General features: G+C 48.8%; 1 long non-coding RNA gene and 1 pseudogene across 1 annotated transcript; one reads left to right on the top strand and one right to left on the bottom strand.

The window, feature by feature from the left end:
• Window positions 1-8,583: 8,583 nt before the first annotated feature.
• Window positions 8,584-12,763, top strand: LOC144246990 (uncharacterized). The gene is made up of 3 exons (XR_013340707.1): window positions 8,584-8,696; window positions 9,877-10,014; window positions 12,689-12,763. It is a non-coding gene; the product is annotated as an uncharacterized LOC144246990 (long non-coding RNA).
• A 29,130-nt stretch (window positions 12,764-41,893) lies between these two features.
• On the bottom strand, window positions 41,894-55,069 carry LOC144247007 (uncharacterized; annotated as a pseudogene).
• Window positions 55,070-71,349: the final 16,280 nt, after the last annotated feature.

The raw sequence follows: 71,349 nt of genomic DNA, 5'->3' as shown, positions 1-71,349 counted from the left end.
AAAATCACAGGCATTACTAAAACTTATTAAAACTTAGTAAAAAAGTCTGTAACATAATTAAAAATATACAATCTTTTGTGGGTGAAACACAAATCTTTGCACAATCCACTTTTGCTGTGCATCCTCTGATTTACTTGTGGAGAGATTAGTGTTTTCTTGAAATTGATAAGTTTAACATTCTTCACTGAAATTTATCCAGATTCTGTACCTGCTAAAACACAAACAAACTCAACACTCCCCACAGGGACTGGAGGGTCCTCTCTCAATTCTGTTTCTTAAAATTTGCATGAAGAAATGGAAATATCAACATCTTTATAATAAACATGAAAAAACATCAAGAATAAAACAATGCATATAGTAAAGAAACTAATAACAAATAAAAATCAATCAGATAATACACAATTAATATTACATATAAAATCACAGTTACCAAGTGCTACACTATCAAATTGTCATCCCAGAGTCTGCAGCAGCTGATAAACCTTAAAACATCAGAGATTTGGATAAAACATGTCCGGATCATGTCTCTCCAAAACTCCCTTTGAGGCTCAGCTGCCCTACATGGTCAAATTGTCAAGCCAAAAGGACTTGAATACTTTTTGATGCAGAAAACACCTGGGTCAATCACACCATCCATGTAGAGCCAGAGCTTGGCCAGAGCTCAAACTCTAATTGGAGGATATGTTTGAACACATTATAAAACAAAAGTCTTAGAAATAACAGTTATAAGTAAAAAACCTTATTATTAAAAATTTATCAAACTATTAAATAATTGAACCTGTTTAAAATCTCTTTCAAGACAAAAATTCTCTAAATATAACAAACTCTTTCTTCAGAAATCTGAAAATTTGAAGTCTGAAATCTTGAACTAAAATTTGGATAATGAATTTTTAAAGGAAGATGAATTGCAGCTGCATAAAAGATTGGATAAAGAAAACACATGAGTAGTTAAAAAATCAAAAACACAGGATCCTGAAAAAACATTTTGTAATCAATCACCTAAAGAGACAATAAAACATATGAAAACTGACTGTAAATACTATAACAACACCTTAATACCTTAATACCTTAATAATAATTCTTATCACAAAAATCAGACAACTCACATTTTATGATTAACTTATTAATAAGAAATGTTTAAAATAGTTTAAGCAAATCCTTTTAAAGCACTCATATAACATTAGTAACAATCACTACTTATCATTACTTACAAAAACTTAACAATCACTATTTATCGTATTATCTATAAAACTTAAAAATCACTATTACTTATATTATTATCTATAAAAACCCAAAGACAGAGATTACAAACTCAATACTAAAATTCCATCAGGTGACATTTTCTCAACTCTTTGTTTGCAGAGACATTTTTGGTAATTAAATCATTACTAACATTTCTATCTTTATACAGTGATTTTTATCTATATCATATTTGAAATAATATTGATTCACATAATGTTCATCCTTCTTGTTATCTTGGAAAACACTCGGTACTGCTGTACTTTTTCATTACGTCTTCTGACTCTTGTAAGAAATTGGGAAGATGCTGTTGAAATTTTTGCTGTAGTGTTGCGATCCCGCCATCGGTGGCGCTGCTGCTCTCGGCGTTGTCGCTGCCATGGCAACCAGGACTGTGCCGCCATCTCCGCCGCCATTGCTGGGCGCTGCGGGGAGATGAGGGGCGGCGCCGCCTCGCTCCCGTCCTTGTTGTGTCACCTTGTGGATGGGAGAAGAGACACCCCCGCCACGGCCGTGCCCCGCCTGCTCCGGCTCCAGCGCGGCTGAGCCCCAGGAACGCCCCTCTCCCCCCTTGCGCTGCTGCTCGGCAATAAGGAGCCTTCCGTCTCTCGGCTGATGTCCGCTCCACCCCGGGCTCGCCTCCGGCTCGGTGCTGGCCGGCCCCGCTCTGTCTGGCCCCGCGCCCGCTCCGTTCTACCTGATTCCCGTTCACAAAAAGTGAATTTGGGATCCCAGTCCCGTTGCCATAAAGCAATTTGGATCTCAATTTCCAGCACCTCAATGCTACTAGTGTCTATGGGAGGTACAGGCATTTCAGAAGCAGAGATGGGAATGGGAAAATTTGTGAGAACCGGAGGGTTTGGCTCACTGGAGAGAAGCGAGGGTTTACATTCCTTATTTTTCTCCAGAGCTGTCCGTATCACTTCCACCGCCCTCTTTTCTGCCTGACACATTAACAATTCGTTATCAACCACTCTCCAAAGTTTACTCATTTTCTTGCCCGGTTTATCCTCATCTAACACTAATTCCCACAACTTATCCCTATATCTTCTCCATTCTGAAAGTTCATGAACACTATGGGGGTTAACGAAAAAGCCGTAAGACTCAGCATGATGCAATAGCGAAGGGAGATCCTTATCTAAGTCAATCCCCCTAATCTGCCTTTTTCTAAGAGAAGCACTAAATAAATCATATGCTGCTTGCCTTTCCATGATTACGTCGGTACCGTTGCTGGCTCCTTCAGGCTTCGGCAGCACGTATCGGCTGAGCCCGCTTCTACGGTCACTCAGGGCGCGGAGCAGAGCGTTTCGCCTCTTCTCTTTATTTTCGCCGTCCTTCCAGCCGCAGGACCCGCACTCCAACACAGCACCCCTCTCGCCTTAGGCTCGGATCAGGTCCCTGCTTTCGGGCGCCAGTTGTTAGAGGAAAATGCCGCGGGAGACAAGACTCATGATATCATGATCATCAAGTCTCAGTTTATTGTAACAGATTACATAGTTTATATATGTTCGTTAATTAGCTCATACATATTGCAAAAGCCAAGCTCATGATTGGTTGCTATGTGACTTGTACTATTATCTTAAAAGTATCGTTATGATCGATACATGCCTGTCCGGCTGGCCTTGCAGTTAGAACAGCTTAGTACCCCCTTTGTTCTTCTCTATCTACTTCTACATACTAAGCAATTTCAATATCCTGCTTTCTGCACATCATCTATTCTTCAGGGCCATGCGAACTTTGCAGCAGTCACGTAGCCCTCCCTATTTGGATTAATTTTACAGTATCATGTCCCTTGTCGTTCAACCATTCCTCTGTCAGGCTCTCTTCATGTTTCCTTTTTGCTGATTGGTGGGGACATAGCTGTGATCTTGTTGATGACCTCAGTGGGAATCTGGCGCCGTCCGTCTTGCCATTTCACTCCCAGGAACTGGATTTCTCGGGCAGGTCCCTTGACTTTGCTCTTCTTGATGGCAAAGCCAGCTTCTAGTAGTATCTGGATGATCCTCTCACCTTTCTCAAACACTTCTGCCGCTGTGCTCCCCCCCACAATGATGTCATCAATGTATTGCAGGTGTTCTGGAGCCTCACCCTTTTCTAGTGCAGCCTGGATCAGTCCATGGCAGATGGTGGGGCTGTGTTTCCACCCCTGGGGCAGTCGGTTCCAGGTGTACTGCACGCCCCTCCAGGTGAAAGCGAACTGAGGCCTGCATTCTGCTGCCAGAGGAATGGAGAAAAACGCATTAGCAATGTCAATGGTGGCATACCACTTTGCTGCCTTGGACTCCAGCTCGTACTGGAGTTCCAGCATATCTGGTACAGCAGCGCTCAGCGGTGGAGTCACTTCATTTAAGCCACGATAGTCCACAGTCAATCTCCATTCTTTGTCAGATTTGTGCACAGGCCAGATGGGGCTGTTGAAGGGTGAGTGGGTTTTGCTGACCACCCCTTGGCTCTCCAGCTCCCAAATCATTTTGTGGATGGGGATCACGGCATCTTGATCCGTCCAATACTGCCGGCGGTGCACTGTTGAAGTCGCAATTGGCACGCGTTGTTCTTCCACCCTTAGGAGTCCTACTGCAGAGGGGTTTTCTGACAGTCCAGGCAAGGTGTTCAATTGCTTAATGTCTTCTGCCTCTACAGCGGCTATTCCAAAAGCCCACCTGAGTCCCTTTGGGTCTTTGTAACAGCCGTTGCAGAGGAAGTCTATGCCTAGGATACACGGAGCATCTGGGCCAGTCACTATAGGATGTTTCTTCCACTCCTTCCCAGTCAGGCTCACCTCGGCTTCCACCAGAGTCAATTGTTGTGATCCCCCTGTCACACCAGCAATAGAGACAGGCTCTGCCCCCACATGTCCCAATGGTATCAGAGTACACTGTGCACCAGTATCAACTAAAGCATCATATTTTTGTGGCTCTGATGTGCCAGGCCATTGGATCCACACTGTCCAGAAGATCCGGTTTTCCCGTGTCTCTCCCTGGCTAGAGACAGGGCCCCTCTAACACTGGTTATCATTCCTTTCCTGGGCATACATACTAGAGGTCCCTTCAAGGGGGTCTGACAGATCGTACCCACAAGCTTGGTCACGGGAGGTTGAGGCTACCTTCACTTTGGTGGAACTCCCCCGGTTAGAGTTTCCCTCCTTAAGTTGACGGACCCGTGCTGCCAGGACAGAAGTGGGTTTCCCATCCCACCTCCCCATGTCTTCCCCATGGTCACGCAGGAAGAACCACAGATTAGCCCTTGGGGTGTACCCTCTCTCTCTAGCTGGGGATTGTTGGGCACTGATTCTGGGGCCTGTGACTCTCACGGGTGCTGTATTAACCTTCCTTATCTCCTCCCTCATCTCCTCTTTAAACTTCTTAATCACAGCTGAGACATGAGCCTGCATTGGGCCATTAATCATACTCTCATAATTCCTAAGTTTGTTGGCAACAGAACCCACTGTCTCCCGGTGGGCGTCAGCATTGATTGTTGCAATGAAGGTGGTGTATTGAGATGGCCCAAGATTTGCCAGACTCCACAGCATTTGTCCCGTACACCTGACCTTGTCTGGGTCATTATTGTGTCGTCCATCCCTCCCAAAGAGTACCTCCAATACTGCCACTTCCCTCAGCTGTTGGATCCCTTCCTCGAGGGTCTTCCAGCGCATTCTATGATGGTGCTCTTGCATTCTCTCTCTGTGGACAAACCTCTCCCTGACACTCATTAAGAGCTGCTCCCAGAGAGAAAGGGACCCCGGTTCCCTTACAAAAACCTGATTTATACCCGAGTCCTGGGTCAAGGGTCCCAAGTTCCTTGCCTCACCACCGTCCAGCTGCACGCCTGTACCCATAAGATCCCAAACCCGGAGTAGCCAGATAGCATAAGCCTCACGCCCTTGTCGCACAATGTCTTTATGTAGATTACGGAGACTTTCGTATGTCAGGGACTCGGTGATGATAGCAATCTCTGGCTCCCCTGTGGTTTGTGAGGTTCCTCCATTCCTGTCCCTATCTGCAGGGTGCTCTGCTTTCACCTTAGACTTCCTTGTTTCTACCGGGGCAACTGCTGCTGACCGTGACTGCCTTTGTGGTTCAGCTGGAACCTGGACAGTTGTAACATTAGTGGGTTCCACAGCTGTAGTATTAGACTGTCCCTCCTCAAGGCAAAGGGCCGGTTTCTCACCAGCTGGGGAAATGCACTCCTTCAGCATCTCTCGTATCTCCTTAACCAGAACCCTCACCCAATCTGGGCGGTTCATTTCTGAGGTGGGCTGTGGGGCAGGGTCAGGCTCTGGAGTAGCAGCATCTCGAGTCTCTGGCGTAGGTGTGAGGGTAGTTATCCAGGTTAATCTTCCCTTATCTCTGAGTGCTAAATATAACAGGACTATCAGCAACACCACCCATTGTATGGTATCATTAGTACTTAGAAAGGATCTTAACCCTTTGAGAACTGGTGGAGCAGACCCAAAAAGATGGTTAAAAGGTTGGGAGAAAGTTTCCCCAGGTGCTATTTCCTCGCAGTATGTACCGTTATTAAAGTAACCCCAAAAACATACAGTTAGTGTGTGATAGCTATGAATCCATGTACCTGCCTTCCAGAGGAAATTAAAGATCCATGAATTCCTCACCCAATTAACCCAGAAGCCAAACTTGACAACAGACACCGTAGCCTTAGTTATAGGACCCATTTTTAGATAAGGGTCTGCAAATGGGAAAAGTATAGCTACGATCACATGCCACCCAAACCAAGGTAAACTAGACCACATGGTGATGCTTAAGATGTTTCTACACACAACAACAACAAAAAAAACAAACCAAATTACTTAAGAACTGTTAATCCTTTTTCCCTCTCAATGCCCTCGGGCCTCACGTTGATGCGCCAAAATCTGTCTTGGTTCGACAAGACAGGAGTCTGTGAAAGAGGGCAAAGCCTCCTGTGCAATGAAGAAGGCAAACCCCCCCCCCCCCCCCTCTGAATTACCAGGATCTTTAAATTAAAAGGCTCTCAGGCAAAGATATGGGAATGGGAGTAACAATTCTTTACTAGGAGAAAACTAGATAGCAATTTAAAAAGGCAAATGCAATTGGTACAAACAAAAACTAGTGATAATGTCCACAACCTGAGGAGTCGGGGTGCTGGTAGTAGTCCGGTGGCAATGATAGCTGCTCCTCTTGCAGTGGCGGATGTATTGCAGCTGCAGTGGTGATCTTTTGAAGGGTATAGTTTTCCTCTGAAGATCTGGTGGCAGTGGGGCCGGTCTTCCTCTGCGCCGGGGTTGCCTCCGAGCTCCGCCGCCGCCGCCTCCCTGTGCTCCGGCGGCTCCGCTGCGAGATCCCGCGAAGAGAGAGAGCTGCTTCTCTCCCCAAAAAGCTACTCCTTTAAACAATAATAGAGTGCTTGGCTTCCCCCTCTGGGTGGGACCCCTCACAATGGGATGGTGTTACATTTACCAGCCCAGCAGTGAGTCAGTCAATAGTGTATAAACAAACCATTGCCTCTATGGGGCAAACCATTGTCTTTGGGAGAGATAACAAAACCTGCCCAACCTTTCGACAGATGGCAAATAGAATACAAGCTTATCTTAAAACCCAGGAGAGTTGGCAAAAGATCACTTAAATCACGTCTGTTCCCCTCAGTCACTGTAGAAATGTATGGGGCTTTATTTAATGTTTACATTGCAGTCATTATATTCTCTAGTGAGATCTCTCCAAAGTGCTCGATGTCCTGCAGTGAAGTGGGGAGAACGTTTATTTGCAGTGCACACTTAGCTTTAGAATAGCCAAAGAGGCTTGAGGAGTCCCAGGAGAATGCTGATCTTGGCTCGTGCTGAGCCATGTGTTCCTTGACTGAGCCGCAGGTATCCGCATGCAGGGGGTGTCCCGGCTGCCCAGCAGCACTGTCTGTGTGGTAGCTCCTGCATATTTGGGTTGGTAGTGCTGCAGTCTTCTGGCTGAATCATGCAAGTTCTGGCCTTGTCTCTGTGATTTTCATGCTGTACCTCCACGCTTCCGTTCAGCGTTAGCTTTCACAGAAAAGGAATTTTATTCATAAAAGTAGCTCAATGTGAAATAGGTTTTACATACTTTCTTTTATCTCTGTAGTCAGCAGTTTAAAATAATGAGTGTTCATCTGCAGAGTGTGGACACCAGAAGCAAAATGCTTTTCTCCATTGGATTAAGAGGCTGCTGGTTTGTGCTGTTCAATATTTCCTGTTTTGCAGGATTTACAGTTCATCCAGGTGACAGATGGGTCCTGGAAACAGGCAGACTTTATGAAATTACAGTTGACGTGTATGATAAATCAAGCAATAAGGTGTATTTATCTGATGTAAGTTGAAATGTTTAGATACTTTTTTTCTGTGACTGTCTCCTAAATCCTGACTTGCTTTGGAATTATTTGAGTGATTTCTTATTTACATTGAGACAGGACAGTGCAAAGCTTGTTGTTTCTTGCCTCTTCATTTTTTCCTTTGTTTTGTTGTTGTTACTTTATAAAAATAAAGCACTCTAGGTGATTCATGTGAAGTTATTGGAGTCTGAAGTGCTGTAGAAAAAAAATGGAAGTTGGGCAATGTCTTTTAGGTTGGATGGGGCTTGGAGCAACCTTAAATCACCCAGTGCCACCCCTGCCATGGGCAGGGACACCTTCCACTGTCCCAGGCTGCTCCCAGCCCCAGTGTCCAGCCTGGCCGTGGGCACTGCCAGGGATCCAGGGGCAGCCACAGCTGCCCTGGGCACCTGTGCCAGGGCCTGCCCACCCTCACAGGGAAGAGCTTCTTCCTTAATTCTATATACCAGGTACCAAATACACATAGTTCTTAAACTGCAGAGGAAACGAAATTAAAATAATTCAGTTGCAACAAGAATAAATTTATTGAATTACTGCTTTTGAGAGTATTTGATCTAGGGGAATATAATTTTATTTCCTCATAATTGCTTTTTGGGATACAGATCTGAGTTTGAGCTAGAGCTTAGTAGTGTGCCTTTGGGACAGTATATTCATGTGTTCTTTTATGTTGAAGAAGGAAAAAATTAGAAAAATACTGTAAAATATGAATTACTTAGTGGTATAAATATAGGTACTTTCATGTTAAATTACATTTAGCATGAAATTTAAAAAGTAACTTTCTGCGGAGTTAATGTCTCTAAAGGTAAAATCTTACTGAAAGACTGAAACTTCCACAGGGAGAGTTCTAATCAGTTTCAGCAGCGGGTCTTTGAACTGTGTGATTAAACATTTGCTTACTGACTTCTTGTTGTATGTTTAGGGCTTTCTGTCCCCCACTGATGTCAGTCACCTGTGGCAATTTCTATTTCATGTTCTGGTTTTAGAAGATCCAAATTACTACAGAGCTGTCTGGAGAACACTTTGAGGTGCTGCAGTCCTCTCTGAATGGGTCCTGTCATTGTGTGAGGGCTGTAAAGGCAGGTCAGACCACGATTGATGCTGCACTGACATCAGTTGTTGACCGGGTGTGTCTGTGTGAAAACTCCTCTGCTTCACTGGTAGGCCTAAAAATAATTGAGCTGTGCAGTAGTGACTTCCTGGCAAAAGGAAACCTAAGAATGGCATGGGTCTGAGCTGTCTTTGAACAGATTAAGAACCAAATTCTAAAATCCTTTCTTCATGAAAACTGCCAATTGAGTCAAAAGAGGATTTGCTTACATTAAAGACTGTGGGATTTTGCTCCCGAGCCTGTGGCAAACTCCTGTTAGGGCAGTGGTGCACAGCACTGATTTCTTTTCTTGTGGCAGATCCTTGTGCTGGGCAAGGGGCCTCTCACAGGCTGAGGGAATTTTACACTTTATTGTGGTAGGATCATCACTCATACCCTGACCTTGTTCTGCAGTCAGTTACATTGGGGAAGTTTGCTGTCAGTTGGGAAGTGCCCTTAAACTCTGGAATGACAATTTGCCAAATGTATCAGCCTGCACATTTCTCCAAATTACTATTCATTTACTTTCTGCTGGTTGGGCAGGCTGCTGAATGTATGGCTAACTAGGGCACGTGGTGTGGAAGTGAATTGCTTTTGCTTGAAAATTCAACACTTCAACCCATTTGCTGTAAAATCAATTTAGTGATTCCTTGGGCAGGATTTAGCAGCTCCTTCAATGTGATACACCTCAGTCATTTTGTGTGTCAGAGATGTTCTCTTCAGTGGAAGAGCATCCCTTGAGAGTTGTTTTTCCCTCAGAAATGCAGTAACAGTGTGTTGTGCCAGAGGGTTGTAGCACTGCAATGACAGCAGAGCTCTGAAGGCCAATGTTTGGGAGGGAGGGCTGAGCAAGGGCTCTTTCAGGCTGAATTTTGTACACAGTGGATGAGCAAAGAGTAAATATAGGTGTTGAGCCTCCAGATTGGTTCTCCAAGTGAGGTCTCAAAATAGGAGCAATGAAAGAGTATCTTTTTTTTTTGCCTTTTACATTAATGTGGGCACCTGGATCTTCATAACAATAGCACTCCTTTAGTACAGTGGCACACCTTGCTGCCAGGAGCTATTTGCTCACTGGGAGCTCTGCTCATAAGTGGTCCTAAATAGTTTTCCTTCCTCTCTGAGGTGTTTTCAAGAACATGTCTGTACCTAAGGACTAAACATTAACTCTGGGAAGCTCTGTGATGCCATTTATAACACCGTGGTTTTGCACTTTGCAGGATGGAGGTGTTCACACCTTACCAGTTCCAGTGAGAAACCAGCAGGATGTGGAGATCCATGTTCCAATATTGCTTGTACCCAGCATTCTGATGTTTCCTTGGCAGGCAAAAGCAGGAGTCTACCAGTACACCATCCAGGTATGCCAAAGAAGTACCCAGCTGCAGGGTGTGTAACTCAGGCAGGCACACTGAGGGCTGACACCACTGATCTAGGGCTGACTGTGGATACTTCAGGCACAGTGGCATCCAAAATGTAACTTGCAGGAACTTCATGGGACGTTAGTTACAGGAGTTGATATGCAGTTTTAAAAAAGCACCAAGAAACCAACAAACATAAAAACCCCACTGACTTGTACCTCTTGTCTTCCCTTCCTCTCTCCCTCATGCATGCACCACGCACCTGTGCCTGGAATGGTTTGGAATTCCAGGAGCATCCTACATGCAAAGATCCACAGCAATCATTAGAGGCTGCCCTTTGCTGGCAAGGATGGGAAATATGAATGGGAGTGTGAAGTGACTACAAAGAAGGGCATGACAAGATTAATTAGCAGCACTCTGCCAGCCTTGGACATCAGTATTCCTCAGTGGCCACACACCTTGTGCTCCTAATACAAAGTTCCAGGGAGGCAAAGGCCACAGCTTATTTACAGAAGGGATGATTTCCATGTTTACTAGGTGTGTCTTTGCTCCCAAGCTGTCAGTTATTCCTTTTGCTTCATGAAGCAAATGGTTTGTATGCCAGTATCCAGTATCTCCAGTCTAAGTAGGGAAAAGAAAGTTGTGCTTTCTCAGCCCAGACTCTTATCCCAGGCCAGTGATACCCAGACCCTGCACTCAGGTGTTGGATGCACAACTCCTACCTGTCCCTTTTAGCATAAAGTGGTGCTCAGTGTTGGATCTGTATTAAGTAAACTATAAGCAAATAGGCAGCAGGACATTTGGTGCCAGGCTCTCCTCCCAGGTAACAAGGGATAGGATGAGAGGAAACATCCTCATGTTTAGCTTGGATATTAGACAAATTTTTTTCACAGGAAGAGTTGTCAAGCCATGGCACAGGCTGCCCAGGGCAGTGGTGCAGTCACCATCCCTGGAAGGGCTCAAAAATTATGGGGTGTGGGACCTGAAGACATGGTTCAGTGGTGGACTTGATAATCTCAGAGGTCTTTTAGAGCCTTACTGATTCAGTGACTCCATGGAGAGAATCAATCTCACAGGATTAAATTGCATTCTCCAGTGTGAGTTTAAGGGCAGCTACACTGAGTTAAGCCCTGCATAACTCGACTTGTCTGTTCTGTGGGATTGGTTTGGTTTACTTCATGCTATTCCTGACCACACCAGCAGAGTGTGGCAAAAATTCTTAGTACTAAGTCTGCATTTGCAGTACTTCATAATTCTGCTGGAATTTTCCCAGTAAAGGAAAGGAAATGTGGTTTTGTTTCCTACCTCTTTCACAGTTCTATTCTCACCTTATCTTGCAAATATAATGAAGTATTTCACTAGAGAACATTCCTTCATGGTACTGCAATAATTGTCTTACTTTACTCTGATGTTCTTCTATAAAAACATAGAAACTTTTTTCTCCCAAGATTTAAATTTTGCTGAAACTGAGACCTTTCTTCTGGTCTATAGATTCCACAAGACACGTGGTCGACAGCATACACACAGCTCAACTGTTCCTGCCTCTCCATCAGAGTTTGCCTCCCACTGCATAGCTTCAGCCAGGCTATTTCAAATGGGTGAATAAAGTTTTTCTGAAAATAAATTGAAAGGGATTTTTGGATCTAGCCAAATTCTGTTGATAGCTGAAGTAACTCCCTCCAGATGGTACCAGAATGCCTGGCAGGTTTTCCTTTGGCAGCTGTCTGGTTTGTTGGGGGTTGCTTTGTTCATCTTTGTGCCAATGAGATGGTTTCTGTTGCCTTCCTTTGGCACAGGCATGAGAGGTGCAGAGCAGCTGTGCGAGGTGGGCACGTGAAGGTTCCTGGGGAGGGCACTGCTCCCAGGTAGCAGTGTGGAGCTCCTGCCAGGCTCTGGCTAATGGTGAAGCTGCATGGGAAGCTGCTTTACCCTTCCTCTCTCTCCTCAGTGCATACTGACTGTCAGAGACAGAAAGCATAGTGACGTGTCTGGGGTTTATGGCAGGGACCTGAGACTTCATAGTCATTAAGACTATGCTTATCCCCCTGTTTCAACTGAAACACCTTTACAAATATGCTGAGCCCTTGGATTCTTTCAGCCTTTCTCACCACATCCCATGCATCTCCTGTAACACACCTCTGCCTGTTTATTTGTCTGTGTCCTTCTGTAATCAGATTGTGCATGTGCTCTGAGAAAGGAAGATGGGAAGATGGGAAATGACCCTCCTCTTAATTTTCTTTTTTTTTTCTCTTTCCCTGGTAAAAATTACTAGCTAATCTCCTGTATAATTTAGACTTGTTTGTTTTCCACACTGTCCCTCTAGAGAAGATTTATCACCTTGTTCATTTTTAATTATGAAATTGGTTAAAGGAAATGCTGAGGAAGTAAAAGAAATTAAAACAATATACATTTTAAAATAGCTCCAGTGTTCACCCGTGTTTTACTCCGATGGAACTATTGACATTTGTTTTGGTGTGTGAAAGAAGCCAAAATTAAAATGAAAGGTAGAAATCTTCTCATCTCTCTATTGCTTTTTAAGTTCTGAGGTGTTATTTTATTTGTATGTCCTATTCTCAGTGCACTCCTGGTTTTCACGCAAGGTATCCAAAGCTGTGGAATGTGAAAACCATGTACTTGATTAAATGTTTGCAAGATTTTTCCCTCTGTATTTCAGGCTCAGGGTGGAAGTGGCAACTTCAGCTGGTCCTCTTCTAACCAGGCAGTAGCCACAGTGACAGTCACAGGAGTGATGAACACGGGGAGTGATGCTGGGGTCAGCATTATTCGGGCGTTCGACGTGCGGAATCCGCTGCTTTGTGGCAAAACGAAGGCAAGAGATTCATTGTTCAGTGCTTGTTCTTGAATGTGGCTTTTGGAAACAGCAAAGGCACTGAGAATGCCATAGGCAATCCCCTTCCACTTCCTGCCCTGTGGCAGGTTAAGTGATTCCTTTCAGTTTGTGCTTTAGGGAATCCAGCACTGTCCAGTGCATTAACCTGACTCCCATTTTTGCCCCTTCCTGATTTCCTTGGAAAGCCTTTTTCCCTGTTGGAAGTTTTAAGTGCAAGAATGAAATGGTAATTAACTCCTGGCCTGGCCATCCAGGCAGACAAGCCAAACTAGAAATTCATTCTGTAGGGCGATAGGTGGGTGCTCTCCCTTGATACAAAAGGGTGACAGTTGTTACCAGGATGTACAAGGAAATTTCTGTCTGGAGAAGAACCTGAGCTGAGCACTGTGCTGCAGACGGGCTGCAAATACCTGAGCTGGCCAAGAAAAAACAGTACTTTAGGAAAATTAGGAGAAAATGGCAATAAAAAACATAGCTCCCAAGAGGGATTTTGTGGTGTCTCTTCAGACCATCCCCTGTTCTTAGGTCATGGTGGTCAGTGTGTGTGGCTTGGAGCGAGGAGAATGCAGGAACAGTACATATGGTGGCCCAAAGGGAGGGGTGTGACATGAATTAAAATCTGTTCAGAATTTAGCTTACACACTCACTCTGAAATAATTCTCTGAACAGCCTTAGATGCTGCTTTTTAGCAGTGCAACAGTTACCAGCTGGAGACACAGGGAGGAAGATTTTTTCAGCTCAAACTTCTTATCCTCAAACATGAGTCAAAGTCTGAAGACAGAAAGAAACCTTCAGACCATGTGAGCTTTCAGAGCAGTGTATTGCACAATCTGAATAGGTTATTTTTGAATGCTTTTTTTTCCTGTGTTAGGAGCTGCCTTCTGTGTGAACAGCTCTTCAGAGTTCTGTTTACTGACCTCAGTGAGTCAGTTTTTAGTAGTAGTAGTTTTAGGAGTAGTTAATCCACACAGATTACATCTTTAATTCTGTCCCATATAGTTTGGTATCCTGAAGCCAGTTGCAGAAGATTAAGTAGTTAAGATCCTGCAAATAAAAGCTGTGATTGCTGTGAAATCTCTGGTCTGAGGTAGGTTCTTTAATGGATGCTAAACCTCTCCCAGCTGGTGATGATAGCCCCTGGAGATAGCACACAGCAGTCCACACTTCAAAGTCTGCAAAGCAGAGGAGAGAATGACAGGAGCAGCAGTAAAAGGGAAGCTCACCAAGCTGCTGTGGGCTTGGGCTGGCGTGGAGCAGAGCAGTGACCCAGCCTGTCCCTGTTCTGTCCCTGGCAGGTGTCCGTGAGTGAGCCCAGCGCCATGGAGTTCACTTCCTGCAGGTGGAGGCACACGTGGGGCAGGTGCTGGAGCTGCCCCTGAGGATCAGTGGCCGGACCAGCGTGGACAAGGGCGAGCTGGTCCCCCTGAGCGACTGCTCACAGCTGGAGCTGGGGGTGGAGCTGGAGAGCCCTGGCGTGTTCAGCCCACTTGAAGGTGCTTTAACTCCCTCCCTGGTTTGGAAGTTAAATTGGTGACAGGTCACACCTCTTCCAAGTCACACTTCTCCCTTAAATCACTGATTCATAGTTCTGTACAGTATTCCCACAGAACTGCCAACCTCAGAGGGGAGGGGGTCCGAATAGTTTTATTTTGAGGATATATTTGCTTTCTTATGCAGAATGGTTTGAGTTGGAGAGACTTAAAAGTTCTTCCAGTCCCACCCTCTGCAATGGGCAAGGACACATTTCACCTGTCCCAGGCTGCTCCAAGCCTTATCCAGCCTGGCCTTGGGCACTTTCAGGGATCCAGGGGTAGCCACAGCTTCTCTGGGCACCCTGTGCCAGAGCCCTACCACTCTCTCAGCCAAGAATTCTTTCCCAGTATCCTGTCTAAACCTTTTCTCTTTCAGTTTGAGGCCATTCTCCCTTGTCCTGTCCCTACATGTCCTTGTAAAAAGTTCTCTCCATCTTTCTGGTAGGCTGCCTTCAAACAGCTGTGTGGAATTTGATGACCATGCCTGGGCATTTCTTTCCAAATAAGCTCTTGTATATTTTTAATTTATCTGACAGGAAGACTTAAGCCAGCTGCTGATTTTTGCAGTGGAGTGAGACTGAAGGCTGAATTTCAGGGTACACCAGGCTGGTGGTTGTGTACACCCACGGGCACGTGCGCCTCAGTGCCAGCATCGCCATCGCCGCTTATCTCCCGCTGAGAGTGAGTCTGCTTCCTCTGCTCCTGGAGAGATCCAGGATCCAGCACTGAAGCACCTTTACATGACAGGGAGCAGGTTATGCAAGGAATAGGTTTGAAAAACTGAGGTGGGTGGGTTTACATTCCACCACTGGCCGGTTCAGTGAAGAAAATAAGAAAGAAGCTGAGTGCAGGGTCAATAGATGGAAATACAGAAGAGGCTGCTTTGTTGCCTCTTCTGCAGAAGCCTAGCACTGACTGCAGGCTGAAGTCTGAGTATTTCACCATAGCTTTCCCTCAATATGGAAAAAATGTTAGTGCAAATACTACGGATTTGTGTTTATAATTATCCTGGGTTGTAAGATAAGCTTGTATTCCATTTGCCATCTGTTGAAGAAAAAACCGGTTGGACAGGTTTTTGTTATCTCTCTCAGAGACAATGGTTTTGCCCTGTAGAGGCAATGGTTTGTTTATACACCATTGACTGATTCAATGAAGGGCTGGTAAATGTAACACCGTGAGAGGTCCCACCCAGAGGGGGGAAGCCAGGCACTCTATTGTTGTTTAAAGGGGTAGCTTTTTGGGGAGAGGAGGCAGCTCTCTGGGCGGGACTCCGAGAGAAGCAGCTCTCTCTCTCTTCGCGGGATTTCTGGGGGAAGCAGCTCTCGCTCGCTCTCTCTTCGGCGGCACTCACAGCGAAGCAGCCGGCGCGCGCTGAGCCGACGGCGGCGGAGCTCAGAGGCAACCCCGGCACAGAAGAAAACCGGCCCCACTGCCACCAAATCTTCAGAGGAAAACTATACCCTTCTAAAGATCACCTCTGCAGCTGCAACTCATCAACTATTGCAAGGGAAGCAATTGTCCCAGCAGAACTGATACTGGCATTCCCCAGGTTCTGGACTTTTTCTTTCACTGGTTTTGTTTGTACCGATTGCATTTGCCTTTTTTTTTTAAATTGTTGTCTAGTTTTCTCCTAGTAAAGAATTGTTACTCCCACTCCCATATCTTTGCCTGAGAGCCTTTTAATTTAAAGATCCTGGTAATTCAGAGGGAGGGGGGTTTGCCGTTCTCCATTGCACAGGAGGCTTTGCCCTCTTTTACAGACTCCTGTCTTGTCGAACCAAGACAATAATGAATGTAATGTGATGTTGTGAAACACAAACTGGAAAGGTTTTTGTGCACTAAATGTCAGGTTAACTGCTGTGGTGGTGAACAGCACAGGCTGAACCAAGGATGCACATCAGTGCAGAATTTGTTAGACAGATGTGAAGTAAAACTTGTGTAGGAGAATAACTACATACACTGAATTGTTCTGGAGAGAGCACTGGCAAGTGAAAGTACAATTTGACGTAATTTCATCCATTTTAAATAGTTCTTTGAAAGTATAGCAGAATACTATCTCTCTGTGCTCAGAAGAATATATTAAGGGTCTCCCTTTTGCTGTAATTCTTCATGAGAGAGATGTGATTAAAAGGCAGCTAAAACTTGTCTTTGGATCTGTTGCTTCCTTTGAATCTAATCCAGCTGGACAGAATCCTTGTGGATTTTAGTGCATCTCTGTTTTTCGCTAAGTGTGCTGAAAAACCACTGCATGGGAGAAATCACAGCCTTATCCAAGTATAGCTGTTCCATTCAGAAGGAGGTTTATTTTGCAGAGCACAACCAAACAGTGTAAATAGATGATTAATTTGCAATTAATTAATTGCTTACAGGCTATCGATCTACCATCAGTTGCTTTAGTGACTTTGGGTTCCTCCAAGGATGTGTTGTTTGAAGGAGGACTGAGGCCATGGGTCCAAGAACCTTCCAAGTTCTTCAGGAAGGTTGCTGCTGAGGATGCAGAAAGCATTGCCTCCTCTTTACTTGAACGTGCCACACCTCGAAACAGCAACCAGCACTGGGTTAGGGTGCTGTGCAGGAGCCTGGGAGAGCAGGTGAGTGCCAGAAGGGCTTGCTGTTGCCCTCCATCAGGTGCTGAGAACTGGCTCCAGACACATTTATAGTGCCATATGCCTGTTATGTAGCTAGATGCTTTTATAATGAGCCAGTAAAGAACTTGGGTAAGTACATTGTTTATGCATTTTGATGCAGATTTTAGAGTGAGCATTTCACAGCATTACATTAAAAAGTGGTTTATGATGGGTTTATTGCAGTATAAACCCAAGTTGTGGAAGCCTTGTGTTGTGGGATGCATTGAACATCCTAATGAGTGCAGGTTCAGTTTGCATGAACAGGATCAGAGCAGGAGGTTACTGAGCAGGCTGACTCCTCTGTCTGACCTGCTTCTCTTAACTGTGTTACCTTCCAGTGTAATTCTGTTTATTCTAACAAATGGCAGCCCCAGGAATTGACTGCTCTACTCTCTGTGCAGCCTTGGTGAGCGTGGCTGTGCTCATTTTCCACTTGGTTTTGTTCTCTCCAACATACAGAAGTGATTTCTCCTGCTTTACTCACCCCCCTCAGCCCATGAAGCTTTTAGCTTCAATATAGTGTTCTTCTGCAATTCTGCAAGGCTTAAGCATTTTGGTGGGGCTGCCAAGTTCCACTGATTTCCTCACTTTGCAAAGTGGAGCTGTTTCTGTCAGTGCAGATTCCAAAGGAACAGGCCTTGCTGTTGGTGTGCAGGTCTGTGCAAGGCTGGCTGTCCCCAGCACATCACCCCTGCATGGCTCTGCCCAGCACCAGTGCGTGGGGGCATGGGGCAGGTGACCAGAGCTGCTTCAGCCTTCTCTGCTTTTAGATCCACTTCACTTTGCTGAAGGCTAGAAAAGGAGTGTAAAATAAAAGATAAGATGTTTTTAAACACACTGAAGTGGCTATAAATGTTGCCTTTGAGCTGTTCTGTTCTCACTCTGCAAGAACACCTGCTGTTTCCTTTCTCAGTTACATGAGATTTGTTGTTTGAATCAAATTTGATAGTAATGAACATGAACACCGAGGAAAGAGTTCCCAGGAACAGTACTTTCATAGTGATAAAGAATTGTTCTTGAGATGTGCTCCCTCTTTTACATCTTCCTGTGTCTTAATAGTGCTGTAAATCCCCAAGCACTGTATTTTTGCTTTTCATTCTGATATCACAGTGTAACTGAGACCTGTGAAAATACAGTGTGCCTGAACTAAACTCTTTCCTCATTTGCTGTTTTCAGGTTATTGCCTTAACAGTTGGGAACAGCCCCACAGTCACCAACCCTTTCCCAGTGGTTGAGCCTGCTGTGGTGAAGCTCATCTGTGCTCTCCCTTCCCGGCTGGCTTTGATTCCTGTTTATGGCAGCCCTCAGCTTGCTCTCTCCTGCCCTTTGCTCCAGCAGAGCAAGCAACTGGTAAGCCTGGGAAGTGTCAGGAGAAGAAGGTGTTCTTAGAGCAGAAAACTCAGTGTTTGGAGGTCCATGTGTGAAACATCGCAGCTGCTGCAAGAGGAGCAGTAACTGGTGCTGTGGCCACACTGTGCCCTTGGGGGCCCTCACAGAGCAGGCTGGGGGAGTCCTGCAGTAAATGGACAAGAGAAACGTGTCGATTATCAGGCATAAGGAACTTTGCTATTCTGTTTTTCTTGCTAAAAGGTGTTGTCACATGTTGGCTGCTGAGTAAGCCACATTTGGTTGTGTTAATATTCCCTAGCAAATGTAAAAGTCATCCTCCTTCCCTAAAATGAATCATTTTAAAGAGCTTCTATGTAATAACAAGAGGAGATGGAGACTTTTGTGTATTGTTAGCCACCTCAGAGCTCACCTGCTTTTCTGGCTCCCTTATGTGTCAGCTTACCTTGGTGCACTGCTGTTGCTAATGCATTTCACCAGAGCAACACCAGAATTTTGAGCTTTAACAAACAGCGGTGTTTGTAATAATTTATTTGAATTTTAAAAACAATTTCATTGAGCTGTGGTTCAATTTCGTTGTTGTTGGTTTGGGGATTTTTTTTTTTTTCTTATGGTAATTCAATGGCTAAAAAACCCCAAAGCTATGCTCCAGTAAAACCCCCTTAGAGTTCAGAGATTCACAGAATGCTCTGAGTTGGAAGGGACCAAAAAGGATCATGGAGTCCAACTCTAAATGGCCCATACAGGACTTGAACCTACCTGGTGTAAGCAGCACTATGCTCTGACCAGCTGAGATAATCTCAGGGCTGTTGGAGCACAGCTGAATGCCTTGCACTGATGGCTCCTTTTAATGAACATTCCTTATGCGTTGATGTTGTAACAAACCTCATGGAACTCAGCACATGTTTTTTTTAATGATTAAAAAATCCTATTGTATTGGTTCAGTTCAAAATATTCCTTCTGTTTCAGGTTCCTGTTTCCAATTACCACAATCCAGTGCTGGAGTTGGCTGCCTATGACCAGCAAGGCAGGAAATTTGATAGCTTCAGCTCCCTTAGTATTGTGTGGGAATCCACAAATAAGGCCATTGCTCGTATTGAGGCAGAGCTGCCAATGGAGCTGACTCTGAAGGAGGAGGGCAATGGTCAGAAGAAAATGCAGGGTATGAGTGAGCTGAAATGAGCATTTCTTTGTTTGAAGGTCCGGATTAAATCTGTTTGGCAGTGTCTGATCTTGATTAAAGAAATTACTGTAATCTGCAGTCATACTTCAGTTTAACATCAGTGTGCATGTTTTAGTGTGTGCTATTAAAGAGAGGAGAGAAAAGGAACCAAGTCCAATGTCTAGAACCTGTCTTGAGAGAGAAAGTTCTTGTCTGATGAGAATGAGCCTAGAGGAGCTGGATGTATTTCTCATCTTTGTTGCATTCTAGGCTTACAAACTGTGGTAGCTGACCGTGAGTTTGGAACTGCTGCCATCTCTGCCACTGCCACTGGATTCCAGCAGCCCCACCTGAAGGCAGCCAGAGCCCAAACACCCGTAACAGTACCTGGGGGGATTTGCCATTTCCCTGTGGTCAATGCCCAGTGTTCTGGTGGCTTTATTTCCCCCACACACAGTACTGTACAAATCAGGCAGCTCCCTGGTGCAGTCTGGTTCATTCTGCAGAGGTTTGATACTGGTTCATGGTTTTCCTGCTTTCCTCTGCGCTAGGTGCTGCTATCCAAATCAAATTTGTCCAAATTCTTGGAAGTTTTTTAACCATCTGAGCAAGGGCATTACAGAGAAGTGTTTCAGTTGGTTTTGTTTCAGTTTAGGGTTTGTTAATGAATCTCTGCTGCTTGTCCTTCACTAAAGCAGCCATGTGCTTCATGCAGCTGTCACTGGGGAAAGCAAATGGATTATTGCCCCTGCAGAGCTGGGTGGGAAAGTTCTGCATGAGCAAAGCAAAAGCTGACTGATTCCTCATATGGACCATGTGTTATTCTGGGCTCTGACTGATGCTCTGTTTTTTTTTTCTTTCTGATGCCAGCCATAAGCCCAGGCTCTCATTTTACAAGTCATTAGCCATTCCCTGAAATACTTAGTGTGTTGATACTCAAGCTAGGGAAGAAAGACAGTAAAAGGTAATGATGATGAGCAAAGAGGGCAGGTGTAAATAGCTGGCAGTTTTCTGTTTATGTCACTTTTGTAAGCTGAATATAAGGGCAGGTTTCAGCCTGTGGAATAACCTGACATGTGCAATAACTGACTCTTAAAATATTCTGCTTCCTAACTGGAATTTCTGTTTAATCTTGTTAGCAAGATTTAAGTGGATTTGAACTATATGCAGTACCTTGAAAACATACTTGAGGCAAAAAGTTAAATATGCACTGAGAGGTTACAGGGTTTAACTCAAAGCAGGTAGCAGATGGGCACCAGTAATGTGAAATATTCTGTGGGCTAGGTTCCTCTCAGCTTGGCCCAGGTGTGGCATCTGCTTAGTAAATTCTTTGAGAGGTGATCTTTTTTGCCACTTGGTTCTTGACTTTTCTTTGAGGTTTCCACTCTTCTCATGTTGGGAAAGCATGGTGCAGATGTATTTCCCCTGAAGAATATGACTATGGCTTAATGAGAATTACTGCAGAGACACAGTTACTTTGCTGCTGAAGTTATTTGAGATATTTGGTTGTGTGTTTTTTTTTTTTCTCTCTCTTAGAAATCGAGCTGTAATATGGATACTTGATGTTCTACAATCATTTTGTAGTTCACTGTGCTCTGCTTTGTTAAGCCAGTATTATATATTCTTTCTTACTTTTCAAAATAATTAGTAAAGAGACTGCAGTAAACTTTGCCTTGAGTTCAGAGAACACTGGCATATTCTTAAGTTTTATTCTCTGTGTTTAAATTTAGGAGGGCTCTGTAGATGCCAGTCCTGCTGCACTTTGTGGGCTCATGAATGAGTTGTTTTTTTTAAATGAGGTGACGTGGGTGCATTTTTCAAGTACATCAGCAATGGGCTGCTCTGCTCTGCTTTCAAACCTGCCCATTCTCCTTTCTTGCAGCCAAAAACACAAACAGAAATCTAGTAGATGGGATATTAAGATGCCTTGACTGTTGTTCCATGTTTAAGTGGAACACCCTATTATGCCGTTAGGGAAAGATCACATCCTTTCTACATCAAGGAGATAATTCTACTAATGAGGTGAAATGGGTACAGAGTACTGACTTCCTCTAGAAATCTTTTCCTTTTCTGAGCTAATGTTGTTATGAGTGAGTGATTAAAGCTGCATTTGGTCCAGTATTCATGTACTTACATTTAAGGAAGAATTTCTTTTGGTGGCCTGCTAAGAAGCATGAAAAGATGAGTTAGAGCTGGAACACCTTGTGCATGTTCCTTATCATTCTGTATGAACTTGGGCCGTGGCTCAGAGTTAATACCCTGTCTGTGCTTGTCAGACATCATTCACTGATGCTGCAGGGCTGGGCCCTGGTCCTCTGCCTGTGCCAGCGGTGCAGAACAGAGCAGCCCTGAGGATGCCCTTCCCTGTGCTGACTGACTGAGCCCTCTGGATCTTGTGGGCATCTCATCCCTCAGCCTGTGCTCTGAGCTTTGGTTGCCTGCCTTAAACATCCTCCCTGCACACACAGGACTCTGCAGTGTTGTGCCTCTTTCTGTAACTGCTACCATTGTTCTTGCAGCACGAGGCTGTGCTCCCAGGGCCTGCCACCATTGAACTGGTGCTTGTGGAAGATGTGAAAGTGAGCCCCACTGGGCTCTCCATCTACAACCACCCTGACAGCCAGGTGAGGAGTTACTCTGCTGCTTTCCAGCTGCAGGGAGGAAAACATCACACATTACTGATGCTTGAGATGCTGCTCAGCAACCAGGATGGCAGCTCCGTGCTGAGAATCTTTGGTGCCAGGGAAATCCTGGATAGCCTGGAGGTAAGGGCATTCCCAGGGAGTGTCTCAGCACAGCTGAGAGCATTCTGAGCTGTCACATGCAGCTTTCTAATGCGAGGCACTCCCTGCCATCTTCACCGTGTCAAGGTTTATTCCTGAGATGATTTGGAAATGCTCATCTTGGAATGCTGATTATTCCTCAGTTTTCACTTTTCACAGGATCCCAGAATGCTTTGGGTTGGCAGGACCCTGAAGCTCATCTTGTTCCAATGCATTGCCATGGGATGCCACTCACTCACTGGGTTGCTCAGGAGCCCACCCAGCCTGGCCTCGGGTTTTGGGCTCGTGCAGGTGTGGCAGGCTCACCTGGGCATACAGCCTGGCATGTGTGAGCCAGCTCATGGGTCAGGAAGCAAAAACCTGCTTTACCCCTGTGGGGAAGTCTTGCCCAAGTAAGTGTGTGACTGACTGCCCATAGCTCACACAGCCCATTGAGGCTCTGTGGGTTTTGGCTGTGTGGGGTTAGCCCAGACCTGTGGACGGGGCAGGTGAGAGGCAATAGGCAGGGGGAAATGCTGCAGGTGTCACTGTACGGGTGCACCTGACTCCTCTGGAGGGGTGAATTGCTCAGTGATTCTGAGGAATCACCCATTGCTGGCAGCTGGCCTGGAAGAGGGAGCTGTGCTGTGCTGTGCCAGCAGTCTGTTCCAGGTTGGATGTTCCCTGTGCATGTGAAATGCGAGTCCCCAGCCGTGAAGGTGCTGGAGAAGGAGAAGTCCTATGGGCTGCCCAGTGATGTGGTGTACACTGTGAGCCTGGCTGATCCCAGAGTTCCCAGCCAGGGCTCCCTGTCCACCAGTGTGACTGTCTCCAGTCCCATGACAGACCAGTGCATCACCATCCTAGTGACAGTGATCTACCTGACTGACAGAACCACTGCACCCGTGAGTTGTAAGTTTAGATCTGCACTCCATATGCCAGCAGGAACCTTTAACTTCTCTGATGTTTATGAGGTTAACTCTTAAAGCAGGTTGGAGAAGATGCTCCTTTTAACTCAATATTGCCTCCTCTTAATCAATTCTGCAGATGAAGCCAATCTCTTCCAGCGGTTTGGTGAGTCTTACCAGGTGATGATCTTCACGCTTTTTGCACTCTTAGCAGGGACAGCTGTAATGATCATAGGTAAGAGAAGGAAAGATTGCACAAGAATTTTTCTCCATAGCTTCTTACAGTGCGTTAGCTGTAAGATAAAAAGGAATGACTGCCATGCAAAATTATTTAGGTTTGTTTTTCAATTCTCTTGCAGCCTACCATTTCTCACCGAATGAACAGCACAGTCAGCCAGTATTCCACCCAAGGACAAGTCTTCAGCACACACCTAACAGTAAGCAGCTGTCACCCAGTTAGAAGGGAATTAATTGATTAGTCTGGCCATTGCTCTGGAATTGAATGTAGGAAGGTCTGTAATCAAGAGCGGCAATGAAAAATAATTCACATTCCTACAGATGTGTTGGAGTTACAGTGAGCTGCAGGCATGGTTGTACACACAGGTGATGCTTCAGGTAAAATAAGGCAAATTCAAGTGAATGTCACTTGCTGAGGGGAAATGTACTGTGCTCCCCTCAGACTTAAGTCCTGAACGGGAAGACCCACAAATTCTGATACTTGCAGGGTACCTTTCCAAGAGGCACTGAGCTAAAGGGATGATTTCACTTGGAATGGATCATCAGGTTCATTGCCAGTGTCCAGCAGATGCTCAAGAGCAGTTGTTTGCTCCTTCTCCCACCATTCATTCCCAAGCCTGAGTGTTGTCTTCTCCTTCCCCTGTTTCAGGTTCCATCGGGTCACCTGCACATTCCTTCAGCTCCCAGGCCTCCAGCAGGCAGAGCAGCCCCTCGGCCAGGCTCTGGAGCACGGGTTACGCCTCTCAGTAGGGGCAGCACGGCTTCTCCTTGTGGCAAATCAAAACAAATGTACAGCTCAGTGCCTTAGCAAGCTCAGCAACTTCAGCAGTTGGGATGTAATTCAGGTTTGCTCTGGAATATTACTAGGACTTTAATTTATTTACTTTTTTTACTATTTAGGGCTCTGAGTTTATTTTTGTTTTTTATGTCAGTGCTTCAATTCTCAAAAGCTTGTTCTATCTGTTGTTTTTTGCTGCCTGCACAAAAAGCAATGTTTAGGCTAGTCTGGCTTTCTTGGATTCTTCAAGCAACTAGAAGTTATATCTAAGTTAGAGTAATAACAGTTTTTTATTCGCTTTTTATAAAAATAAGATTTATTTCTAATGAACTTTTTTTAAAAAGGGGAAATTAGAAAAACAGGTGAAATATGAGCCAAAAATGTTGAAGGATTGTTTATTTTGAAGAACTGTTTTTTATTTTGTGTTCCAAAAACTCAGGATTGTATTGCACTGATGAGTGTTCTTTGTTTAGCCTTACACTGGGATTCACCAGCACAATATGCTGGTTTAGCATGAGAAATGCTGGAACAACTGTGAATAATAAAATGTTTTTTTACAACAATGATTGGAAAAGGAATAAAAAAAAAGAAAACCAGAACTTAGTGTGAGTTGCTTTGGGTACAACTGCAGTATTCCTTGGTACTGTAAACACTTTTCTGAACTGGGACTGTGAAAGCATGTGCCTTCTAAGTGTACCCTTCTTCTGGTAGGAATCCTTTCTTTTGAGGATATAATCACATCCCAGTCACTTTTCTTTGTGAGCAGGGTTTTGCAGCTATCAGATAAGGGTTTTGTTTACATATATCAGGCATCCCAGTTTTAACTGTGAATAATATTCTGACTCTGTGAACTTTGCCAAGGACCATAACAAAAGTGAAATAACAAAATACTTTGTGTGCAGAACTATGCAGGCAAATAGATTAATGGAATGCAAACCCAGTGCATGGCATGGAGTTTTGGTTTCACACAGTGTTATAAACAAAAGGATTGTTACATGAAATTGTATTGAGTCTTGTTTAACTTACTGGCTAATTTTGGAGAAATTCTGCCTTAAGTGCTAGTACTACTAAAAAAGGTCAGTTTGGATGTAGATAAACAGTTGAATCTGTATTAAAGCTTTTTTAGACTTCTTTATTTTGAATTTTCTTGTGGTGCGGTTGTTCAGAGTCTAGCACTGGACTATATTATTTAAATCTGTATTATTTAATAAAGCTTTTAAGGATTCCTTCATGTTGCTGTCGAAGAATTTTTTGCAGTTTGGCTGTTTAGAATTTAGCATTGGCTGTTATTTGAACTTCACTTCCTACAGCCCCTCAGTGTTTGCAATCACAATTTTCCAATCTTAATTTTCTCTCTGTTGGCAATGTAATGTTTTGAAATACTTTGACAATTCTTCCACTAGCATTTGTTGTCAGAGATTTCTTCCAGTTTTCACAAAGCATCTTCAATTCCTGCTGAAATCAGTGATGACTGTAGAAGCAGCTGCTCGTTTTCTAGTTTTGTTCAAACTTACCATTTTGTTCATTTGGGTTTTAAAAGAAAGATGTGATCTTTTTTCCACTTGAATCATTTGAATTCAGCAAGAAACCAGTGGGCTGTGAATATCTCAGTGCTCCTGTGATAAACTCTTCAGAAATGATTAAAGGAGAGATTTTGCTCTCCTGTTGTTTCTCTTTCCCATTCAGCAATCAGGCACTGAATGTTCTGAAAAACAAACTGCTCCAAGTGATGGGAGTACTTTGGCAAATGCTTGCTGTTTATTTCATTTCTTTAGGAAAAGTTGCAGTGTCCTGTTAAGGAAAAAAAAAGGTATGAAGTAGGGAGCTGGTATGGCTCAGGAGCCAACCTCCTGCAAGCAACAGCCAGGCTTTGGCTCGAGGAGCTCACCTCACCTGTGGGGCCATTCCTGGGGCTGGGGGGATTTGGGGATATAAATTTTTCTCAGCAGGTTGCTGCCAATGTAAAGATTTTTTTATTATTATTTAATAAACTGAGATTTGCATGTAATGCTGATTTCCCTCCCCGTTCACTTACTGCTTGTTCCTGTTTTCTCCCTGAGAGGGAGAAGGGCTGCTGGCAATGTGTCTGCTTCAAGGTCCAGCCCTTATCTGAGTTGAAATGTCTGAGCTGTGCCAGGCTGACTCCTGCATCCAGAAAATCCTTGCCTGCCCACAGCTGATCAACAGGTGTGTCCCAAGGAATTACTCAATTAGATTAAGGTCAGCAAGGCTGGGTTAATACTGGTCTTCAAGCCAATCTGCTCCCTAATCAAACATCCCAAACACAGCCCAATCTTTTTTTCTCCATCTGCCCCCTTTCAAAAGCAAGGCAGATGATGAATGAAACACGGCACACACCTTTCAGCAAAGAGCTCTTTCTGATGGGCAGCCAAGATTATGGTGTGCTGCTTCAGGGGAAGGTTTTCCTGGCAGCCTGTTAGCTGCCTTTTGCAGTTTATGTGAAGGAATAAAGTTGTCCAGGTGAGAGTCCAGCCTTGGCTAACCCCTCCCTCCTTGGCCTGCAGATAAAGGCATTCTTGCCTTCTGTGTTTGGTGGTTGATTCTGGCACTCAGGAGTGCATGTCAGTTTGTTCGTGAACATCCTCTGGTGATTTCTTAGTAGAGGCTCCCCAAGAAGCTTGAGGAGTTTCCCCATCCCAGTTTCCCCAGTTAGAGACACAGCTGTGTTAGGCTGTGTCTCCTCGCTGTGTCCCAGGGATTGCAGCAATCCTCCCCAAGGAACTTTCCTTGGAGCAGCCCTGGAGACAGATGGTGTTTGGGCAAGGTACATGCTCTCCAGTTAATTATTATTTTTTAAGTTTTTTTTTTTTCTGGTAAGGCAACTAGAGGTATTGTTTGTGTATTTAGCTTTATGATTCTGTGTTAAGTTAGTGTAGTATTGGTGATTTGATTAAAACCATTCCTTTTCAGCTGTTTCTTTGTATCAATTTCAAGTTCAAGGTTATAGCTGGCCTTAAACTCCAGCCTGTGTTCTCCACAGCAAAGCCCCTGTGCTCTCGTAGGAAAGGCATCAATTTCTAAGCTGTATAACAAGGCATTTAGCATGTGATGACTCTCTGACATAAGGTCTTTGGGTGATACTAAATATTCTAATTTTTATTTATTTTATTGGCAACATTCAAAAACATCTGCTTTATTTTCAGTTTGAACAAAGCTGGGTTCACTTTTCATCTGTTGACTTCAATGAGAAAACTTCTCCGTGTAAATTTGGCACACAGTTTCCCAGGACCTTCTCCTGAAGCTTGCAAAATTAAAACAAGAATGGGAAACTATTTTTTCTCCTTGATCCACACTTCTCACCACTGCACTGAGCTGTAGCTGTACCACCAGTGAGCTGCTGTGCACATCTTTCCTCACACCTCTTGCCCTCTCCATCTGCAGAGCAGTTTTTATCCCAGGTGCTGTGTTCACGTCTGCAGGTGGCCTCCTCCAGAGCTGTGTGTGTTAATAAATTATTTCCTGCCATTTCTACCACCTTCACCCCTCAGCACAGCCTGGTGGTGCTGTGCTGTGTGTGCTGCCTCCCTCCCAGTGCTTTGCCAGAATCCCCAGACAGACTGGGAGCTGCAGTTGCTGTTTTCCACGGAGCAGGCGTTGTGTACATGTTTGTTCTTCACCCAGTCATTCATTTTTCCCTTCTCACTTCTTACTTGCCACCTTGTGTTTTAAAGCGCTGTTCCCATTCTGCTCAGTTCAAAGCTTTATCCCAGGCCTTACTTTTGCATTTAGCATAAGTAAATTTATTTAAAGCTGTTGTGCTTCTGGATACGCCAAGGCCTCTTTTGTGACCTTTTGTTCATTTTTTAAATTTCATTTTAAAGTAAGCCAATTGCCACCTTGGGACATCCTTTCACACTTTTGGTGGGAAAGCACCGCAAAACTTCACTGGAGAGCCATGTCACCCTGATTCTTAAGACTTCCTAAAGCCTTCTAAGTTTACATTCCTTTAGAGAACTTTCCCACACAATTTCTGTAAATAGCGTATTGTTTACATTCTTTTATAGAGGTGGAGAACACTTAATGTACTGGTAGTTTGTCCAATGTCTTTAGAGAGGCGGCCCATTCACTCTCCAATCCAATGTCACCCTTAGGAAGATATAAAAGACAGAGTCAGATAATAAACGTCCCTTTTTTACCTTGCAAGCAGCAGGTAGTCTGTGTTGTGCTTTCACGTGTCCCACAGCGACAGAGCCAGACCAGAAACCCCCGCAATGGAGAACCTGAGGCTGCCTGTGCCAAGGGCAGACCCTAGTAAATAATTTTAGGCCAGCATGTGCATACAGTGACCATCTTTAAATCAAACAAAAGCAGTATTGTCTGGATAAAATCTGGTGATTGAAATTCAGTTTATTGATGAACGAGCTTGGAAGTTCTGGAACTAGTTTTAAATAATTGTTCTATTTCCCGTGTATTCATCTGTGAGAGAGACATGAGGTGGGAGATGCTTTACTTAAAAAATAAAGTTCTGAGACTCTCTTAAGTAGTAAGAAGCGGCCCTTAGTAACAAAATAGTGAAAATTGTCGTATTTTATCCAAAAGGAAGGGGAAAAAATAATTTTCCAAAGTAATAGCTTGTAATTTGACAGCATGAATCACTTGTGTTATTATGAATTTGTCATTAATAGAGGAGGCACCAAAAGAATTATTTTTCAAAATGTACAAAGATAACAAAGAAACAAAGTCTCCTGAAATGTTGCTAAAAAGGCACCAGGTCATTGAACAGGCTAAGCTTATTTGAAATACTAACTCACCAAAAGTGTTTTTTGTTAATTTTTTTTTTTTTTTTTGTAAAAATAATAGAAGAGGCTACTTTCAATTATCTTTTCCTCTAAAAGCCAATTAGCCTGTCTTTAGTGGAAGCTGGGTCAAAACCCTCCCTAGAAGCATTAAGAATCCTGGAGTTTCAGTATTATGATCCAGCCTTTACCAGCTCCGGAACTCTCCTGCCACACACAGTTGGTCAAGTCACCAAACACAGCCAATAAAGCTGATTTGGCCACTGTACTTTGTCATTGCTCCTATGCATGTTTATCTTTCCAAACATTCTTTCCTCATGCCTGACCAGTTATCTTTGGATCTGAAGCTGTGGCCATGTCCTGGTGGATATTTGGTTTGTTCATTTGCTAGATTAATATTTCATTTCATGCTGGGTTAAGACTGGCCAATAGAAATAAATAGCTTTTGGTTATAGCACAATGAAGGAGCTCTTGTGAAGAAAAAAGAACTCTGTTGTCCTGAGCATCTGACCCCAGCTGGTGCATTCTCTCTGCCAGCTGGTTCTTGCATGGAAGGAAAATTAATGGAATTGCCAAACAAAGAAGTATTTTCAGCAAGTACGCAACAAACATTGAAGGCTAAACATCCTCCTTGCAATGCCAGAAGGATTCCAAATAAGCAGCTGAACTGAAGGATTATTTTGAAAGTGTTACAGAAATATTGTTCTACTGGAAATGTTTAAAGGTCAGCTGGAGTGTTTTGTGGGGTTTTGTTGCTGTTACTGAGTTTTTTTGGTGCCTGACTCCTTAGTTCTGGGCATGCTGCATTCATAAGACATCACTGACAGGCTGGGCTCTCAGAATCTGTGTTACACAGATTATCATCACCATTACTACAGTTTCCATATTCCTCCTCTCCTACAAAAAATGTGACCTTTGTCACATTACACTTTGTGTAATTTTGGGGATTTTTGTTGTTTCTTTTTTTTTTTTTTTTTTTTTTTTTATCTCTGGTGTGATATTCCACCTCCTTCAGCAGGAAGAGATCAATGAATTGAGATAATTGAAGAAGTAGGCAGTAGTTGCTACCACTCTCCAATGATTTCACTAAATTATTAACAATGTGCTCAGAGCTGTCTTGGGGTTGCTGGGAGAGCAGAATGTAGTTTAGGCATAAACCAGAATGTAGTTCAGGCAGAATGTAATTTAGGCATAAAACATGATACAGCAATTTCATTTTAGTTCCAGATTTACTGGATGTGCTTCTGAAAGCAGACAGGTACAGATCACACTTCTGTCTGATTTTTAGACTTAGGGTTCCAGTGACAGTGCAAAATGTCAGAATTATGTGTAAGTTAAAAAGCAGTGCTGAGCTGTAAGGTCACAGAACCCTGTTAGTGTTCACTCCATGATCTGACTTAGCAAATTACAGCTTCATATGCTCAGCAGGGATGGCAGAAATCACTCCCTCTGCTTCATAATAATCTCTCCTTTTATCCGGACTTTCAGTTGCTGTTTAGAAAAGGCCTGAAGTGCTTTGTGTCCTTGACCCAAGTGACTGACCAGCCTGCAGGGCTAGGAGAGCTGGGTACAAGTGTAAAAACACCTTCAATGCAGTGACTTATCAAGCAGTAGAATTGGCATAAGAGAAGCTATTGTTCCATGGAACACAGTAAAAGCAGGGTGGAAATGCATCAGGTGTTTTCAAAGTCGTGTTTCCCAAGGGGAATCCCATTCCAGCAGTGAATCACAGAAGCAGGTGGTGTAGGAAGCACTGGACAGTGAAGTTCCCCTCCTTAAGAGAGGAGGGCAGGGAAAGGCAGCCTGCTTGTACATCTGGAAATTACCCTAGGCCCCAGTTCTGGGTTTAACTGTGGAATGTTTGATATTGGTGAACTTTAGATACGTGACTTAGATAAAAATTATATTCACAGAATCCCAGAATATCCTGTGCTGAAGGGACCCCCAAGGATCATCCAATCCAGCCCTGGCCCTGCACAGACACCCCAACAGTCCCACCCTGGACATCCCTGGCAGTGTTGTTCCTGCAGCTCTGGCAGCCTCGGGGCCGTGCCCATTCCCTGGGCAGTGCCAGCACCCTCTGGGGAAGAAGGGAAGGACTTTTTCCTGATCTCCAGCCTGAGCCTGCCCTGGCACAGCTCCAGCTGTTCCCTGCGTGCTGTCCCTGGCCAGAGAGCAGAGATCAGTGCTTGCCCCAGTCTGCTTAAGGAAGCCCTTGGAGTGAGCTGCTATTAGTTGTTGTGATTAGGCACAAGGCTCCGGTGGGAAAAGAGCCTCTGAAGCAGGCTGGGTGTCTTCAGGTGCCTTAGTTCTGCCCACAGTAAAGATTACCAATACAATGCAATTTATTTTTTATTGCATTAAGTGCAACAAAAGTGCCAGAACTGTAAAACTACTTTCAAAATTATTGAAGTATTGTGGAAAAAGGGATTTGGGGTTTTCTCTCTTCAAACAATATTTCTAAATATGTCTAAAAATGAAAAGCAAAGACAAAATGGGATCTCTTTTCCAGGATTCTAAAACTACCTTGTAAAATCCTTAACTACTATAGCAATTGCAAAAGCTATTTGGGAATGTCTCTCTACAGAAAATATGATTTGAAATATATCTAAAAATGTCTAATTTCTAAAAATGAAAAACAAAGACAAAATGGGGTTGCATTCTCTCAGGAGCCCCATGCTGCTGCCTGTGCCATGGGCTCCCCCAGCCCCTCGGGGCCCCGCTGCTGGTCACAGCAGCCCCTGCCTGGCTCCTGCCTGCCCACACCGTGGACATCCACGGCTTGAAGGATCAATTAAAAAGGAATCAGAATCAAGGCTGCTGCTCTTGCTCATCCAGCTGCAGAGGTCTCGGTACCAGCCACCAGCTTTCAGCTTTTCCCCAAGGTGGTGCCTGTGGAGAGAGCAGTGGCTGAGGCCCCAGCTGCCAGTGGCACACAGGGACCCTCCTGCACAGCAGGGCCCAGAGCTGGCAAGGCTCCCCAGCACGGCTGGAGCGGCTGGCACACCTTGGCCCAGCTGCACAGCTGCCCCTCGAGGCCCCGGCGAGCAGGGGACGGCTCTGGGCAGCTCCCTGGCCAGGAGCGGCCCCAGAGCGCCTCTGCCTTTCAGGGGCAATCTCGTCCCCGCTCTTTCTCCTGCCCACCTTGCTGTGCCTCTGCCCTGTGCCCCTGGGGCTGCTCCTGGCCAGGCAGCCTCAGGGGGAGCCAGCACTGGCTGCAGCCCCAGCGGCCCCCCAGGACAAGGCCAGCAATGGAGAGGCCAAGGAAAGCACTGGGCAGCAGCAGAACCCTCAGCAGAGTGCTTTGAACAGCCATGGACTGGCCACAGCTCCTCTGCAGCATGACTACGAGTCAGGCTACTGTCCTTTGCACAGAGCTGCAAGAAAAGTGGAGAGAAAATTCCAGAACTGACCATCTGATCTCATAGAGCTTCCGGATGCCAAGATAGCAGCCGATCAGCACAAGTGGCACAGTGATCAGTATCACCACCGTGCCTATCATGCAGGACCGACGCACATCCTGGGGGCAGACAATTCTTGAGAGGCGCACTGGATCCGGGGCATATATTCCTGTTCCAGTGATGACGTCTGTGGGAGCAATGGGGAGCGTGAGCCCGCGCTGTGCTGCACTGCTGAGCTGGCAGCACGGTGCATACGGCCAGGACGTTCTCTGTTTGCCCAGAGCTGGGGCCTGCAGGCACCTTGCCGCCCCTTGGCACAGGCTGTGCCCCCCAACAAAGCCCAGCAGGCCGGCAGGAGAGCCCGGGGCCAGCGCAGCTGCTTGGGCCGTCGCTGCTTGGAGGGACAGGGGCCAAACCCATCCCTGAGCAGCCCCTGCCAGCCCTGGCCCTCCCTGCCCCATGACAGCTCCCCCAGCCCCAGGGGACAGAGTCAGGCCCTGTCAGGACACACTGCAGCCTTGCTCTCCCCCTGTGGCCTTTCCCCATCCTGGACACCCCATGCAGCCACTCCCAGGTTTCAGGACGGGGACTGCTCAGTCTGGCTGAGCCTGGCACAGAAATCACCTTCTGTGGCACTGTCTGGCATCTCCTCCCTTCGTGTATCAGGAGTTGCAAAGGAGCTGCTGCTTCCTCCAGGCAGTGCTGCCTTCAGCAAAGCCCTGTGGTCCATCTCTGGAGAAAGGAAAACAGCTGGATCAGGTGGAACCATTCCCCACTGGGGAGGTGGCATCTTCATGATGTAATACTTGTCAAAGACATGGATAAGGATCAGGAAAAGGCCAAGGCTCTAGAGACTGCCACAGGGCCCTCTGTTTTACAAACAGCTGCCCTTCCGGATCTGCCTAGAGACCGGGAAATTGCAGGGGACTGCAAGCCTGTGGTGCAGCTGGGGCTCCCTGTCAGCTGGTGCCAAATGTCTTCCTGCAGAGGCTGGGGAGAAGCTGCAGCCAGGCCAGGCTGGGAAACAGCCCTGCAGCCGTGAGAGCAGCAGCGGGGCAGCGAGGCTGCCATGGATCCCTTCCCGCTGTGCCGGGCACGGCCTCTCCAGATGTGCAGGGAAAGGCCCCGGCTGCTGCGTCCCAGGGGAAGGCTGAGGGAAATGCTCCCACCACGGCATCTATCCAGATCACCCAGCAACTGGTCCTGATATTTGGATTCCTCCATGGACTTATTCCCTCCTATAGGTTTGTTCTTTCTTCTCAGGGGACCTTAAGAGAAGCATTTCCATTTCCCAGGAATGGATCCCACAAAACCTGGGCTCAGCCTGTGGGATTAGCAGGGACACACTACTCACCCCTGTGATGGATGATGGGCTTGCGAGCAACATCCACCAAAGGACCTGGGAAAGTTCTCCGTGCAGCCACACCTGTAACTCAAGAGCCACAGAAGCTTCTGCCATCTCTGCAGATCTGCACGGGCAGCACTGAGCCGAAGGAGCAGGGAGGGGATGGCCCAGGGCGAGGGCACACACGTGCATGGTTCTGTCCTGGCACCTGCAGCGATGCCCCCCTGGCCGAGCTTTGGGCTCTGAGCTGGCAGCTCTCGCAGGGGGAAAGGCCTTGACCTACCCTCAGCATCTCCCAGAGGCTCAATCCTGAACGTGGGTTGGGAAGCCAGATCACTTTTACCAGCAGGGTTATCTGAAAGGAAGGCAGGACAGAACAGCTCCTGTGACTCTGCTGAAGATTGTCCTTCAGGCTGCAGTGGCATTGAGTGCCCCTGGGTGATTGGTGCCCTCCAAGGCACTCCCTCAGCTCTGCCTTCCACCCTGGAGCAGGGGCAGGGGGACCACGAGCCTGTGGTGGCCCCACACTGGGATGGAAGGAGCCCCTTGCGGGGCAGTCGGGGCAGAAAGGACTCCCTGGAGCTGCCAGCAGCTCTAAACCCAGCCCCAGCCAGGGCCAGGGCTTGGCAGCAGCAGCAGCAGGAGCAGCTCAGGCTCCCTGGGGCTGGCAAAGGAGCTGAGAAAGGTTCAGCCCCGGGGCACAGCCCTGGGCCTGGCCCCTTCCCTCTCTGCTCTTCTCTGGGGCTGCACAGAGCACAGGGAAGGAGACACTGGCATTGCACATGGGTGAAAGATGGACAGCTAAATGCTCATTCCTCCCATTTACAGGGATCCTATGGGATCACTCAGGGATCCAGAATATAGTAGGGATGGACTTCCAGAATTGAACAACCTTCCTACTCTTAAGGAAAGTGGTATATACGTGAGCTCTTGCCACACTGACCCATTGATTATACTCTAAGTAAAAATGGACTTTGAGAACTTGGCTACAGCATGTGCTAAGGACTTCAAACTGTGATCCAGAAGGATGAGCAGGGAATCCATGTTATGATTCCAATCTAGAAAGGGACCATAAAAATGAACTGCTTCCATGGTGTGCTGGGATCTCCTTTTGCCTTTGGGAACTGGCCACTGCAAGGGGCTTCGGTAAGGCCATGGGTGCCAGATGTCAATGGACACGGCCAAAGCTGCACAGGGGACTGGGGAGTGCTGGGCTGGCTCCTGGTCACTCTCCACCCTCTTTGCAGACCCTGTGCAACATCCCTGGAGGGGTGGCAGGAGTACCCCAAGGGCCCTGGGGCCCTCTCCCTCCCACAGAGAAATGTCCCTAAAGTCCTGGGGAGAAGTGCAGCATGTAGTGCCGGAACCATTCCTTCCCTCCTGCACTCCCTCTCTGCCCCCCTCTGTTGGAACTGCTGCCCCAGCCCCAGGGCTCATACCCAGGCCCTGTCAGGACACCCTGGAGCCTTGCTCTCCCCCTCTGCCCTTTCCCCACCACGGGCACCCCGTGCAGTCGCTCCCAGGTTTCGGGACGTGTCTCCCACAGAGGGACCCCAGCAGGACTGCTCAGTACCCGAGTGCCCTGAGCATAACAATTCCTCTGGGCTGTGCTGGCCTTGTCCGGCTGTGCCCGCACTGCCAAGCATCAGAGAGGGCAGCTCAAGGCTCAGCAGGGCTCAGGCCCAGAGGCACAGCAATTTCCTCCTGTGACTGTGCCTGGCAGCACCTCCCTTCCTGCAGCAGAGGCTGCCAATGAGCCACTGCTTCCTCTGGGAAACTCAGCCTTCTGCACAGCTTTTTGGTCCTTCTCTGGAGCACGGAAATAGCACAACTGGATCACATGGAACCATTACACAGACAGGAGGGCACATGTTCAGGAGGCATGGCTTGTGAAACTCTTTGCTATGGATCAGGAACTCATAGAAACTATTTGGGTAGTCCAGGGCCCTCCATTCTCCAAGCTGCCATCCCACAGGATGTGCCTGGGGACTGAGAAATTGCAGGGGATGTCATGGTGTGCATGGCCCATGGTGCAGTTGGGGCTCCCTGTCAGCTGGTGCCAAATGCCTTCCTGCAGAGGCTGGGGAGAAGCTGCAGCCAGGCCAGGCTGGGAAACAGCCCTGCAGCCGTGAGAGCAGCAGCGGGGCAGCGAGGCTGCCATGGATCCCTTCCCGCTGTGCCGGGCACGGCCTGTCCAGATGTGCAGGGAAAGGCCCCGGCTGCTGAGTCCCAGGGGAAGGCTGAGGGAAATGCACCCAACTTGTCCAGCCTCTTCCATTTCCTTCAGCATTTGCCTCATGTGTTTGGATGGCTCATGGGGTTTCTTGGGCCCTGTAGCTTTGTTCTTTCCCATTGGAGGACCTTAGAGAAACGTAATTCCATTTCCCAAGAATGAATCCCACAAAACCATTGCTCAACCTGAGCATCAGCAGGGACACACTACTCACCCCTGCGATGGGAGCCAGGCTTCTGTGTAGGAATCAGCAAAGGAGCAGGGAAAGTCCTCTCTTCAGACACACCTGAAAATCAACAGCCACAGAAGCTTCTGTCACCTGTTTCCTGCCAGGTTGTCAACAATTATTCCTTGGTGGCACAGTAAGAATATTCCTGAAGCAGGCCGAAGCAGCTTTAAAACATTATGCAGCCAAGCTAATGGAGAAGCCTTCCCAAGAACCCCAACTAGAAAGGAACACAGATTAGAACCATTTCCATGGTGTGCTGGGATCCCCTTCTGCCTCAGGGAACTGGGCACTGAAAGGGGCTGGGTAAGGCTGGGGGAGTCAGATGTGAATGGGCAAGGCCAAAGTCTGGGCTGGCTCCTGGTCACTGTCCACCCTCTGTGCAGGCCCTGTGAAACATGCCTAGAAAGGTGGCAGAACAGACTAGGGCCTCTCAAGACTCTCTCATTTCCACTGCAGAAACTTTTCTTAAAGGCCCGAGAAAAACTACAGGAGGCCATTCCACAAGTATTCCTCATTTCATCACTCCCTGACCCATGACAGCTCCCCCAGCCCCAGGGGACAGAGCCAGGCCCTGTCAGGACCCAGTGCAGCCCCTGCCCAGCCGGGAGCCATGGCTGGCTCTGGCCCTGGGCTGGCAGCAGGGCTCCCGCTCGGGGCTGCTCCTGTGCCTGGGGCCTCTGGGCACTCAGGGCGGCTGCGGGAGCAGCTGCAGCGGGAGGGACGTTGGTGCAGAGTCCCGATTCCCCGGGGCTGCCAACGAGCTCCAGAGCCCTGGAAGCCGAGGCGCCTCCAGCTTTGGCTGCTGCCGGGCCGTGCAAGGGCAGGGCCTGGGGGAAGAGCTGCTGCCACACAGCCCCGCCGAGGGCTGAGCCCAGCTGAGCCCGGCACAGCAATCACCTCCTGTGCCTGTGCCCGTGCCTGGCATTGCCTTCCTTCCTGCAGCAGAGGCTGCCAACGAGACGCCGCTTCCTCCGGGAAATGCCACCTTCAGTACAGCTTCTTGCTCCATCCCTTGATAAAGGAAAATGGACAGCTGGATCAGGTGGAGCTATTCCCTCTTGGCGAGCTGGTATCTTCTAGAGGCAATGTATGTGAAAGTGCTGGGATCATGAGAATAGGCAGACTCTTCATGCTGAGCTATGGCCCTCCCTTCTCCAAAAAGGTGCCCCCCCTGCCTGTTGTCCTTAGAGACCAGAAAATTGCAGGGGATTGCAAGCCTGTGGTGCAGCTGGGGCTCCCTGTCAGATGGTGCCAAATGCCTTCCTGCAGAGGCTGGGGAGAAGCTGCAGCCAGGCCAGGCTGGGAAACAGCCCTGCAGCCGTGAGAGCAGCAGCGGGGCAGCGAGGCTGCCATGGATCCCTTCCCGCTGTGCCGGGCACGGCCTGTCCAGATGTGCAGGGAAAGGCCCCGGCTGCTGAGTCCCAGGGGAAGGCTGAGGGAAATGCTCCCACCACGGTGTCTATCCAGATCACCCAGCAACTGGTCCTGATATTTGGATTCCTCCATGGACTTATTCCCTCCTATAGGTTTGTTCTTTCTTCTCAGGGGACCTTAAGAGAAACATTTCCATTTCCCAGGAATGGATCCCACAAAACCTGGGCTCAGCCTGTGGGATCAGCAGGGACACACTACTCACCCCTGTGATGGATGATGGGCTTGCGAGCAACATCCACCAAAGGACCTGGGAAAGTTCTCCGTGCAGCCACACCTGTAACTCAAGAGCCACAGAAGCTTCTGCCATCTCTGCAGATCTGCACGGGCAGCACTGAGCCGCAGGAGCGGTGAGGGGATGGCCCAGGGCGAGGGCACACACGTGCATGGTTCTGTCCTGGCACCTGCAGCGATGCCCCCCTGGCCGAGCTTTGGGCTCTGAGCTGGCAGCTCTCGCAGGGGGAAAGGCCTTGACCTACCCTCAGCATCTCCCAGAGGCTCAATCCTGAACGTGGGTTGGGAAGCCAGATCACTTTTACCAACAGGGTTACCTGCAAAGAAAGGCAGGACAGAACAGCTCCTGTGGCACTGCTGAAGATTGTCCTTCAGGCCACAGTGGCAGTGAGTGCCCCTGGGTGATTGGTGCCCTCCAAGGCACTCCCTCAGCTCTGCCTTCCACCCTGGAGCAGGGGCAGGGGGACCACGAGCCTGTGGTGGCCCCACACTGGGATGGAAGGAGCCCCTTGCGGGGCAGTCGGGGCAGAAAGGACTCCCTGGAGCTGCCAGCAGCTCTAAACCCAGCCCCAGCAAGGGCCAGGGCTTGGCAGCAGCAGCAGGAGCAGCTCAGGCTCCCTGGGGCTGGCAAAGGAGCTGTGAAAGGCTCAGCCCCGGGGCACAGCCCTGGGCCCGGCCCCTTCCCTCTCTGCTCTTCTCTGGGGCTGCACAGAGCACAGGGAAGGAGACACTGGCATTGCACATGGGTGAAAGATGGATAGCTAAATGCTCCTTCCTCCCCGACAGTGATCCTATTGGATCATTCAGGGTTTGAGAAAAGAGTGGGGCAAATTTTCCTGAATCCATCAACCTTTAGAGGAACTTAAGGGAAATGGTAGAAGAGAGCTCTTGCCAGATTGACAGTTATTATACTGTCACAGAAGGTACATTGAGAACTTGCCTTCAGCATCTGGGAAGGTCATCAAACCATCATTCACATGCATTTCCCAATCATCCAAGTCACGATCCCAGTCTAGAAAGGAACCCCTATCAGACCCATTTCAACGTTGTGCAGGGATCCCCTTCGGCCTCAGGGAACTGGGCACTGCAAGGGTCTCAGGCAAGGCTGTGGGAGCCAGGTGGCAATGGACAAGGCCAATGCTGCACAGGGGCCTGGCGAGCTCTGGGCTGGCTCCTGGCTCTCTCCACACAATTTCCTTGCCCTGTGCAACATCCCTGGAGTGGAAACTGGGGCAGCCAGGGCCCATGGTGGCTCTCTCCCTCCCACAGAGGAAACCCTCCCTAAAGCCCATGGGAAATCCATCCCCAGCGCTTCCAGGGGAGCAGGGAGCGCTGTCCCGGGAAAGGGCAGCCAGGCTGCCGGCTCACCTGCTCCCCGCACTTCCAGTGGAGCAGCCCTGGCATCCCTGGCAGGCAGGGCCACGGCCAGGAGCAGCAGGAGGAGGAGGTGCAGAGCAAGGGCCATGGTGCCTTGCCCTGTGCCAGTCCCGCCGCTCTCGCTGCCACCACTGTCGTATTGTCACCAGCACTGCTGCCACCACCGCTGCTGCCACAGCAGTTGTGCTCAAGCACTGCCTGCTCGGGCATGGTGGTGCTCTGGAACCACGGGGCTCTGGGACCTCTGTGACCTCAGAGCCTGCTCTGACCTCAGCCTGCTGTGACCCCAGAGCCTGCTGTGACCTCAGGCTGGAGATGCCTGGGCGAGTGGGATCTGCCTTCTTTGGAAAGGAGCTCATCCTGCCCAGCAGCTCTGTCCAAGGGCTGTGACACAGTCCCAGCCCAGCTGATCTCACAACTCGGGGCATGAAGGGATGGACAGCAGCCCGGCCAAGAAGGACTTGGGGCTGCTGCCTGATGAGAGGCTGGACATGAGCCAGCCATGTGCATCCAAAGCACAGTGCCCAGCAGGTTGAGGGAGGTGATTGCACCGCTCTGCTCTGGTGAGACTCCACCTGGAGTACTGTGGAAGATGTTTCATATTGCTGGCTGGGGATCTATGTACAAATCAGGAACGGGGCAGGACTGCTGAGGAACACAAATCGACCTGTTTCTTTTCTAGCATCAGTCTCATTACATGGTTGTGACAATGGGCAGATGCCAGCAGCTCACATCCCTGGCAGCAGACAAAGAACTTAATGTTACAACGTACTTTGAAAGTTTTTTGACCTGTCATACAAAGCAAAAGTATAGTGACAATAGATTTATCCAATCAGTATAAGCACCACGTACCTTTGCTTAAAAAAATGCTTGCTTCTTTCCAATACAATACCTACTTGCATTTTAAGCCTTAAAACCCAGTGCACAGAGCTCCATTAGTAAGCTTAGAACTTCCTACTATCTTGCTAGATATACTTTTCTGTAGCTTAGGGAGTTATTCTAGCCAAGTGTTAATACACAGAGCATTGTTCTATTCGTCCTTACTTTTCTATTTCTTATTTAATTTTTCTGCTGTTCTGTGGTTCTGTGACTCAAAACACACTCAAGCTAAGAAAGCCTCTGCAGATTTCATGACATGGGAAGGTTTGAATGATTCCACATGCTCATGGATAGCCAGGTTTGTCTTCCACAAGTGAATTGTCCATGTGGCAGCTATGTCTTTTCCTTTGGGGGTTTTATCATAAAAGCACAGAAAACTAACAAGCTAAGCATAAGCTTAAGGGATGCAATGAGTGCAACATATCACTAAAGGCATTGGTTCTGTTTTTGTAGTGTGTGTTGCAGGTGACCATAGTTTTTGCAGTTGGCAAGTAAAAATTTTCAGCTAAAGAACTAGCTGTGTTTCAGTGCTGTGAGCAAGCAAGGTGGCAGCTTGATCCTGGCCTGGATTCCTTCATGGGACTGTCTTAATGCTTCTTTTCTGTGGTTGTACTAGTCATGGAGTGACATGAGGAGTATACACAGTAACGGCTGACTGTAGTTCAATACAAAAATTGAATACAGTTTGTCTTGCTCCAGTCTTTTGAGAAGACTCTTTTCCCTCCAGTCTTGAAAGTAACATTTCTTGGTGCAGAACTGTTTTTTGATGACTTTTGTAGTCTTTGGCCATGGTCTGAAGAGCCGCTAGCCTTAAGTGACATGCTGGGCATTAAACCTGAGGCTTTGTGCAGGACACAGCATGGGGGCGGTTTCTCTGTGAAGGCTTTGGGGTTTATTTTTAAAGTCTTTAAAGGAGAAGGAAAATCTTTTCAGAGGCTTTGTACCAGGCATTAGATTTGGATTGGCATTATAGGCAGTGTCTTTGAGGTAGAGTAATTGTAAATTGACTTCACTCTTCAATGCTTCACTGTGAGAAGAGTGGTAACAGGAGAAGTTACTCTGGGGGATGTTTGGGATAAAGCATAAGAAGACAGGTGTGGAAGGACAAGAGATTTCCTAATAAGTTGTTGGTGTCTTTGGTACCAGGGCAAAAACACAAAAACACTGTGGAAACCCAATATAGAGAGAAAGGCACCCCCATACAAAATGTTCAGTACCCCCTTTTATACACAAGTGGGTATCACAGAACAGAATGACAAAAGCGGTGCTGAAGTTTCATGCTTGTTATCCTCCTAACCTGAAAAGGCCTTGCAAGGATGTCTTTGGATTTTCAGATGCATTTTTTGATGGAGAATAGAGCCTTAGCTCCAGGCTTGAGCATTTGATTTGACTTTATTTTTGCAATTGTTAGTAGGGGCTGTTTTTGTCTAAAGTAGTATCATTCCTGACACTGGTAACAGGGCATACAGTAGTTCCACTGTTGGGTGGGTATGCTGCCAGGGTTGTGCCCAGCATGGCTGGAGGACCTCCATGGAATCAGTTCTTTGTCACCTGTGGTTCAGTCAAATCAACCTGGCGTCTCTGCTGATGGTGCTCACGCCACTCCAAGGAGGTTGAGATGTCACATTCCCTCCTTAGATTCTCTCGCAGTGTTTAGAACTGTGTGCTGCGGGACCTCCCCCGGGATTGGCTCCTTGTCATCTGTGGTTCGATGAAAGAAGCTTGGCGTCCTTGCTGAAGGTGCTCACTCCTCCTTGGGGAGGCATGGATGCCCTGTTCAGTCTGTCTGTCATAGCATTCCATCCTCCTTGGATTCTCCATCAGGGGCAGCGTGCTGCAGAACCTCCGTGGGGTTCGGCTCCTTGTCATCTGTGGTTCTCTGTAAGAAAGCCGGCGCCTCTGCTGTTCCTCCCTGAAGAGGCACGGATGTACCAGTAATGCCTTAGAGCTCGTCCCTCATCGCGTTCCATCTCCCTTAGATACTCCGTCAATTTTTGGCTGGAAGATCTGTGTGACCTCTGCCGGGATCGTCTCCTTATTGCCCTCGGTTCTATGAAAGAAACCTGGTATTCTTGCTGACGGAGCTTACGCCGCCTTGAGGGGGCACGGACTTGCCGTTGGGTCCTTTGGCCCTTGTCACGAGCAGTGTTCTGAGCCCTGCTCTGCCGCTGTCTCCTGCTGCTTGAGTGGCTGTAGCCCTGGGCCTGCTGGACCCTGGTGCGGCCATTGTGATGCCTCCTTGGATACCTGCTTTGGCTCTTCTCTTGGGCCCTACCACGGCAGCTGCCACTGCGGCTGCCACCACGGCTACCACTACAGCTTCTGCTGCAAGACTTGTGGTGCTGTCGTCCTGGAGAATGATGCTGACATCCTTCTGTAGAGCGGGACCCAGCTCGCTCTCCTTGAATATGGCTGGCAGAGCTGACGGACTCCTCCATAGAGTGCACCTCAGAGTTACTGTCTCTCACCTTGTGGAATGTATGTGGGAAAGGTGACTGGCGTATCAGGCCTTCCACTCTTCTGTGGAACCACTCCACCATGCAGTAATAACAGAAAGGGCGCCAATGCCAGCTCACGGAGGCTCAGTCATTAATGCCAGCTCAGCAGATTGAGCACCTTTGGTTCTCAGAAGCACCTGGACGTGCAGCCCGGGACACCTGGATGGTGCTGGCAGCAGGGAAGAGGTGCTGCTTTCTGCCAGGTCTTCCTCTGAGGCTATTTTGCCCTGCAAACCAAAGAGATAAGCTGGTGTGGTCCCTGGTGCAGATGACACAGTCTGCAGCCAGCAGCAAAGCTACTGAAGTTGAGCATTAAAGAACTGCCCACTCTGCCTCAGCACAGCACTTGGGCTGCCACCAATGCCAGGGACCATCCTGGGTCAGATGAGAAACACTTGAGTGTCTTGGCATCTTCTAGCTCTTGAGGCAAGATGGTAACTGACCTCTCTGATATGTGCAGGCAGGAGCTGGGACACTGGGAGAGGAATTCCTGGCCTCTCAGCAGCTGCAGACAGAGCCTGAGTGCATGGCAGATTGGGACCAGCACCCTAGGCCCTGTCAGGACCCTTGTCCAGCAAATCTTCTCTGTGCCTTCAGAAAGCAGACAATGGGATGGAGGCCCTTTTTCTTCCCCCACATTCAGATGTCTGTACCCAGTGGAGGAGGCCAGACACTGTGGCCTTTTGGGGCTTCCCCAAGCATCCAGAAGGCTTGTTGTCGCAGGTGTCACAATGACTCCGCGGTGACTACATGGGGCTTTCAGGTTCCACACCCAGAAGACACAAACTCCAGCCCTAAGAAATGAAAACTTCTAAGGCAGCTCATCTCACATGGCTGCTCCACTCAAGCAACATCCTAATGCCATATTTTTAATATAAATTCACAGGTTACACTGATGATACTCAGCCCTATGTTCTGTTTTAGAAATAAACCAACGCAAGGCATTTCTTACTTCTCAGTCTACTTTGCAGGTCAAAAGAGGTGACACTCCACTGGAGCAGTCTGTTCAGTGTGCAGCTCCCCACATAAGTAAAGATGGACATTCTGGAGTGTCCAGTAAGGGTTCAGAAGGATGATGAAGGGTCCACGAAGACAGGCTAGGAGTGCTGCCTCCAGGCTGCTCAATCTGGAGAAGACTCTATAGGGGATCTTTTCCAATGTATACCAATAACTGAAGGGAAGGTACAAAGAAGCCACTCTTTTCAGGGGTGTCCAGAACACAGAACGTCTCTCAGAATATTGGGGAACTTTTTTTTACTGTGAGGGTGACCAAGCACTGTCAGGGTGCTTGTGAACTCTCCCTCCTTGGAGATGATACTCAAAAGCTGTCTGGCTATGGTCACAGGCTAGTCAGCAGTGCTTCCTGGCAGAAACCTGATGGCCCCAGTGTCCCTGCTGCCTTCTTCTGTGGTTCTGGGCTCACAGCTGGGCTCTCCTCATGATTCCTTCTCATTTGCTTTTCTCTCTGTGTTTGACCTTAAGTGCTGTGGGACCTCCCCTGAAATGGGCTCTCTGTTGCCTTTCATTCCCTGGAGGAAACTCAGTTCTCCATTACTGTTTCTTGTGCCTCCCATAATAAGCTGGCACTGGCTCTTCTGGGTTTAGAGTTCAGCCCTCATCATGGAGTGAAACCAATTAAAGTGCCACAGCTTGTCTCAGTCTTGGTAGGTAAACAAACTGTTGTTCACGTAAGTCTGATAAGCCCAGCTGAAGTAGTCTTTCATTAGCTTCAGCAAAGACGCTACTTTCATTCCGCAACTTCCGTGTACTCTCAGTCGAAAACAAAGCACGAGACTGGCACTGGTTGCACAGCATAGTAGACGATTCAAAGCATAGCATTGTTGTAGTAGATAGGGACAGGCGAACGGAAGATTTCGGGATGTGACGGAAAGAAAGACCCCCATCCCCCTCTCACCCTGCAACATGTTATCCATTACCCCAAAGAATGTAACCACACCTAACCCAGTAGTCTTCCACTCCTGACTAACCCTAGAGACCCTGCCAACCCCCCCCTGACGTAGCAGAGTCCCCCAAGACTATTTAAACCCATGAGATAAGATAATAAAGGCTTTCAACCGTCCACCACATTGGTGTCCTGTGTGTGTTGTTAGCCCGAGTGGCCCAGGGGAGACTGGGCTGCCGTGCTGTTCCTTGCAACCAGATCGCCGTTGTCTCCCATGAAGGCAACATAACTGGTGCCGAAACCTGGGAAAGATTAGCTCGGGTAGCGGGAGTCGCCTGGACAAGAGCAGCGGCCAGACCGGTGAAACCGTGTTCTCGGTGAGGGACACGTCCCCGGACCCGTGATCGTCATGGACGCCATCGCCAGGGTCGTAAGTGAGGTTCATAAGCAATGGGGAATTGAGTGTAAGCTCAAAGACTTTTATCTTGCTATAACAAGGCTGCTTGAGCTTGGGGCAATTGAACGCCCTGTGGATGTTTTGCATCCGGAGATATGGGAAAAATGCACAGCCATACTGGCCGAGGACACGAAATCCTCAGGCAGCGGCAAATGCCTTAAGGTGTGGGGCAAAGTAGAGAAAGCCCTACGCAAAGCAATAGAAGAGCAGGAGGCATGGAGCGCAGCGCGTACGTGTTTATTGGTTACACCCAAGCTAGGCGTAGGGGAGGCAACGCAAACCGCCCCTGAGGGTGATCCGCCCGGGAGCGGGGATCCGGGGGGGCCCGGCACGTCGCCCCCCTCCCCGGGCCGGGGCCCGGGGCCCCCCGCGGAAACCTCCCAAAAATCCGCAGCTTCCCTGTCCGCCCCGCCACCGCCGGTCGGTGGCCCGCTGCCGGAGGTGCAGCAGCGCGCAGAGTTCTTTTGGCAGAGGCGGGGGAAGCCAGAGGCGCGGAGGCCACGGCTTGGGAGGAGATCCTACCCACGCCGCCCCCGTATCCCTTTGAAAATGGCACCGGCAGCCAAGGGGAGGGGCGGGGCGCGGGCAGTCTCGGCACGAAGAGCCCAGAGGTGCGGAGTTTGACTAATGCGCGTGTGCGGGAGAAAGAGGAGGAGAGCGGCAGAGGGCTCGGGGCCAATCGGCAGCCGCGCCTGACGCCGCCATGTAAGGGAGAAACCCCCCCCTGCAGGAGGCAGGGCGAGCCCGGGGGGTGGCAGCGGCGCCACCCCCGGGGGGAGGAGCGGGGTCGGAGCCGCACAAAACGGCACCGAGCCCCGGAAGTGCGCTGGCATTCGACTTCCGACTCGGAGTCCAGCAGCAGCTCTGGCAGCCCGGAAGAGCTGACGGAAGCCAGTTGGGAGTCTGAAATAGAGGGAACAGAGCCAACACAATTTAAAACAAAATCAAGTAAAGCTTTAAGCTGCACCGAAAAGCAGCCACAATACGAACCAGCCCAGTTTACCGACTGGGGAGAAATAAAAATAGCCTGTGCTGAATGGTCCCCAGCGGCTGCCTTACAAGCCTTCCCGGTGAGGATCACCGGCCCGGAAGGCAGCCAGCAGAGGGTATATACCCCGGTAAACCCAAAAGATGTACAGTCAATTGTCAAAGCCATTGCAGAAAAAGGAATCAATTCAGCCATGGTCTCCACATTAATCGATAGTCTTTTTAGTAATGACGACCTGCTTCCCTTTGATATTGAGCGAATAGGTCGCATGATACTTGATGGTGCGGGAATGATTGTGTTTAGACAGGAATGGGAGGATAATTGTACAAAGCTATTAGCCCAAGCATCTGGCGCGAGGCAGCCACTACGCGGATCAACTTTATCCAGGCTTATGGGAAAGCACGATGATATGATCACGCCTCAGCAACAAGCCACACAGATGCGGGCTGAGGAGGTCAGGGCGACCACTCGGGCTGCTAGGGAGGCTATTCGTGCTGCCTCCCGGGTCGTAGCCAAGCCGTCGCCGTGGTCCACCGTGAGGCAAGCAGAGAGCGAAAGCTTCACGCAGTTTGTGGATCGCCTGCAGGCAGCGATAGACTCCTCTACCCTGCCGGCAGAGGCAAAGGGCCCCGTGGTAGCTGACTGCTTGCGCCAGCAGTGCAACTCTGTCACCAAAGATATCTTACGTTCCCTGCCAGCCGGAGCCAGCCTGGCTGACATGATCAGACATGTAGTGAGGGAAGAACACCTGACACCCATTCAGGCAGCCATACACACCCTGACCAGTGCCATGGCGTGTTTCAAGTGTGGTGAAGCAGGTCACATCGCGGTGAGCTGTCCCCACCCGGCATGGCAGCCCGCCGCGGCGCCTCCACCCCAAACACGCCCGAGAGGAGCCTGTTGGGGCTGCGGGAGGAAAGGACATCTGGCCAAAGAATGCAGGTCCCAGCCCCAGGGAAACGGGAGAGGGAGGGGGCGTGCGAGCCGCACTCAGCCTCCTCCCGCCGCGAATGCAAGGCGGCCCATCTATGCCAACCCCCAGTGGGGCAGGGCGCCCTTATACCCCATACCCCCACAGGAGGCAGCCAGCTTCGTACCCTCACCAGCGAATTTCGCAACACAGCCTGCGGTACCTTCGTACCCACTACCACCGCAAGCAGCGCCCATGCCGCAGGGTCAGCAGGGGACGCCCCAGAACGGGACCCCTGGGTGGCCCTGGCCATGAAAATAGGGAAGGAGCCCCCGAAGGTGTGGGGGACGTGCCGCCTTTATGGCAGTCAAGACCCCCATGTCATAGGGCTTCAGTTTTGGGCAGACACAGGAGCAGACTGCTCGATTTTTCCCCAAGCACTGTGGCCCCGACACTGGCAATGCAAAGAAGTCCCCCCAGTGAACAGAGTGAGAGGGCCGTCCCGGACTTAAAAATCACCAGACCCCATATGGGTCGAGCAGTGGCCCCTGCCAAAGCCTCAGATGGCAGCCTTGCTAGAACTGGTCGACCTCGAGCTGCAAAAGGGTCACATAGAGCCCTCCACCAGCCCGTGGAACACCCCTGTGTTATATACTAGAAGCTACCTTTCTAACCCCAAACGAAACCAAACCGAACCTGACTAACTCCTGTTGACTTTGTTATGATGTTAAACCCCCTTTCTACGAAGGCATTGCTTTAGACACCCCCTTCAGTTACTCCACAGCCAGTGCCCCCCACCAGTGCAGATGGGACACTCCCCGCAGAGGAATCACCCTGAGTCAAATCACAGGACAAGGCAAATGTTTTGGCAATGCAACTTTAGCAAAGCAGAAAGGCAACTTCTGCACTAAAGTTGTCAAGCCCAACAGAAAGACCAATAAGTGGGTGGTCCCATCCGCATCTGGGATGTGGGTTTGCCAGCGATCCGGAGTGAGTCCTTGTGTGTTCCTTGCCAAATTTATTGACTCTATTGACTTCTGTGTCCAAGTTCTGATTGTTCCTAGGGTCCTGTACCACTCAGATGAAGAAGTGTACCACCTTTTTGAAGAACCTGACAGACTCCACAAAAGAGAAATAATCACAGGTATAACTATCGCAATGCTGCTCGGCCTGGGAGCAGCTGGTACAGCCACAGGTGTCTCAGCCATCGCAACCCAACAGCACGGACTCTCTCAGCTGCAAATGACCATCGATGAAGACCTGCAGAGGATCGAGAAATCCATCTCCTATCTAGAAAAATCAGTCTCTTCGCTTTCAGAAGTAGTTTTACAGAATAAGCGAGGACTGGACCTCTTGTTCATGCAACAAGGAGGACTGTGTGCAGCTTTGAAAGAGGAATGCTGCTTTTATGCAGATCATACGGGAGTCGTTAAAGACTCCATGGCAGAACTCCGAGATAGACTGGCTCAGAGAAAGAGAGACAGGGAAACCCAGCAGAGCTGGTTCGAATCCTAGTTCAATCAATCACCTTGCCTCACCACTTTAATTTCCGCCCTGGTAGGTCCACTGGCAATACTGCTTTTAACTGTTACCATAAAACCATGCCTGCTGAACAAGCTAGTCTCGTTTGTTCAGGCCCATCTAGAATGGGCGAACATTCTGTTCGTGGGCCAGCAACAAATGCTGTAAACCAAAAACTGCGAATACAGTCAGTTGCAAAAGCCTTCAAAACTCACCTTGCGAGATTTACTCAGGTTTACCAAACCCTTTTTTTCCTCACCAAGTTACAAGTTTGTACCTCACTCCAGTGCCTATATCTACGACTACCTCATTTTATTTATGAAAAGGAGGGGGGAGATGCAGTAGATAGGGACAGGCGAACGGAAGATTTCGGGAATTTCGGGATGTGACGGAAAGAAAGACCCCCATCCCCCTCTCACCCTGCAACATGTTATCCATTACCCCAAAGAATGTAACCACACCTAATCCAGTAGTTTTCAACTCCTGACTAACCCTAGAGACCCTACCAACCCCTCCTGACGTAGCAGAGTCCCCCAAGACTATTTAAACCCATGAGATAAGATAATAAAGGCTTTCGACCGTCCACCACATTGGTGTCCTGCGTGTGTCGTTAGCCTGAGTGGCCCAGGGGAGACTGGGCTGCCGTGCTGTTCCTTGCAACCAGGTCGCTGTTGTCTTCCATGAAGGCAACAGTATTTTATGACCTCCTTCACTGATCTATGTAATTACTGTGCTGCTGATTAATGCAGCAACATAAACCTTCTGTCAACATCTCTGTTATGAAGTTTATTTCGATTCTAAATGACCTCACTTTTTATTTCTTACACTGGGATCAAGAATATGGTTGTTAAATTATTCTATTCTCTCCAAGGCTTTTAAAGAGAAAAAGAATATGGACACTTGATTTAGTAATCCATTTCTAAACCACCTTCAATGTAGTATAGAATACAGAACGAACTCATATTTGGCAAGAACAATTCTTGTCAAATCAATCCAATTTCCTTTTCTGACACGGCAAATGGCTCAATGGTTGAAAAAAGCAGTAGATGTGACATTTTCACTGTAGTAATAGTTCAATGTAAGGTGTTTTTATAAACAATACTTAGAAATCATAGGGTTCTCTTAGAATACATGGATGGTGTCACCTTGTGCTGCAGCAGAACTTTGGGGGGGGGGGGGGGGGAAGGGAGATTAGGGAATAGTGGTTAATTATTTGCCCTCTGGGAATAATTCCTGGGCATTGCATAAAAATGGGACTTGCCTGACTTCCTAAACTGTCCTGTCATCAGGCACTGGCAATTACACACTTTTTATACAATACCAATGGTAAATATGCAATTTCTTGTGTCGTCTTTTTCCTCTGAAATGAATTGAGCTCAAGCTTTTCAGGAAGGAATTTACTGAAATTTACCTTTAAAGTTGAGCTGACTCACTAACTTGACCGGGAGTTAAAAAATAAAAGCTGAAAGACAGTCCAGACAGAAACCTGACACATGGATCAGAGCAGGAAGATCAGGATGGGCACCTGAAGAAAAGAACAATGAACTATTTGATCAACCAGGCTGGTTTAGGAACCCAATGATGTGACAGGGCCAGTTCAAACCCTGGCACAGGAACCTGTGCACTCAGAAAAAGTTCATGTTTAAGTCATACAGATTTGCAGGAATATGAATCTGGAATATGAAATCAAGAATAGCTGATTTTAATTACACACTCCAATTTAGGACAATGTTTAATCACTTGCAGGTATTTAAACACCTTCTTGCCTGAATGCAAACTGTTGTTTCCTGCATTAGGGATTATAACTTCAGGTCATGGTTGGGATTTCAGATCTAAATGATAGCAAACAGGTCTCAGATGAAGGTCTAGAAGAGAGATTTAGATGCTAAAAGAGCTTTGAACATCTAAGCCTAAAGGAAGAAAGCATTTCCTTTATAAATATGAAACTATAAACAGGAGCAGTGTGTAAAGCTCATATACTGGACTCATTCTTGAATATGATTCTCTCTGGAAGAAACTGGACTTTAGCTGGAGGAAACCTGTGGCTCACCAAGCCAGTAAAGGTGAATTCTCAGGAGAGATACCTGCAATTGTCAATGCTTTCTGCAGGACACCCAAATCTCCCCCGTTCCTCTCCAGCACTACCTTGCAGCATTAGCTCTTGCCAAATCCAGACCCTGCTCACAAACTCTGTGTGGCACCTGGCAAGGGAGAAAACTGCTCACCGGAGTGGTGACTGAAACCCAGCCAGACTTTAACAGTACACATAAGAGCAACTGAAACACAAGCTGACTTAAACCAACAGGATGAGTGACATTCTGGCCAAGGGACAGGCAGAGCCTGTGGGCTCCCAGCTGTCCCTCCCTCTCCACACCTCAGCCAGCCCATCTCTTCCCCTCACCAAGCACTCCCAGCAGCTCACCCGACCCACAGCCATGGATGTCAGCTCCTGCACATCAGGAGAAAGGGATTGTCTCTGAGCAGGAGGCCTTTGGGCTGCCTGAGCAGCAGGGTGGGCAAGCAGAGGGAGTGGGACAAGCTGGGACAGCCAGGGCTGTGTGGGGCAGAGCTGCTGCTGAACCCTTTCCCCACCCTAACACACAGCTCTGCACTGCTCATTCACCATTTTCTGCCACTTGGGACACCTCTGTGCCACGCTGGGAACACGTGGAGCGATGGGATTCCATGTGTTATGGAATATGAGCACAGGCATGCAAGACACAATTATCATCATGCATCTCTAAGTTAAATTGTTTACACCAAGAGCTGTTTCACTGGATGGGGAGGTGCAGCTGCTTTGTGGCCAACAGAGAACCTCAAAGGCTGGAAGCTGGCCTGGGCCTCTGCTCAATGTGCTACAGGGCTAAAAAAGGGGTGTACTTCCTAAATGGTCAGTCCAGCACCACTCCTGAGCTTGACAATCACTTTAAACGAGCATGCCATATTTAAAACTAAGTATTATAAATGAAGGTTATTGTACAAGGAGCATATCATTTACATTTCTAAACTCACACTCTTTGTTTTGATGTAACCCACAAAGTTCCTGCTCTGCAAGGCCAGTGGACATAGTTTATTGCCTTTAAACCTGATCCAAGGTGATCTTTTTTATCCTTCACTGTACTTTGGAAAAGCAATTCCACGGGACAAGAACTCATCTTAAATCTTTGGTGCTCATGCCAAGGAGAACGTGACAGCCCTGACAAGCTGTGTGATCCCTTGTAGCACCAGGAGTTGTGTCATTCGTCCTTGACAGCCATCTTGAACATCACGTGTCCTCGCAATGGCTTTTAAATCCTACAGATGTTTAAAGAAATGCTTCTATTTTCTTTGATCTTCTCCAACCATGCAAGTATTAACATACACAATGCTGACAGAAAGACACTGGATAAAATGGTTATTTTTAGAATTTCCTCACTTCATTAAACAATACAGCAGCTATGATGCCACAAATAACACACTATGAATTCTTCTTATAAGCAAACAGAGGAAGTGTGTGTTTAGGAAAAGGCAAGGACTTCAGAAGATGCAATTCATTAAACTACTAGATTTAGTACTGTAAGTAAAAATATATCTATAAATATGGTTTTGCTTTGGGTTAGTGAGAAGATAAACTAGATTTTATTCCATAGGTCAGTCTGAAACTTGGGCAGAAATGTCTTAACACTTAATAACCATCAGTGAGTCCGAGTTTTGTCGGAGATAAAAAGCAACAAAAGCACGTGACTATTAAATTAATGACCAACTTTCTGACTTCTGGAAGGATTTGTTGATGCTATTACAAAAGTGGGGTTTAGTTGGCTCTAGTGTTTTTCCTTTGAGATTCCCACTCTGTTAATTTTATGGGTTTAGGAACCTTTCAGCTCCTCTATTGCCTATTCTGTCAGCAAAGAAGCAATGAAGTCACAGCAAGTTTCAAAACACTGGCCAGAAGTTGTCCTTGTGTGCTTTTCCCCAATTCCGAGGACAAGTGGAAGAGCTTTCTATGAAATGGAGGGTCAGCCATCTGATTACAGCTGGCTTGGGATGGGACCTAAGGACCAGGAAATGCAGTGAAAAAAGGAAGTGTGTTGGAAATGGTTTCTGAAGAACTGTCAGCAATTTGCTTTGGGGCTTTCTTGAAGCATTACCATGTTGAGTTCTTGTGCTGTGTGTCTTGAGGAGTAATTTCAGCTCTCTGTAGATCAGTACCCTGACTTTGGCCTGGAAGACTCCCAGGTCTCCTGAAGACTCCTACCAAGAAAATGGATGAGCAGCTTCTAATTTCCCCCAGGCTAGATTTTACAAGGTGATTTGGAGACATCTAATAAGCCCCAACCAGTGATTCTCAAACTCACTTGTGTCCCAGCACAGTGATTTTATAGGCACTTTGTCAGACTCCAACCTACCTGTAGTGCTGCAGTTGTGATTCCAGCTGCTGGATGTATATTTGCAGATGTGGCACCTCGTTAGCTCTCACTTCCAGCTCCTTCACTTTGCCAAGACTGTTCAGGACAGTGTGTCTGGCCTCTTCCACCTTCCTCCTCATCTCTGCCTGCTCCCTCTTCAGGTTAAGGTTGCAGTCTTCCAGGCTGACCAGAGCTTCCTGAGAGCTCTTCAGCTCCTTCTCCAGCTCCTGATTGGACCTGATGGCTTCTTCAATCTGCCCATCCCTGGAGCTCCGGATGAGCTCCATCTCCTCCAGGACACTTTGGAGGCACTTGGTCTGGGAGTGCTTCTGTGTTAATGGTCTCTTACCCCCTATGAAGCAGGATCCTTCTTCTGTATGGCTGGCATGGCTCTTCCGCAGCCCCACCTGCAATGACCAGGAGCACAAAGCAGGGAGAAAATGATAGGTTTTAATTAAGACTGAAAGTAGCTGGATTGGGCTTTGTTGGCTTTTTTTTTTTTTTTTTTTTTTTTTTTTTTTTTTTAAAATCACATAGAGTTGATCAGCAACTAAAGCTACTTGACATTTGCCAAATACAAAAACAAGGAAACAATCTCTGGAAAGTAGTTTTTAATACCTAGCTATACATTCAATTTTCAAACTACTCACTATCATGTTATTGCACAAGTTTCTGTATAGCTTTAATGTCATCACTATGGTCTGTACTCAGGAGTCAAGAAGTCTGCTGAAAAAGATTTCCAATGAAGTTGTGTTCAGAAGAAGAGAGCAGGGAGCAGCTGGGGGTGTTCTGGAGCTCTCCTCTGTTGTTTTCATTCTTCCTGGAACCTCAGACTGGTGACTTCATGGCTGCTGCTGATTTCCTTTCCCTTTTTTAAAAACAAATAGTGGAAGTGTCTTTGACCTGCCTTGCTGGACATTGTGAAGAGAACTGTCATCTACTGCAAGTGGAAGTGTCACAGGTGGAGCAGGATTTTGTGAGTGCTGTGTGAGTATCAAATCAGAGCTGGTCAGAGCTGCCAGAACAATCGGTCCACGCTGCCCTTCCCTGCTCTGCCTGTTCCACGCTGTTTCATGCCAGAGTAATGGAACTGCTGTTAAGTGTGTCACTCGAGCCAGGACAGCAGAACCAGCAGAAGCCAGCCCCGGAATTAATGGTGCCCCAGAATATTCATCAGCCTGCCTGCAGAACTGGCTCCAACTCTGAACTCTTGTGACCACACTCTGAAGAAAACATCCTTCTGATATTTCTTGTAGGCACTTCTGACTCAGACACTGCATCTGCTTGTGCACGTAAGAATCCGAAAGTTCTTACTTTAGGAAAAACCCTGCGGTGGTGCACATCCAGCATATGCTATCAGCACATCCTGACGGCACATGCAGTAGAAGAAGCAGCAGCATTGTACACGTGGGTTTGTTTAGCTGAGCTCCCCTACACTTTTAAACAGAGTGCTCACCACAACTATAGCTAATGGCACACCGGTGCCATACCTTGCTCCTTAAAGCCTCCCTGTAACTCAACTTTGCAAAGCAAAGTTAATGCCGAGGCAGAACAGGCAACCGCGGTCTCGGTGCGGCAGTGGAGGGGCTATAAGCACCGACTTTCCGAGAGCAGCATCTCTCCCGAAGCACTCGGGCCCGGCCGAGCCGCCCCCGGGAGGCCGGTGCAGAAGCCGGCCCGGACTCACCTGCAGCGCCAGGCACCGCGCCCCGCTGCTCTGCAGGGCGGCGCGCAGGTCCTCCCGCAGCTCCCGCAGGTGCCGCTCTCCTCCCGCAGCCTGGCGATGCGCTCCTCGGCCGCTCCAGCGCCACCATCTCCTCGCAGCGCTCTGGGCAGCGGGGCCCCGGCGGCCGCCGCTCGGCGGGGGCTGCGCAGGCGGATCGGGGTCTCGATGTGCTCGCTCTCCCGGCCCGGCGGCAGCCGCGGCCCCGCGCGGGTGCTGAAGTGGCCGCAGAGCCGCGCGTGGAACTGGCGGAAGGGGAGCTCGGCCGAGAGCCCGTCCCACAGCCCCGCGCACTCCTCGGGCTCCGCCGCCTCCTCCAGCCCCAGCACCCGGCACAGCGTGCGGCAGTCCTCGCCGGGGATGCGGCCCGCCCCGGCGCGGTCCAGGCGGTGGGAGATCTGCGGGTGCTGGTCCAGGCCGGTGGCCAGCACGGCGATCTCGTTCTCCACGCCGCGCTCCAGCCCGTAGTGGTAGGCAGGGCGCTGCCCAGCCACTGCGTGCGCCGGGCCGGCCGCCCGTAGGGGTCCCAGCCCTCCGGCGGCTCCATCGCCCCGCCCGGCCCGCGGCGCTGCCCGAGCATCCCGAGCGCCCGCCCGGCCGAGCGCTCGGCCCCGGCCCGCGGCGGGGCGGGACGGGCGGGGCGGGGCCGCCGCCGCTCCAGCGCCGCTCGCCGAGCGAGCGCCCGGCTCGCCCCGCAGCGGAGCCGCGTCCGCCTTTGTCCGGCACGGAAAGGGATTCCGGCAAAGCGGCCCGGTGCCGCCCCGCTCCGTTTGTCTGCCAGGCCCGCGACCCAAGTGCCTCTCTCATTTCTTAACTCCTTCCTCCCTTCTGCTTTCTCTTTAACGCAAGCAAGACAGCAGCATCGCACAATCCACTTGGACAAGTAAAGCTCGTGAACGAGTCAGTGCTTCCACTAAATTAAAAACCCAATGTGCTTGAAAGCCGACCTTCTGTGCGCTCAGACCTCCTCAGCTCTGTCAATGAGGTGACTTTATGGTGCTGCTGTGTGGCTTTACAGAGGTCTGGGATAGAGAAGAGTAAGCGTTAAACTCGCTCAAAGGAGCTGCCCAAAGCAGTGACTTTAGTCTCTCTTTGTCTGGGGAGTAGGACTGGCCTTGTGGAACATAGGCAGCAGCACAAGCAGGGATCCTCCACCAGCAGGGACATTCCACAAGCCAGGACGGGCAACAGAGACGACTGTGGCACCAGAGGGGATTGTGCCACCAGAGGGGACTGTGGCACCAGCTGTGCCCCGCTACCATGAACAGGGTAACAGGCTGCATTAACAGCCCAGCAAGACATCATGAGGAGCCAGGTTTGGGGACCATCCAAGGAGTACTGTCAAGAGCAAATAGTTTGAATGTTCTCTGTAGGACAAAATAAGAGCACACCAAACCAGCTGATACGTGAGCAAAGTGAATTCAAGTTCATTTAAAGCACTGCTCAATTAAGGGCTGGGTTTCTTTTGAGGGAACTGATGCTAAGAAATATTTTCTTTCATATGGTGGGGTTTCTCTGTAAACAGGCTTTGATGGGAAGTTTCTGACCCCATTTGGTTTGTCTCTTTTAAGATAAATCGAGAACCTGAGTAGCTTTGTTGAGGAATGAAGAATTGTTTGTAGCTCAGTTTTTTCACAGGAAGAGCCTTACATTTTAGCACAGGAGTGTTATGTGTAATAAATATAATTCGCGCCATTCCTTGTATGAAATATGTAATATTGGATACTTGTTAAATCATGCCCGTCGTATTAGTTCCCCCCCACCCCTTACAGGCGACACTAGATGTATATTGGAAACTGATTTACAAGTAAAAGGATGTAGCTCAGCCAGGAGATGGGCCATGTCTGAGTTCCAGGTGTTGATCATGGGTGCTGATTGTCCGAGATAGATATCGTGGAAATCCTCAGACAGATCCATGTGAATGCAGCCTTCCCGTAAACTCTCATCAAGAATTCAACTACTCCGGACATTAAAAAAAGAAAATCTTATTAACCTATAGACTCTGAATAGAAGAAAAGACTAACTGCTGAAATCTTGGCCTCAGGTGGAATTTTCCCTATAAAAACCGTTTGTGCCAGGATAGAGGTGTGTGGGCATAGGAGGAAACCTCTGCTGAGGCTGACTCCTTGTTGCACACCCAGGGTCGATCCCGGGCTCGGCTCTGTCCTTTCCGTGTGGCTGACTAGATAGAATTTGACCGCAAATAAAATGATTTTTATTTTTAATCTGGCTGAATAAATTCTCATTTATAACAGGAGGAAGGTAAGGTGAAGGTTTGAAAGCTTTCCTCTTGTTATGAATAAGTTCATTAGCCGAAGGAAGTTAAAGAATGTGAGGTTAAATGTGTTAATTAAGACTGTTATTACTTGTTAAACCCCCATTGATGTCTCCCTTATATCTCTCCATGTTGTGCCCCTTTCACTGTATCCCTGCATCCCTGTTGCGATTATCGGGTACTGCCTCCGCTGCTCCACAGGATGGCGACCAGAGCACTTCCGGGGATGTGCAAATTGAGGACAGTGATCAAAAACTCCGAAAAACCCCTAAAGACGACGAGCCAACTTAAGACTTGAACAACGAACTGACTTTGACAATCGGGAAGGAGTTCTTCTATCCTACCAGCACTACAAATCGTACCTGGAGCGTCACCATACCTTAAGTAGAGCCAACCCCGAGTAAAAACCCTAGCCAACGAGCCAAGAAGCGTCTTCCTAGGCACGCCCGCGAGGACAGAGGCCCCAGTTCTGCTGCACAGCAAAACTGACTACCTCCTCCTCTGCGTCGCCACAGGGAGCAGCGGCGGTGTGCGCGCCCCCTCGGGCCCCCGCCCAGAGCTGGCCACTCGAATAAAGGCATTCAAAAGGAGCTGGTCTCCTTGCCCATTCATTTCACCCTCCTGGAATGAGACATTCTCAGAGGAGTCTGTGAGGAGAAGTCCCCTCAAGAGAGGCTAGGGCTGTTTGCCTCCTCTGCAGGCTCGGTATTCTGGGAGTTCCACAAGCCTCAGCTGCCACTGTATTTTCCTCTGAATATTTCTTGTTGTGCAGTACACAGGGAGAATATTTTGTGCTAGATTCCCCTCTGGAATGGCTTTGAGGGAAATCTCAGTAATTCTGGTGATTTTTATGTCCAGATGAACTTTTTATGAATAATAGGGAAAAGGAAAGATGTACTATGGAAAATTAATTGCTCAAAATGTGAGTGGCCCAACCACACTAAAAACAAAGTCTAAACTGAAGAATTTTTTTTTATTTATTTTTGCCTGATAAGAGGGTTAAAACATGCATTGCTAATAAAGTCTTTAAGAGATGCAGCCAGCAGCCAACTGTATGAAAACTGAAGTGGTAAAGGATGAGACAGGACAGGGAAGAAACTTCAGCCCTTCCTGCTGAAGGTAGAAGAGTAGAAAAAGTGACTCCGGCTGTTGACCATAGCTAAGGTGTGCTATTTGTAAAGGAGAGCAGATGCCCCAAGCTGTTGGTAGCCCGTGCCCTGCCGTGGCTGGCCCAATTCCGGTCCTAGCTGGACCAGGGTGGTGGGCTCGGTGGGGGGAGGAGGTGGGGGGATCTCGGGAAGCTTCCGCATCACAGCCGGACTGGGGGACCGTGGGGCAGGCACGGAGTGCTGGGGCTCTGCTTTCTTGGGCAACTGCTGCTGCTCAGGCCATGTCTGACTGCTGCCAACTCAATGATCTCTGGGCTCCCTGGGGGCGAGGGGGAGTCACTCATTCTCGGCCAGGATGCTGGAGCTGCAGCAGCGCTGCTGTGAAGAGAGCAGTGGCTGAGGCCCCAGCTGCCAGTGGCACACAGGGACCCTCCTGCACAGCAGGGCCCAGAGCTGGCAAGGCTCCCCAGCACGGCTGGAGCGGCTGGCACACCTTGGCCCAGCTGCACAGCTGCCCCTCGAGGCCCCGGCGAGCAGGGGACGGCTCTGGGCAGCTCCCTGGCCAGGAGCGGGCCCAGAGCGCCTCTGCCTTTCAGGGGCAATCTCGTCCCCGCTCTTTCTCCTGCCCACCTTGCTGTGCCTCTGCCCTGTGCCCCTGGGGCTGCTCCTGGCCAGGCAGCCTCAGGGGGAGCCAGCACTGGCTGCAGCCCCAGCGGCCCCCCAGGACAAGGCCCAGCAATGGAGAGGCCAAGGAAAGCACTGGGCAGCAGCAGAACCCTCAGCAGAGTTCTTTGGACAGCCATGGACTGCCCACAACTCCACTGCAGCCTCACTGGGAATCTTCCATGACTATCAGCAGCCTTTGAAGATGCTGGAGGGTAGAAATCTGCAACAACTTACTGTTTCTTTTCCTTCCACCATCGGAACCCAACACAGCACAGGACCATAGAAAGTGGCACAGTGATCAGTGTCACCACCTTGCCTATCATGCAGGACTTGCACACATCCTGGGGGCAGAAAACTCTTGGGGTGCTCGTTGCATTCTGGGCATTTGTTCTGGACTTGCCAAACATTTCTGTGGGAGCAACGGGGAGCGTGAGCCCGCGCTGTGCTGCACTGCTGAGCTGGCAGCACGGTGCATACGGCCAGGACATTCTCTGTTTGCCCAGAGCTGGGGCCTGCAGGCACCTTGCCGCCCCTTGGCACAGGCTGTGCCCCCCAACAAAGCCCAGCAGGCCGGCAGGAGAGCCCGGGGCCAGCGCAGCTGCTTGGGCCGTCGCTGCTTGGAGGGACAGGGGCCAAACCCATCCCTGAGCAGCCCCTGCCAGCCCTGGCCCTCCCTGCCCCGGGACAGCTCCCCCAGCCCCAGGGGATATAGTCAGGCCCTCAGAAATTGATAGATTTAAAAGATTTGATCAGAGTACATGTCTGTCTGGTTCCTTGGCAGTGTTTTCAGATCTTCAGACCATCCAAGTGAGTTTGTAAAATCTTTCAGTAATTCTCTCCCCTTTAGTTTCATATTCTAGTTGAAACATGATCAGCACCTGGTGTTTTGTTATTTATTGCATGTATTTTGATTGCCTCTATAATCTCTTGAAATTCTTCCACAAAAGGCTCAGCTTCTTAGGGAACAACCATTTATTGTTTGACGATTTCCATTTGTGTTCTTTCTCAGACTTACTCAGGTGTACTTGATATGTCTGTAAAATCACCTCCGATTCCTGGCGTGTGTATCCTGCTCCCATTCTCCAGCACACCGGGTAACCCTGAGAGGAGGTGTTTGCACTGTCTGTCCTGGCAGGACGGCTGTGCTGACTTCTATGGATCTCACAGCAGCGCAGAAAGGAAAAGGGGAGCAGTGCAGCAACGCTGCTGAGTCAGCCCCTGATGTTTTAGTGACTCCTTCCTACCCCTGAGGCGGGGACTCCTCAGAGCACACACTGACTGCACTGGCTGCCTCCCAGCTCAGCCTCCTCTGGCCAAAAGAAATGCTAACCCATTGCTGCAATGCATGACTTACAATTCAAGGGAGCACACAATTCACTTGGTAATTTTACCATATAATGGAAGCTGTAGATTTGCTCATCAATGTCCCCTGCCTTACTCTGTTCTTAAAACCACCAGGAATGCATTGAAAGATGTGTTGGATGTTTACTTGCAATACTTCACTGTCATGTTTCATCAATAAGCTTTAAGGTCCCAACTGCACCTTGCTGACCTTATGAAAATAACTCAAGTCTAAGAAGTATTTGCTACTGGAAAATTATTGTTCTCACATTGAATACTCATCACCACTGCTGCTGCTGAGAGAAAGGAAATAAATTCTGAGATTGCACACTCTGCTTTTAAAGCTAGGAAGTATTAGGATACAGACCTCATTCACAACACAGGATGCAAAATACTCATTACCTCTTATTTACTCAGTTTGAATTGTACTAACTGTAAACACATTGTACTCTTTAGTCATGGGCAATTTTATACATTCCTCCCTAATATCCCAGCCTTTACTGAACTTATCTTCTTAACATGTCTACAAAGAAAGCTTCCAACTTCACTGAGAGAAATAGTAAAGAAGATAAGCAACCCTCAGTATTTTGGGGAGCGATTTAAAGTGCAAGAGCTTGATTTGCTAACACCTTTAATATCAAACATCTTTCTAGGCCCAGCTCCTATTAACTTAAATTGCAGCTGCATAGTTCAGCTCTTGTCTAAATCAGACCATACAATTTCATGATAGTTAATCAGAAAATGAGTAATACATGCACAGAAGCTGCAGGGAGAACTGAACTGTCCAGCAGCACACATTCCTCTGGGATAGAAAGTGGAACAGCATTGCTGAGGTACTGATAAATAAAACACGAGCTGAATAAATAGTGCAAAAAGTGCTCCTATGGTAAAGAGAACGTCCTGTAAAAGTTTACTCGCTTAGAATAAATGAGAACTGGCTAACTTCGGAAATACCACCTAAATTAAAGCTGGGTAAACTTTTAGCCCATGTCCCTGGCTGGACAGCAAACTGATCTTCTGATAAGGATTTAAGGATCTTTTAAGGATCTCCAACATGCATGTGACCTTCCTGAAACCCATTCTCCTCATGCATACGTGTACCACGCTTCTGTCATAGGTAAGGACAAGCAGATCCTTCACACATGGAGCATCACTCATACAAGGAAAGGGTGGGACAATTGGGTTTTTTCAGCCTGGAGAAGCTTTAGGGTGACTTAATTGTGGCCTTCCAGTACCTTAAGGAATTGACAAAAAAGATGGGGAGAGGCTATTTGCAAGGGCCTGGGGTTACAAGAAAAGGGAGGGTGGCTTCAAACTGAAAGAGAGGGGTTTGAGATTAGATGTTAAGAAGAAATTCCTCCCTGTGAGGGTGGAGAGGCCCTGGCACAGGTGCCCAGAGCAGCTGTGGCTGCCCCTGGATCCCTGGCAGTGCCCAAGGCCAGCGTGGACACTGGGGCTGGGAGCAGCCTGGGACTCTGGAAGGTGCCCAGGGCGGAGACGGGAGTCGGTGATTTAAGGCCCCTTCTGACGGAAACCATTCTGAGATGCTGTGGTAATGAATGAACAGTTTCTCAGCGTAGCTGCTAGCACTAGTGTGTCCGGGGAACATGAAGGGGGCCAGGAAGGCCAATGGCACCTGGCTTGTTCCAGCACTGCTGCGGCAGCAGGACCAGGGCAGTGACCGTCCCTCCGTGCTGGGCTCAGCTGAAGCCACGCTTCGAGCCCTGTGTTCAGCTTTGAAACCACGACATAACAGACATTGAGGTGCTGGAGCCTGGCCGGGGAAGGGGAAGGCTCTGGAGCACGACTCCTACGAGACACTTGGGGTCAGGCCCGGAGAAAAGGACGTTTTTCAAACAGCCGGCGCCCAGCCATGGGCGCCACGTGAGTTCCCCCGAGGGAGGGCGGCGCGGCCCCAGGGGTGGAGGGCGGGGGAGACCGTGCCCAGCCCCCGAGCCATCCTGCTCAGCCCCTGAGCCATCCTGCCCAGCCCCTGAGCCATCCTGCCCGGCCCCCGAGCCATCCTGCCCAGCCCCTGAGCCATCCTGCCCGGCCCCCGAGCCATCCTGCCCAGCCCCCGAGCCATCCTGCCCAGCCCCCGAGCCATCCTGCTCTGCCTGGCCCAGCCCAGCCCTGCCCTGCCCTGCCCGGCCCCACCGGTGGCAGCATGGCTCCCCCCGCGCCCGGGGCACTGCCTCTCCTCCTCCTGAAGCAATGCGTGGAATAAATAAATAGACTCCACAACTCAATGTAGTTATGAAGTGGGTATGTATGACAGCGCCCGGCACAAGTGAGATAGCTCTCCAAAATCTTGTGCTCAAAGCGGGAGTTTGTCTCACAATTTTATTCACAAAGGTGTTCCATATGCAATACATTACACAACTTTTCTATGCATATTCAACCCCTGGCCCCGCCTGTCTTCGCCTCTCATGCTAAATAGGTCCACGCCCTTCTGGGCATGCGTGGTTTTCTCTGGTGGTCTTTATGGGGATTTCTGGTGGTCTTCTGAGGCTGAAGCCATAGTCTTCCTCTGCATTGAACTTTTGAACTCTTCTCCTCTGCGCATGAGCTTTTGGTCTTCTGCTCTGTTATCTGGATAAGTCCATCATCCTTGACAGAGGGCCTCCTTATCTGAGTTCTTTGCATTCCTGGTCTTCTCTGGTATTTGTCTTTTTGCAAGAAGCTTTAAAGAATTTTTTCCTATGTCTTTTGCGCCATGGCAGAGGTTTCTTAAAATTCAACACATGATTCTACAAACATGATACATTCACTTTTGATACATTCATTTTGTTAGCTCAAGTGATCTCTGGAAGATCTCTTATTTCACTCCTCCTCCTGCACCTCGCATCTCTTATTTCACTCCTCCTCCTGCACCTCGCTGCCTCCTCCAAGCTCAACACCCCAAGGTGCTGCTCCCTTTCACCTGCGGCGCCCGCGTCAACTTCACGCTGGAGGCCAGCGAGGGTTGCTACCCTTGGTGAGTGCGGGTGCCGCCGCCCTTGTCCGTTCTCCCCCGCCGGCACCTGCGGCGGCTCCCGGCCCGCGGCGGGGCCTGACGGCTCCCAGGCAGCCGGGCCCTCTCCCACCGCTCCCACCTCACTGCCGGCGGGTTTGGGCGGCCCAGCAGTGCGGGAGCAGGCATGGAGATCACCCCGAAGGGGAAAGGTTGTTTGTTCTCTGCAGCAGGGGTTCAACCCGCTGGAGGGGGGCAGTGTCTGCAGGCCGGGCCCTGAGCAGGAGGTCCCTGCTTGTAAAGGAAGCTTCCCGCCATGGCTCCGTGCCCGACATGTGCCTCTCACTGCTGTGCACCCACCCACACACCCACACATATTCACCTGCCTCTCTCTGTACCTCACACACCCAGCTGCTGCTCTCTGTACCCCACACACACACTGCCCCTGCTGCTCCAGGTACCGTGCCCACTGTGCCTCCACACCCGCACTGCTCACCCTGCCGCCCCGCACTCCCGCAGTGCCACCACACACATGGCCACAGTCCCAGGTGTGCGGGGACAGCGCCCAAAGTGCTGCTGCTCTGGAAATACCCCTTCCCTTGCTGTGCTCAGTCATGAAATACCCCTTCTCTTGCTGTGCTCAGTCATGAAATACCCCTTCTCTCACTGTGCTTAATCGTGAAATACCCCTTCTCTTGCTGTGCTCAGTCATTAAATCCCCCTTCTCTCACTGTGCTCAGTCGTGAAATACCCCTTCTCTTGCTGTGCTCAGTCATGAAATACACCTTTTCTTGCTGTGCTCAGTCATGAAATACCCCTTCTCTTGCTGTGCTTGGTAATGAAATACCCCTTCTCTTGCTGTGCTTGGTAATGAAATACCCCTTCTCTTGCTGTGCTCAGTAATGAAGGTCCTGCCAGCTTTGAGCTCAGGCTGTGGACATAAAGGAGTCATAGCTAAGTCGGGAGCCTCTCACCACTGCTGCAGGTGTAGGTAACAGCACCCTTAAGACTCCACCTGGGAACAGTGAAGTGGAGTTTCAAAAGTGAAAGCTGTCCCAGTTTTCTCAGTGTTGAGCACGTGGGATGTATTCCAGGAACTTCTGCCTGGGAACCCCCTTCCTGCCTGGCACAGCGGGGAGGACTGGGTAGTGTTGAGTCTGAGGCTGAAGCCAAATCCCACAGCATGGGCAAATTTAGAAAGCTCATGGTACTCTTCATGTTAAGTGTTGCCAACTTGTTGTCCTTTCTTTCTGGGACTTGTTGTCCCAGAGCCCCGTGGTTCCAGAGCACCACCATGCCCGGGCAGGCAGTCCTGGAGCACAACTGCTGCGGCAGCAGTGGCAGTGGCAGCAGTGCTGCTCACAGTGGGACACTGGTGGCAGCGAGAGCGGCGGGACTGGCACAGGGCGAGGCACCATGGCCCTTGCTCTGCACCTCCTCCTCCTGCTGCTCCTGGCCGTGGGCCTGCCTGCCAGGGATGCCAGGGCTGCTCCACTGCAAGCGCGGGGAGCAGGTGAGCCGGCAGCCTGGCTGCCCTTTCCTGGGACAGCGCTCCCTGCTCCCTGGGAAGCGCTGGGGATGGATTTCCCATGGGCTTTAGGGAGGGTTTCCTCTGTGGGAGGGAGAGAGCCACCACGGGCTCTGGCTGCCCTAGTTTCCACTCCAGGGATGTTGCACAGGGCAAGAAAATTGTGTGGAGAGTGGCCAGGAGCCAGCCCAGAGCTCGCCAGGCCCCTGTGCAGCTTTGGCCTTGTCCATTGCCACCTGGCTCCCACAGCCTTGCAGTGCCCACCTCCCTGAGGCAGAAGAGGATCCCAGCAAAACATTGAAATTGGTCTGATCTGGGTTCCTTTCTAGATTGGGATCATTACTTGGATGATTGGGAAATGTTTGTGAATGATGGTTTGGTGACCTTGCCAGATGCTGAACACAAATTCTCAATGTACCTTGTGTGACAGTGTAATCACTGTCAAACTGGCAAGAGCTCTCTTCTACCATTTCCCATAAGTTCTTCTAAAGGTTGATGGATTCAGGAAAATATGCTATGCTCCTTTCTCAAGTCCTGAATGATCCCACAGGATCAATGTCGGTGGGAGGAAGGAGCATTTAGCTGTCCATCTTCCTCCCATGTGCAATGCCAGAGTGTCCTTCCGTGTGCTCTGTGCAGCCACAGAGAAGAGCAGAGAGGGAAGGGGCTGTGCCCCAGGGCTGAGCCTTGGGTGCAGCCTGAGGATCTCCTACAATGTCACAGGATCTGTTCTGTCCTGCCTTTCTTTGCAGATAACCCTGCTAGCAAAAGTGATCTGGCTTCCCAACCCACATTCAGGATTGAGCCTCTGGGAGATGCTGAGGGTAGGTCAAAGCCTTTTCCCCTGCGAGAGCTGCCAGCTCAGAGCCCAAAGCTCGGCCAGGAGGGAATCGCTGCAGGTGCCAGGACAGAACCATGCACGTGTGTGCCCTCGCCCTGGGCCAGCCTCTCACAACTTCTGCGGAGGCCTGGCAGGTGTTGGAAGGAGGCAGGGCCCTGGCCCAGTCTCAAAACCCAGCTAATTTTCTGATCCTTAACCATGACTTTGAAAAGCATTGCCTCCTGAAGGTGCCACCTCCCTGAATGGTGGATGGTTCCATCTGATCCAGATGTCTCTCTTCCTTTCCCAAGTAGTGCAACAAACATCTCTGCAGAAGGAGGCAGGTTTCCGGAGGAAGCAGTGGCTCAGTGCCAACCTCTGCTGCTGGAGGGAAGGCGATGCCAGACATGGGCACAGGCACAGGAGGTGATTGCTGGGCCCTAGCTGGCAGGGGCTGCTCAGGGATGGGTTTGGCCCCTGTCCCTCCAAGCAGCGACGGCCCAAGCAGCTGCGCTGGCCCCGGGCTCTCCTGCCAGCCTGCTGGGCTTTGTTGGGGGGCACAGCCTGTGCCAAGGGGCGGCAAGGTGCCTGCAGGCCCCAGCTCTGGGCAAACAGAGAACGTCCTGGCCGTATGCACCGTGCTGCCAGCTCAGCAGTGCAGCACAGCGCGGGCTCACGCTCCCCATTGCTCCCACAGATGCAGCCGGCCCCACAACACCTGTTCCTGATGCCCAGAACAGCCTCAGAAGTGGATGCCATTGGGAAACACGTTGTTTTGTACAGTTAATGACAGGTCTGCTTTTTTTGGAGCTTTCCTTCATGTTCACCTGTGTTGGAGTCTTGTATTACTGGATGAGAATATGGTGAGTGTTTTGATCATCTTTCCCTCAAACAACTTCTTTTAAAAGTCTAATGTAGATAGGAAGGATTTCAAGTGAGGCTGCAGTGGAGCTGTGGGCAGTCCATGGCTGTCCAAAGCACTCTGCTGAGGGTTCTCCTGCTGCCCAGTGCTTTCCTTGGCCTCTCCATTGCTGGGCCTTGTCCTGGGGGGCCGCTGGGGCTGCAGCCAGTGCTGGCTCCCCCTGAGGCTGCCTGGCCAGGAGCAGCCCCAGGGGCACAGGGCAGAGGCACAGCAAGGTGGGCAGGAGAAAGAGCGGGGACGAGATTGCCCCTGAAAGGCAGAGGCGCTCTGGGCCCGCTCCTGGCCAGGGAGCTGCCCAGAGCCGTCCCCTGCTCGCCGGGGCCTCGAGGGGCAGCTGTGCAGCTGGGCCAAGGTGTGCCAGCCGCTCCAGCCGTGCTGGGGAGCCTTGCCAGCTCTGGGCCCTGCTGTGCAGGAGGGTCCCTGTGTGCCACTGGCAGCTGGGGCCTCAGCCACTGCTCTCTCCACAGCAGCGCCTCTGCAGCTTCACGAGACCAGCCAAACACTTCAGCCAGGGAGACCTGTGCCTGTCATCAGCCATCCCCAAGCCAATTTCGAGCATCCCTTCCAGAGCTGTATTACCCACTACTGCTGGGGACATGCTGCCACCACCCAACACAGAGCCCTCTGTCCCCAAAGGTGCTGACCCTGGTGTCCAGCCAGGACAGGAGGTGCAGCCCTCCTGCCAGTGGATGATCTGACTCCAGCAGCATCTTTGGCCTTCAGCTCTGGTCCCTGAGTGCTACCACCAGCACTGGCGGAGCTGCTTGTGTGGGCACAGCCAGTCCTGGGCAGGCAGCAGCTGGGCATCGGGCTCCTGAGACCAGCAGCTACTGTGCTTAGTTTTCATTTTGCAAGATTTAGGATTATTTTTCATAGAAAATTCTTCAAATATTTTGTCCCTTTTCCCTCAACAGTTCTATATTTTTCAAAGTAGTTTTAGAATTCAGAAAAACTTAGAATATTTTTACACTTTTAGAATAAAAATTAAAATTGTATTCAATTGGTAATCTATCCTCTATGAAGAACTAAGCCACCCTGTGACTCAAAGCCCTGTTCAGAGGATCTTTTCCTACCAGAAACTTGTGCCTAATCACAACAACTAACCTAAAACCTTTTCCCTGATGTTTTTTGGGATTCCTGACAAGATCACCTCTCAGTCTTCAGAGGCAAACTTTGAGCACAGCAGGAATCTCTTCAAGTCACCATCTTTGTTGGCTTCTGCACCAAGTGCCGCAGTCATAGAGCAGGGGCTTTGCTCAGCTTCCATCCACCCTGCTCCCCCCAGGGCTGTCCTGAGCCCTCTGCTGCAGCTGCTGCGCTGCCATGGAGCTGCTGTAAAACACAACAGCTCTGCCACACCCGCTCAGCAGGACTGGAGAAGCTTTCTGGCCTTGCTTACATTAGGCTGGTGGCTTCTGTAAACACAAGCTGAGCTTTTGAACGCTATGTCTCACCTGGCACAGGAACTGATGCTGCCTTTCTCATGGAGGCTAAACTCCCATGGGCTTTAAAAGCTTTCTGCCCAGCATATTGCTTGGAAAAGCATTTAATGCAGGCATTTAGTATTGAAAATTGCCCAGCCTGTGTATCAAAGTAGCTTGATTAAATGCTGGAGCCCACCAAAGCATCCCTCCAGGGCATATCTGTCTCTCCCCCACCTCTGCCTCCATGACTGCCAAACTGCACCTTTGAGAGTTCTTTTCTCCAGAAGCTGAATGGCACCATTGTATTTGGGGGAGGAAAAAAAAGGAAATGTTCTATGATACTATCATCATCACAATGATATCATCATCATCACAATGAGCTGCAAATTAGTTTAATGACATCGACAACTCAGACTGTGGACTTTCTTCTCAGAGTGCAGCACTGGCTTTACTATCCCTTGAAACTGCAGATGTGCTACAGTCTTTACAATCCCATTCATGCTTACCTAATTTGGAATCAAGCCCAGCTCTGTGAGAGCTTTAGGGATTGGGTCAACCCTGGCACTCTCGTGTGTCTGGAGTAACATGCCCAAGGCAGCTGCCACCTGAAGACAAAGCAGGGTACGGAAAAGCACAGGCTGAAGAACAGCTCGAACTGCAGGGAGCCCATTCCTGTCAGGAGTAACATGACCATCCCACCTTAGGACTGGGTTTTATGAGAAACAACTGCTCACTTTAAAAATTTTAAAACATTTATTAAACATTTACAAAAACATAAGAGAAGGACTACTAAGGAAGAACAGGCCTGGGAAGGCCCCCTACCCCATGGCTGCCTTCCAGGTGGCTGCCCCATCTCAAGATTGATGCTTCACCTTTTACATTCCTGGAGGGTGCATCAGCCACCCCTGGCCCCTCCCAAAGTCTGTCAGTCAACCCTTCTTTGCCCTTTATTGGTGGAATTTATTTCTTGTAGCTGCATTTGAAGGTCAAGTGTTGTCCCCCCATGCCACCCCAACAACAAGCTTTTCCATTCCTAACTCTCCCATGCAAGGGGTATATGTCGACACCTATTTTGGTGGACCCCCACCACAGGGAATGACGTGCATTGACTCAATGTTTGTAGAAGGCTGAACAAAAGCTTTATTAAGCTGTCCTATATTACTCTATACTAAAAACTATACTACTGCTATACTGAAGAAAAACCCGTGAGTCTTAGAGACAGTCCAACACAGAGTGGCTCCAGTTGGTCAAATGAAATCAAAAAACCATCACCAGAGTCCAATGAAGAAATCCCTCTTGGGTAAACAATCTCCATAACACAGAGATGTCTGTGTGACATCACAGAGATGTCTCTGTAACATCACAGACAGCTCTGTGACATCACAGTGATGTCATTGTGTCAGTACAGAGCTGTCCATGTGATGTCACAGTTATGTCATTGTGATATCAAAAAAACTGTGTGACATAAGACAGATGTCAGTGTGAGAGCACAATTAGCTGTGTGACCTCCTAGGGTAGAAGTGACAGCACAGTGTGACATCAGAGACAGCAGTGTGACATCACGGTGATGTCATTGTGACATCACAAAAATCTGTGTGACATCAGACTGCTGTCAGTGTGACATCAGAGATCGCTGTGTGACATCACAGAGATGTCAATGTGACATCGCAGACAGCTGTGTGGCGTCACAGTGATGTCATTGTGACATCACAAAGAAGTTGAGTGACATCACAGAGAGCTGTGTGATATCACAGTCAGCAGTGTGACATCACAGTGATGTCATTGTGACATCACAGAAATGTCTCTGTGACATCACAGATACCTCTGTGACATCACAGAGATGTCTGTGTGACACCACAAAAAGCTTAGTGACCTCATGGGTTTGAAGTGTCATCACAGAGATGTCTGTGTGACATCACAGAGATATAAGTGTGACATCATAGACAGGTGTGTGACATCCCACAGACGTCTGTCTGATGTCACAGGAGGCTGTGTGATGACTCATAGATATCCATGTGACAACATGGACAGTTCTGTGTCATTGCAAATATGCCAGTGTGAAATCACAGACAGCTGTGTGACATCACAGAGATGTCAGTGTGACATCAGAGAGATGTCAGTGTGACATCACAGGCAGCTGTGTGACGTCACACCTCTGTCATTGTGACATCACAGATAGCTGTGTGACATCACATTGATGTGAGTTTGACATTACAGAGATGTCATTGTGACGTCAAAGACAGCTGTGTGACATCACAGAGATGTCAGAGTGACATCCCAGTGATGTTTGTGTGACATAACAGAGTGCTACGTGACATCACAGTGTTCTTATTGTGACATCACAGAGATGTCTCTGTGACATATGCAGTTTTAGAAAAGCACCAAGGAACCAACAAACATATAACCCCACTGACTTGTACCTCTTGTCTTCCCTTCCTCTCTCCCTCATGCATGCACCACGCACCTGTGCCTGGAATGGTTTGGAATTCCAGGAGCATCCTACATGCAAAGATCCACAGCAATCATTAGAGGCTGCCCTTTGCTGGCAAGGATGGGAAATATGAATGGGAGTGTGAAGTGACTACAAAGAAGGGCATGACAAGATTAATTAGCAGCACTCTGCCAGCCTTGGACATCAGTATTCCTCAGTGGCCACACACCTTGTGCTCCTAATACAAAGTTCCAGGGAGGCAAAGGCCCCAGCTTATTTACAGAAGGGATGATTTCCATATTTACTAGGTGTGTCTTTGCTCCCAAGCTGTCAGTTATTCCTTTTGCTTCATGAAGCAAATGGTTTGTATGCCAGTATCCAGTATCTCCAGTCTAAGTAGGGAAAAGAAAGTTGTGCTTTCTCAGCCCAGACTCTTATCCCAGGCCAGTGATACCCAGACCCTGCACTCAGGTGTTGGATGCACAACTCCGACCTCTCCCTTTTAACATAAAGTAGTGCTCAGTGATGGATCTGTATTAAGTAAACTATAAGCAAATAGGCAGCAGGACACTTGGTGCCAGGCTCTCCTCCCAGGTAACAAGGGATAGGATGAGAGGAAACATCCTCATGTTTAGCTTGGATATTAGACAAATTTTTTTCACAGGAAGAGTTGTCAAGCCATGGCACAGGCTGCCCAGGGCAGTGGTGCAGTCACGAGCCCTGGAAGGGCTCAAAAATTATGGGGTGTGGGACCTGAAGACATGGTTCAGTGGTGGACTTGATAATCTCAGAGGTCTTTTAGAGCCTTACTGATTCAGTGACTCCATGGAGAGAATCAATCTCACAGGATTAAGTTGCATTCTCCAGTGTGAGTTTAAGGGCAGCTACACTGAGTTAAGCCCTGCATAACTCGACCTGTCTGTTCTGTGGGATTAGTTTGGTTTACTTCATGCTATTCCTGACCACACCAGCAGAGTGTGGCAAAAATTCTTAGTACTAAGTCTGCATTTGCAGTACTTCATAATTCTGCTGGAATTTTCCCAGTAAAGGGAAGGAAATGTGGTTTTGTTTCCTACCTCTTTCACAGTTCTATTCTCACCTTATCTTGCAAATATAATGAAGTATTTCACTAGAGAACATTCCTTCATGGTACTGCAATAATTGTCTTACTTTACTCTGATGTTCTTCTATAAAAACATGGAAACTTTTTTCTCCCAAGATTTAAATTTTGCTGAAACTGAGACCTTTCTTCTGGTCTCTAGATTTCACAATACACCTGGTCGACAGCATACACACAGCTCAACTGTTCCTGCCTCTCCATCAGAGTTTGCCTCCCACTGCATAGCTTCAGTCAGGCTATTTCAAATGGGTGAATAAAGTTTTTTTGAAAA

The sequence above is a fragment of the Lonchura striata genome, chromosome 12, assembly GCF_046129695.1.
Source record: "Lonchura striata isolate bLonStr1 chromosome 12, bLonStr1.mat, whole genome shotgun sequence".
Taxonomy (NCBI): domain Eukaryota; kingdom Metazoa; phylum Chordata; class Aves; order Passeriformes; family Estrildidae; genus Lonchura; species Lonchura striata.
The sequence above is the reverse complement of the archived record's forward strand: the minus strand, read 5'-3'. Positions and strand labels throughout refer to the sequence as shown.